General features: G+C 40.9%; 6 protein-coding genes across 6 annotated transcripts in view; 3 read left to right on the top strand and 3 right to left on the bottom strand.

Annotated features, from left to right (window-relative positions):
- Nucleotides 1-1005, bottom strand: part of slc25a35 (solute carrier family 25 member 35) — a gene marked incomplete at its 3' end in the record, with an annotated part of 5749 nt that extends 4744 nt beyond the window's left edge. Inside the window, exon 1 of the mRNA XM_080748422.1 lies at nucleotides 525-1005. Within this exon, the coding sequence (XP_080604548.1) occupies nucleotides 525-896 (372 nt within the window). The 5' untranslated portion in view covers nucleotides 897-1005. The remainder of the gene's footprint in view (nucleotides 1-524) is intronic.
- A 15607-nt stretch (nucleotides 1006-16612) lies between these two features.
- LOC308303931 (claudin-15-like) lies at nucleotides 16613-24846 on the top strand (the record flags this gene model as incomplete). The annotated part of the gene is made up of 5 exons (XM_080748457.1): nucleotides 16613-16829; nucleotides 23175-23339; nucleotides 23968-24049; nucleotides 24144-24257; nucleotides 24744-24846. The coding sequence occupies 5 exons, from the start codon at nucleotides 16613-16615 to the stop codon at nucleotides 24844-24846; spliced, it is 681 nt and encodes a 226-aa protein (XP_080604583.1).
- A 1252-nt stretch (nucleotides 24847-26098) lies between these two features.
- On the bottom strand, nucleotides 26099-29928 carry LOC308304012 (thialysine N-epsilon-acetyltransferase-like). The gene is made up of 6 exons (XM_080748566.1): nucleotides 29776-29928; nucleotides 29642-29693; nucleotides 28295-28378; nucleotides 27775-27876; nucleotides 27598-27638; nucleotides 26099-26856 (listed from the first exon to the last, which is right to left on the bottom strand). The coding sequence occupies exons 1-6, from the start codon at nucleotides 29836-29838 to the stop codon at nucleotides 26677-26679; spliced, it is 522 nt and encodes a 173-aa protein (XP_080604692.1). The 5' UTR covers nucleotides 29839-29928; the 3' UTR covers nucleotides 26099-26676.
- A 690-nt stretch (nucleotides 29929-30618) lies between these two features.
- taf6 (TAF6 RNA polymerase II, TATA box binding protein (TBP)-associated factor) lies at nucleotides 30619-37271 on the bottom strand. Its single transcript, XM_080748404.1, has 15 exons — nucleotides 37123-37271; nucleotides 35771-35928; nucleotides 35555-35641; nucleotides 35071-35224; nucleotides 34902-34958; nucleotides 34655-34774; nucleotides 33972-34087; nucleotides 33413-33490; nucleotides 33210-33311; nucleotides 32913-33095; nucleotides 32577-32651; nucleotides 32352-32477; nucleotides 32083-32256; nucleotides 31447-31638; nucleotides 30619-31050 (listed from the first exon to the last, which is right to left on the bottom strand). Exons 2-15 carry the CDS (start codon nucleotides 35924-35926, stop codon nucleotides 30781-30783), a joined length of 1890 nt encoding a protein of 629 aa, XP_080604530.1. The 5' UTR covers nucleotides 35927-35928; nucleotides 37123-37271; the 3' UTR covers nucleotides 30619-30780.
- Nucleotides 37272-37951: 680 nt separating this feature from the next.
- Nucleotides 37952-42141, top strand: LOC308304745 (uncharacterized protein; the record flags this gene model as incomplete). The annotated part of the gene is made up of 7 exons (XM_080749375.1): nucleotides 37952-38080; nucleotides 38847-39857; nucleotides 40451-40603; nucleotides 40998-41144; nucleotides 41227-41300; nucleotides 41635-41775; nucleotides 41906-42141. The coding sequence occupies exons 1-7, from the start codon at nucleotides 37977-37979 to the stop codon at nucleotides 42139-42141; spliced, it is 1866 nt and encodes a 621-aa protein (XP_080605501.1). The 5' UTR covers nucleotides 37952-37976.
- Nucleotides 42142-44685: 2544 nt separating this feature from the next.
- Nucleotides 44686-64050, top strand: LOC308304390 (forkhead box protein O1-A-like). The gene is made up of 5 exons (XM_080748978.1): nucleotides 44686-44897; nucleotides 45084-45247; nucleotides 46077-46304; nucleotides 62276-62467; nucleotides 62785-64050. The coding sequence occupies exons 1-5, from the start codon at nucleotides 44711-44713 to the stop codon at nucleotides 63964-63966; spliced, it is 1953 nt and encodes a 650-aa protein (XP_080605104.1). The 5' UTR covers nucleotides 44686-44710; the 3' UTR covers nucleotides 63967-64050.
- Nucleotides 64051-72089: the final 8039 nt, after the last annotated feature.

Raw genomic sequence — 72089 nt, 5'->3', positions numbered from 1 at the left:
AATTTCTGCCCCCAGTTTCCGGGAATCTTTTTACTATTTACACATTTTCTTCTCTTTGTTGTTGAAAGGAACGTGTTAGAATTATACTTTAGTCGTTATTTTTGTCTCGGATCTTTTGAAATAGCGAGGGACAGAAAATGCTCTGGGGGCAGAGTTCTCCTCTGCCTACAAAATGATGTCACGGCTTAAAAGCCCCTACCTACTACAAATGGAACGGGTCCATTTGGTGCTGTAAGCTAGTACACTACACCTTATTTAATGGTATTTCTATCTCTGAGACCCTTATTTATATCGGCTCAATTTGGTTCCATTTGTACACTCTCAGAGTTACATACCCTAAGGGTCCATTTGGTTACTATCATTTAGCTGGGGACCCCTAACTCCCTCAAGGAACCCTGGGGGTCCCCGGACCCCACTTTGAGAACCAATATGGGCTACAGTACAGTCCAGCAAAGCAAGGTCAGACCTGTTTGTGTACTAACTATGTAATAGGCCTATAACTACTGGAGTGGCTGGCTACAAACCAAATACACGGGACTCCCCATCACGGCACCGACAACCCCAGCAACGGCCCCTGCCAGCGTGGTTTTGGCAGCGCTGACCCTTCCATCAGTGTGGATGTAACCGCAGGAGTCCATGATGGAAAACGAGCCCAGTCTCACTCCATTCATTAAGAACTGATACACGAGTCCGGGCACCAGACCCTTCTGTAAGCCGGCCAGTCCCTCGACCTTTCCGATCGTGTAAAACGCGTGGAAAACGTTCCTATAGTAGACCTGGTACGTGCCCCGGCTTTTCAGTTCTCCCTGAAGCTGCATGCGTGTTTTCACCACCTCCAGTGGGTTCGTGAACAGACACGCGCCGCAGGCAGCCGTCCCGCTGAGAAGGAAATCCATCGCAGCAACGGAACAGATCAAGGTCAACTTCTCTCTCTGCTGTCTGTCATTAAGTGGTCAAATCAGAGGACCAGTGGGCACTGGGCAGCAGCAGCAGCAGCAGCAGCTCCGTCCATATTTCCTCCTTTTCTATCAGGTCTTGTACAACAACAACGCGCACGGGCACGTTCACGGTCACGCACCTCCTCTCTGGCTCTCTTATGAGCATCCCCTCCTCTTACGCTCGCGCTTAACCAATGAAAAGGCTGCCTGAGCCCTGCCCATGTACTGTCATCAAAATGAGCCTAGCTGGAGTAACGGTCGTCTAGTGTGACTTTTGTGTGCAGTGGATATGGGCTCGCCGCTCGGCCCGGCTGCAGTGATTGTCACAACAATCACATAATTCACATTGGCATTACAGGGGGCTGCCAACAGTGGTGGAAAAAGTACTCAAATGTTGTACTTAAAGGAGTAGTTCACCACTTTTCAACCTGTCTTCATATAATAGGTCCTCACCAGAGCCCTAGAATGGAGAGTTGCGTCACTCCCGTTCACTTCATGGGGCCAGGTCTTCTACGCACACATCTATTGGCGTATAGTGACAAACGGCGAACCGGAAGTTTACAAAATGCATTGAAGTCTATGAGGTGTAAAGTGACAATGAACCACGTGACCAGCGCTGTTTCTGACCCTGCGGTGACACCACTCTCTGATTATACTGCTCTGGTCCTCACTAATGTTCATAATAAAATAGCACAATTTTTTTCTATTCAGTCTGGGTCTCATAGGAGAGCTGTCAAATCCTTCCTACCGGTGACATCATCGTTTGACAAAAAAAATTAAATAATATTTTTGAAAAAAATTGTGATATTTTATCATGAACATTAGTGAGGACCTATTATATGAAGATAGGTTGAAAAGTGGTGGAGTGCCCCTTTAAGTAAAAAATACTGCAATTTAGGCTATAGGCCTACTAGTCGGTCGATGACAAGTAGGTCTAAATGTCCGGAATTCAAAATTGACTCGAGTAAAAGTAGGCCTATAGAACACCATTCTAACAAAATATAGGTCTATTCCCTCACTTGGTATTTTGATGATGGTGGTGAAGAAGAGCGCTGTTCAAATGTCAGTTCAAAATCATTGTCAAAGTTGGTATATAGGCTGACTACCTTGTCCATAGAGCTTTTCAAAGTTGTTTCAGTGTTGTAGGTGTACTGTATCCAGTGAGCAGTGACAATTTCACTTATGGCCACTAGATGTTGCTGTAATTCTTTTGCATCTACATCCATCATCATTCTTTGCACCATAATGGGCCCTGCTTTGATTGATTGATTGACTGATTGAAAACATTTTGCAAAAATAAAAGCACAGTTCTATACAAAAGGATGCTAAAAGGATTAAACCACTAATGGTTTCCATTGGGGTCCTGTGTATTCGAAATATTCAAATATGTAATGACAGGCAAATATTCAATATGCAAAAATATCATTCTGAAAAAGAAGAATATGTATAAAGGAAAGGTGGGGGGGGGGGGGGGGGCAAATGATGCAGTATTTGCCCGCATACACCTCATGTTTTATGCGGTCGTTCAGATAGAGTAGGCATGTGTCAGTGGAATGAGATGTTATTATTTCATTAACTTCTTTCTATTGTTTTGGGGGAATGCGTACAAGTGGCTAAATATGTCATTTTACACAGAATAAGCCCATTCCCAAGATGCAACGCAACCTTTCATGGTTGAATGTGACTTATGGGGACTAGAAGTGTTACTGTAAATAGCAATAAAGAAACTGCTGGCTTAATGTGTCTAAAAAGACATATTTAGCCACTTGTACGCATGCCCCCATGCGTACACATGCCCCACATTTTAGCACAGTAAACACGATAAAACAATAAAACAAAGCAAATGAAAACATTTTAACACTCACTTTTTCTTTTCTCTAATTACAATCTGAAATATGAACCCTTGTTGTAAAAAAACAAAGTTGTCCTTTAAAGACAAGGCAACTAAACAGATAACTATTATAGACCTATCGCTCTGGCCATTATCCTCTCCAGAGTATTGGAAAGAATCCTGTTTGTCCTGGCTGCAGATAACCAGTTTGGGTTTAAAAAGAAACATGGCACAGAACTATGTATCTTTGCACCTAAAGAAATGCTTGTCAGCTACAGTAGCCATAATTCCTCTGTGATAGTGAGAAGCCACAAGGACAATAAATTGGCCTTCCCAGCCTTTCACTTAAGTGTCACTCTGTCTGTATGCCAGGAAATCAAGTAGGCCTACCGTGGCCACATTTTCACAGATAATCACCATGATGATAGAGATATCTCTAGACAGTGCTGCAAACTTTATGCTAAGGCTAATATGTTGCTTTGCAGGTTCAGTATGTGTTCAGGTCCTGTCAAGTGTGCACTTTTTAAAGCATTCTGTACTCATAGCTTTCTTATGGTACAAGAAAGGTAGCTTGCCTACAATGATGCTCTAAGGATTCTACTTAAAGGAGTAGTTCACCCCCAAAATGACATTTTCTTCCTATTGAAAGTCACGCCATGGAGAGTAGAGTTCAATAATATTTTTAGTTTTTTGTCACATTCCTAAGACAAAAATGTGATAACAATAAATTTACCCCCATTCGTTCCGGATGGGGACCCGTTTCGAAAGGGTTCCCCATCCGGAATCAATGGGGGTAAATTTACTCGAATTACTCAATGTAACATTGCTTGTAATTGTCTTGTGGCTGGGGCCTATTTCTTAAAAAAAAACACCATATATCATGAACGCAACATCAAACAATCGGAAATAGAATAGAAAAATGTCATAGTGTGCACCCACAAAACAGCTTTCACAATTTGGTTGATTCAGGTTTCATTCTTTTTGTACAGCACACCGTTTCCTAAACATGGGGTTGTGACCCATGGACACATTTTATGGGTCACAAGTGTTTTTTTAAATAAAATAAATAATCTACATTTGCAACACTGAAAATAAATGGAATCAAATTCCATTGTTTATTATAAATCTACGATGTTCATTGTTAGTCCAGTTAATCAAAGGACCACAATGGAAAAAGTTGTCAGATGTTTTGTGTTTTATTCTGTTGACATACACAAGTACAAATATACGTTCATGTATATATGCATTTTTGTCAATAAAAACATCAAACAATCATACATAAAGTGACTTTTGTTTCTTTTACTTTAATATAGCAATACTTTATTTCTGTAAAGTGTTTTGTTGAGAATGTGATGATGGACAGTAAATAAACCTGACTTGACAAATCAGTTATGTTGATTGATGAGATAAGTTACACTATTGAGGCAGTGACTCCACCTAAACTACATTATATACTGTATACACAACCTGACAGTTGAAGGCTAAGCAAACTTCACCAATTCATACATTAATGGCTTTTACTGAAAGTATATTCTACCCTTTCTATCTAGATACAGTAGACAGACAGACAGACAGACTTCTCAGTTGTAGCCCCCGAACTGTGGAATCGGTTACCCCATCATGTCCACCTATTTTTAAAACCTCTTAAAAAAATGTTTTATTCCTTGGCTTTTAACCCAGATTGAGATTTGACAAAGAAAAGCTTTGTCTGTTGTGGTGCAGGCCAGGGAATCAAATACCCCCATGTCTCGAGAAATGTTCTAAGAGCTAAGTTTCTTTTATTAAATAGTATTCGTTGCTATGAACATTTTTATCAAGAGCTTGTGACTAAATAACCAGTAAGACTTCTAAGGGCGAAAACGACCATAAAGGGAGAGGTCGCACCATTTAAATTATCTCAATGAAACATTCATACAGAATATATATTCAGGCCTTAGAAATCTAACCTTACAATGCAATATCAACTGTCCCTCATTCTGGACAAGGATAGGGCTATAGGAACTTTAGATGGCAAATCAGGTGATGACACCCTACACACATACCTTGATTGCAGGATGAGCTATAGATCATTTGTTATTTTAGGACTAAACGAGAATTAAACATTGACAGATTATTGGACGAGCAGAGGCGTCAATTGGGTATGGCAAGCTATGGCAACTGCCATACCTTGGCTACAGGGGGAAATAATAAAATGTACTGTAATCGTGCCTGTTGCTAAGCTGGTGTCTTGCACGCGTGCGAGGGCGCGTGCAAGACACCAGTCATGTTGCCATACCTTAGATTTTTCTGAACTGACGCCGCTGTGGACGAGGAGAGCGGGGGCCAAGTTGTGGTGGCTCGCAGAAGTCTCGCCAACTGAGTATATGCTCAATATTTTATGAGAAATGTAGTCAAGTTCAAAAGGCTCTGGTGTCATACTTCCATGACAACTTAAATTACTGTATGTTTATGGACAATACACATAAATACACAACACTAACACTCCCAGAAAGCAAACATTGCTTAGGAATTCCTGTCTTTAACCATCAACAATTTCACTATAACACATTCTGTACACCAGTGTTAGTAGGTCATGTTTCTGGAGTACGACACCGTCTGTCTGGCACTGTGGACTCCACCTGAAGTTGCTGAGGACAATCCCAGATCGGTATAAGGTAAACTGACTTCATGATGGAGATGCTGTCAAACTGCATCTTCATCCTTCAGACCAGCCAGTGCAGCAGGCTAAGAAGACTGAGGAACGGTGTCCCGCAGGGGTCTGTTCTCATCCCACTCACACAAGATGGGGAGCCTCCGCCAAGACACTACAAATATTCATGCAAGCCCTGGTCTTCTCTGCAGCCAAATACTGTCTCCCCAGTCTGGAGCACAAGCCCACATATCAGAAAGGTTGATGTCATGTCGCCATCAACTGTGCCCTCCGGATCATAGCTGGCTGCCTGAAGCCCATCCGTGTTCCTCCTGCCAGTCCAATCGGTAATCACTAGTCTTCACCCTGGCCGGCCTAGTCTGATGGGAGGATGCTACCCTTGCCCTGGCAAGGAAAGCCCAAAAATATGACTGGCACCTGACACCTGCATGACAGCTGCGCCTCCAAGCATACTCAAGTCCTGCCATCCCTACAATAAGGCAGCACAGGAGGTGTTATGGTCTATCCCTGAGGATTAACGCATGGCTGGAGGCAGCAGTGGGAGACAGTCAGGCCCTCACAAATCCATCGCTATATCCGGGACCCAGGAGATGGCATCAAATGTGAAGACCTACCACATGGACAATGGACTCTGCTGAACCACCTATGTAATGGGGTCGTTCAAATCATCTATGACAGGGGGATCCGTGACCCCCCCGAGTTACTACAGGGGTCCGCCAAATCCTTGTGTGGTAGGATCATTCTTTAAAATTAACAACTTGAACCCTCGCATCCCTATTCTGAGGAGAACTTTGGTGTAGAGGTAAAAAAGAGCAGACCAAGTAATAGTGAAAGGTCAAGTTTACAAAATATCGATTTACAGTAAGTGGTTAAATGTCTGAAAATACACATTAACATGAATCCAATGACAGTGATGTCAAACAAGTCTTTGAATCTATCGATGAAATCAATGAAAATCTGCATCACACATTTATACAACATGTAGAGGGGGTCCCTGCTTCATCTCTCCCTCAGCTAAAACGTTGAAGACCCTGCCTGATCTATGAAGAAGTGGGACTTGCAAGTGCGGCAAGTCAGAGCAGACTGCCGAACATTAGTATAATTACTACCTGTCCTCTATACAGACCACCTTCAGAATCCCGCCTCTTCCACGTAGGAACAGAGACAACGACATGGCTACATGACGTCTAGCTGGCCATCTGACGATCCATGAAAAGAGACAAAGAATGACAATGACACAAAGAAAATACACGTTTCTCTGTAAAGATATGACTTTTCATTCTGTTTCAATCAAATCTAGCTCACACAGTGGAGGGGATATGCAACTGGTAGCAATATTGGTAGCAGACAGTGGAGGGGCTATGCAGCATATCCATATCATATCCATAGCTTTTGGACATTACACTGGGATGTAAATTAAGATAACTGTGAAATACTGTTTACCATTTAACCATGGCAGATCTACAAGCTCACAATGTGTCACACAGAACGGCCATTTAAAAATATAACTACATATATTTTCAATAATAATTTGATCTGTTTTTTGTTTAGTTTTTAACATTTCTTTGAATAGGGTGTAGCGGTTAAAGTGAGTCTACTGGTTGAACATTTTCATTGTTTGGTTGTAAAAAAAAGTGTGTTTTAAATGGTTATTTTCTGTGGTTAGAATTAAATAATTATCCATAGATATGTAAAAAGGTCTGAATTGTGTGATGAAATGTCGGAGCTACTGCCAGGTATGCATGCTGAACTGTAAAATCAAACACCTTGCCTCAGTTTGTGGTTGACTTTACCTTTAAGTAGCAGGCACATGCACACATAGACATCAAAGGGGGCTTGAGCCCCTGCCCTTTTATCCGTCAGTAAAAAGTGCCCTCTCCAGACCATGAATGTAGTTTTCACTACGGTGAAAGAAATTGATTATGCTTAGTTCAGTGTGGTATCAAGCACTGAAAATACACTACAAGCACTATTTTCGGTCTGCTATTTTCGATGCAGTATTTTCACCAAAGGCCATTTTCGAAATTTCAGCCCCTGCCTCTCTAACATTCTCTGCACGTCCCTGTTAAGTAGCGAGGTCAATGCGGACAACGACAATAGACATATTGATTGACTGTGAGAAGGCCGGGCAAATAAAATATTAACCGACAAAAGATTATGGGTTATAGCTGAATGTTTGTCTTATATTGTAAGTACATGATAGAACTTTGAACTGTTCTTACCGGCTGTCTATACTGAATTCACGTTTGATCAAATACTATCTGTAACTTGCTGAGTTGTAAGTATCTTGTAAATTCATCAACTTTGAAAATGATCTAAACAGAGTTTAAGTTTTAAACAAAAGGTTTAACAAAGTCGCATCCATACCCACAAATGGTGAAGGTGCTTAAACAGAGCAAAAGAAAGCATCCTTTGTTTCACTTCAACGTGTTAATGTGTAACCACTGCTAATATAGACACTTTCTATCTACAATAAATCACTGTTTTTTCTTCTTCAAGGAAATTGTGATATTTACTTTTGCCCAATACTCAGTATTTACTGACAGACCTTGAAATGACCTCCTAAAACCACATGCTACCAATTCTACAACTGCAGATACATGCAGGAACGTGAACTTTAGAAAGAGCAACACACACACACACACACACACACACACACACACACACACACACACACACACACACACACACACACACACACACACACACACACACACACACACACACACACACACACACACACAGGTTTGCAATTGCTACTTTGTGGGGACATTACACATAGTTTACTATCTTTGTGGGGACATTCCATTTTTAACCCTAACCCTAACCCTAACCCTTAACCTAACCCCTAAACACCTTGTGGGGACATATTAATTTGTCCCCACAAGGTTTTTTCCTCCGATTGTACTATCTTTGTGGGGACATGAGGTCCCCACAAAAATAGTATTGCAAGCCCACACACACACATCACATGTAGGTTTACCTACACGTGATGTAGGTAAACCTACATACATCAACGTAAGGGTCTGTCTGCAGACACAGTGATTTGTAAGTGCAACTTCACACACTACTGTATTACTACTTTTTCGTAGCCTCATTTCCTTTATTTCCATGATTTTATAGATTGTCTAATTAACTTTACAAAACCACAGGGAGCACAAACCTTTATTGCGACCGTAGGTCGCATTTACTATCAAACCCTGCACAAAGTGTCAGTCCGTCAGTCCGTCCGTCAGTCTGTCTGTCACACCTCACACGTCACACTCTTGCCCTGCTCATATCTCCGCAACCGTTGCCCCGATCCATGCGAAATTTTGCACCCACGTTCCTTACCTGCCAAACTACAACCTCCAAGGACCCCCGGAGCTCCAGGGACCCCCAAGTCCCTGGGGGACCCCCAGATGTAAAAAATGACCAAATGTGCTAAACTGACCAAATGACCACCCCAACGGGGCTGCTCACGGGGAATTCCCGGGGACCACGCACTCCTGGTGCTCCAGAACGGATGCAAAAGTGGTGGCGCCCCCAGTGGAGGACCCCCTACACTGCAGCTCACATAAAATGCCGTAACTCCGGCTAGGAGCGACCGGGACAGCCGGGGCCGGTACCTATTCGTCCGCCTTGCCGGCGCGGAGACCCCACCCCTCATTTCTCACATGGCCCTCTTCTAGCGCCACCATGAGGCCGATTCTTGCAAAACACATTTTTGGACACTGCTCCTAAAAGTTTTGCCCTAAAATCACGCAAATCGGTACACAGTATGTCTACACTCATCCCATCAACATGAATCTCTCCCATATAGCGCCACCTCCAGGCCGATTTTTAAAAACACATTTTTGGACACTGCACCTACAGATTTTGCCCTAAAATCACGAAAATCACTACACAGTATGTCTACACTCATGTCATCAACATGGATCAGGAAGATTTTGGCAAAACACATTTTTGCCCTATTTGTGGAGATAAGTGACCTACGGTCGCTTATCTCCCGATTAGGGAGCCTTACTGGTTACCCCTTGGGATAATACAAGCAAGTATCTATCTATCTATCTAAACATGTAATCACTGAACAGAAATGATTACTAAAAGCACTTCCACTAAAAGCACTTCACTTTGAAGATGTGGTACCTGATAAGATACTGCTTGTTATCTAGTACAATGTGATGCCAATCAACAGTATACTTACAATACTGAACAATAGATGCTGCACAGTAGCTTGCTGGTGCATGCAGGGTCACCAATTTTGGGCGGGAATAGCAGACTTATAATGAAGCTGCGGCCTCCAAATTCAATGTTTCAATTAGTCCCGGTTGAGTGCATGAGAAAGAAAATCTGAGAGAAGAAAATCTGCGAGTCACTTCTCACACTCATAAAATGTATGTCTGATACAGAAGCCGAGTACAGAGCTCCTCGTAGAGGCAATAACTATTTAGTTTGCTAATAATTAATAGAATATTCCTTTTGAGATGAATGGGATCATTGAGGTTGTGGCACTTTTCCTAGGTTTTGCAGCCTGGATAATGGTTAGTATATCATTACAAGATCAGTATTGGAAAGAATCCACGACTGAGGGCAGTGTGATTACAACCTCAACAATCTATGAGAATCTCTGGATGTCTTGTGCAAGTGATTCAACAGGGATCTATAATTGTCGTGATTTTCCATCACTTTTTGCACTCCCAGGTAAGTAACAGAAAGTGTATACTCGTATACTGCATGATTATGACTGAAATGATAATCCTGATGAAAGAATATTGCAATCAATAGGATTAATAATGAGTATTGATAGTGTTTTTAAGTGCATGGAAAAATGTGATTTTATAATCATTTGAATACCTTTGTTCATTTTGGTTCTTGGTGTCAAGTCTCTGGCCAAATAGTCTAGTATGCAGTTGTCTCGGCATGTGATTTTATTGTTCCTCCATAAGCATGCTGGATGGAGAGATGGGTTGTACAGTTCTGGTTATTAATCCTGATGTGAGGAGATGAGGGCAAGGTAACAGCTGACAAAATATGTTTGAATTAATTAACAAGTTTCAGGATTATATCATTGTGAAACCTATAATTGTGTCAATATTGCTTTTGATTAATTGTGCAGCTCTTCTGGTATATTTATAGTTGTAGGATTGTCCAGAGTTTCAATGTTTTATAGATTTGGTCACATTTAATATGTAAATACATGTACATATTCACTTTACTACTGCTATGTATAATTATGGGTGCTTTGCTTTAACATGATTTATGAAGTCTATGAAAAGGTTCTCTCCATAAAAGCTGAGTATGCATGAAATATGTCCGCTAATATGACAGACTCCTTTATGACCACCTCTTTCATGGTATAATTATCTATACACCTAACTGTGACATCAGATAAAAGCCCTTTCTAAAACAAACAAAGCTTTGTCATAACCGTTTGGCTATTTAAAGGTGGTGTTAGTGATTTATTTTCCTTCGTTAGAATAAGTGTTAAATAGCTCCATATTTCGACAGCAAACATTGGTATAGCGTCTATAGACTGAAGTGTTTGACCAGTAAACGTGGTCTCCCCATCTCTCCAGCTCTTTAGCAAACGTAAATCAGTAAATTGAGAGCAGCTCAATGCCAGGCCTGGGCATCTAACCGGGGGGGTGTCACCCTGGGGCTGTGTCAGTCGTGGGATGCAGCCGTCAGGGCTCATGGAAGCTTGGGAGGAGGAGGGGGGGGGGGGTCCTATATAGGCATCCCTATGGTCAGAGGTGAAAGTGGTTTTGGAGGTGTGCTCTATAGAGGCCTCTCAACATGCGAGTCCAATTTTGGCATGTTTGGAATCTGCGTTCATGATATATGATATGGTGTTTATTGTGAGAAATCACTGGTGTGTTCTTGCCTGGTTCCAGACCATAGACCCCGCCCACTCTCAGAGTGGACTCTTTCTCTGGTCTGGAGCTGAGTAGAGGAATCGGCTTTAGCAACCCAAAAATTCGGCTGCTCCAATGAGCGCGGGGGGTGGGGGGTGGGTCTAACGAATATCCAATCAGCGCAGCAGTTGAAACGATTTCAAACGAAGTTCACACACGACAGGCACACGCACACATACACACAAACACACGCACACGCTGAGTTCACAAGCTGTTAATGTTGATTACATGTTTCTGGTCGCAGTTCTGTGTGGAAGCAGTCACTGGCACAGACAGAGATACACACACACAAACACATACACCGCGGCCGTGCGTCGCGATCACCGTGTGTCGCGAGCACGATGCGTCGCGATCACTTGCGCGCGGTCACGCACGCGCACGCTCGCAAAGTCCTTCCCCCGTAAATCATTTAGAATAGGGCACAGCTTCAGACTAAAGCGTGAGCTGAGTCTGAAATCAGGCTAGGTGTGTTCTGCCGTGTTGCGCTATATACTGTCTTTGCCATCTGGCCAGTGATATATATCGGACCAGTTACACATTTATGGAAACCCCTGGTATCCATATGGAGATCCATGTACTGTATATGGAGATATGCTGTGAGAGCTCAAACATGCCTACTCAGTTATTCGTTATGTGAAAGTCCTATGATGTCTATGACATCTGACATCATACATACAATCCCTTTTATGCCCATACAATGGAGATCCCTGTCTGTAGAACCAGCCACACAGATAGGGGTTGTCTTGGCCTTCTGTCTGTTCCATATATGGATTCTGTAAGTGTGGTACCGGTATGTGCCGATGTGGCCTCCATATATGGGCATTCCCATATGAACTCCTGTTAGATATGGGCTTAATATTAATGACAGGGAACTCCATATGGGCATACAGTAAAAGGGATTCTGTTAGTGTGGTTCCCCTGACATCACAGTGATGTCAGAGCGACAAACCCATAAGACCGTAAAAAAGTGTACACGTCCAGACAGACAGACAGACAGACAGACAGACAGACAGACAGACAGACAGACAGACAGACAGACAGACAGACAGAGGTGCAATTTTCATAGACCTTACCAAAGCATTTGATTTGGTTGATCACTATCTTCTACTAGACAAACTCTATTCTATCGGACTGTCACGTAATGCCCTACTGTGGTTCAACTCCTATTTACATAATAGAAAACAATGTGTTGTCATCCAGGGCAGTACTTCAGATTTAGCAGTGCAGGAACGTGGTGTGCCTCAAGGCTCAACCCTAGGTCCACTTCTCTTCTCCATCTTCATCAATGATCTTCCTTCAATCTTCTCTGACTGTAATGTTCAACTCTATGCAGACGACACAGTTATATACACATCAAAAACCAACTTATTACAAATTCAGTCATCACTTCAACTAAACTTCAATACTCTTGAATCATGGCTTTCAGATAATAAATTAATAATCAACAAAACTAACAAATACAATGCTCTTTGGGACGGCTCAGAATATTAAATCACAAACTCAAAATCTATCATACAATATTTCTTGTCTTGATGGTACAATACTGCATAGAGTTGATCAAATTAAATATCTTGGACTCTGGCTTGATTCATGTCTATCATTTAAATGTCATATCGATCACATCATTAGGAAAATCAACTTTAGCACTGGTGTCCTCTACCGTAACAAAAAATGCTTTACACATACAGTCAGAAAGAAACTTGTTCAACAACTCATACTTCCAATTCTTGATTATGCTGATGTGGTCTATCAAACGGCTCCCAAAACAAACCTTCTTCCACTTAACTCAGTTTATAACCGTTTATGCAGATTTGCTCTTGATTCTCCATATATGACCCACCACTGCACCCTGTATGAAACTCTCAATATACCATCTCCCACTTTAAGAAGACAGCAGCACTGGCTGCAGTTCATTTTTAAATGTTATCACTTTCATTATCCACAGTACTTAAAACAATATTTCGAACGTTTGACTACCACACATCAGCTAAGACATTGTTCACAGATTTATTTTGAAGTTCCGGTTGTGTCGACATCAGTTGCTAAAAAATCATTTATGTTCAAAGCTCCTTCAGATTGGAACAACCTACCTGTTCATATTCGTTCAATAACATCTTTTCAACTGTTTAAAACCACACTGTCCTCTCACTTTGAGACCACCTGTTCATGTTTTAACTAATCATCATGTTTTGCTCATTCATCACTACAATAGATCTATAACGAAATGATTATATATGTGCTATATGTGTACTTTTGTGGCTGTTTGTTGTGTATGTTTTGTTTTGTTTCGTTTACTGTTTTGTTTACTGTTCTGTTTGTTTTGTCTGATGTTGATCGAATTTTCTGTACACTTCTTGTCTAAATGTGGAAAAAAAAGTGTATTTTGTAGAAGGAGCTCCTTGAAAACGAGATGGTTCATCTCAAGGGGTTAATCCTAAATAAAGAATTTCAATATATATATACAGACAGAGTCGCAACAAGTGAAATTGGTAGTGATAAAAAACAAAAACCTGAGTAGCCAAAATTGTAACTGTGTGTGGTTCTGTCTTGGACAGTGGTACGTAACAGGTGGGCTGTGGTCCAGAACTGACCTGCCAGTGATAATGTCTGGTCATGCAAATTATTTTGTAAATAATTTACAATATTTGACTGACAGACACGTAAAGGGTTGGATTTGGTCACCTGGCTTTGCATTGATGAAACCGGCTAGGACACACTATAGCCAATTCTGTTTTTACTGTCAAACCTTTGGATTAAAAACTCTCACGCAAACCAAAACGGTTTCAAATGCTTTACAGACCGTTTCTTTCCATTCACACCAGTAAGACACCATAAGGGCAAGAAGCGACCGTCAGGGCAGGCGGAAACAACAGACTTGTAAGAGGGGGCAGGGCTTCAATAATTACAGCTCGTCCATATTGGCCGTTTAAGTCCAGACACCAAGTTTCGAGACGGTACCATGCTGCGAACTGGAGTTATGGCTGTTTAAAGTTTAAAGCCATTCCCTATTGGCTGGAAAAAGTGCCAAGTCATGTGAGCGTTTTAAAGTTGAAATCATGTTGCTACGCAAAAGTATGCCAGAGTTACGAGTGAGAGCAAAGTGTGACAGCTGATGCACACGTTTAGTAGACAGAGGGGCGGGGCTTCAACAATTACAGCTTGTCCCTATTGGCAGAAAAAAGGCCCAAGTTGTGTGAGCGTTTTAAAGTTGAAATCACGTTGCTAGGCATAAGTATGGCAGAGTTACGTGTGAGAGCAAAGTGTCACAGCGTGTGACGCACGTTATTAGCTCTTGTTTGAAAAGGAGTATTGATAGATTGAAGACTAGAAGTTTGCATAGGCAAAGGTACAGTTTCATGACGGTACAGTTCACTGGCACAAGGTCAACTAAAAGGAGATCCTAGAAAAGCACTTGGCTTATTTCCACAGGAAACCATTGAAGTATCTCATATAACATTGAATGACAGACGGATAGAACACAGTACTATGCACTAGATATAGTCAGGATAAAAACGGGAAAAAAAAAAAAACAGTGCAAAACATAATATACAGTAGGGAAATACAAAGAAGGGTCAGGGGAGGGTAAGGTTGAGCTAGGTTTGCTTTTACCAGTTGCGAACGGCTGCTGTCTGTAAGTGTTTTTTCAGGGCGATTTTAAAGGATGCTAAGGATCCACACCCCTTTAAGGCCTTCGGTAAGCCGTTCCACATTTTGGTGGTATAGCAGAAGAAGAGTTTGACCCTTTAACTGACTTGACTCTGGGTTGAACGTGATCTGTGGCGCTGCCTCTGGTGTTGTAATAGTGGACATCCGTAACAACAGGTACATGGGTATCATAGTGGTTTAGTGTATCTTGTACACCAGGCCCATTGCAAGTTGCTGTACTCTGTCATCTACTCTGAGCCACCCCACTCTTAACTGGTGAGTAGCGGTGAGGTGAGTCTGATAGGGAAGGTTAGTTTGTTTTGGGCTGTTTGGAGTTTAGTTTTCAGAGCTTGTGGGGCGTCACGATACCATACATGGACTCCGTAGTCAAAGAGGGGCTGAATTATTGCACCAGCTATGGTCTTCAATGTGTTGAAATTTACCATTGGGGCGATCCTCTGTAGGAAACGAGTTTGTTGGTTGATTTTATTTATTACCTCTGAAGTCATCTTTTCGCTGGAAAGATTATAGCTTCAAGGATTCATCTTAAGTAGGAGATTTCGTTTTTTTGTGTTATGACCTTGTCACCCACTTTGATTGTGAAGTTATTGACCTTATTGTATGACTGTTTCCATCTTTTTTTTTTCTTTTTACTTTTTGATTAACTAAATATCTTAGTGCCACATTCAAGGATGTTGCCTGCACAAAATGATTACACATCATGCATTTTTTGTTAGTTGCATAGTTATACCATACACACATATAATTATAAACTTTTATAGCAATATATTTATTATTGTACTGTATACAAGGTGGTTTATCATGTTTCAGTTGCTGAATTAGCCATTGATTGTGTTCTGGCCCGCCATCTGAAGGCTTAAAAAAGAACTGTCCCAACGTAATTACTGATCGCTGAACTATTTATTTATTTACACTTGCACCACCTTTAATTTAGCTACAGCCCACTAATGACGAAGCTTTTGGTAAAAACCATGTAGGTTTTGTTTTGATTAGCATTTTGGATTAAATAATTGGTTTGGGGAGATGGGCTTTGCTTGGAAGAACAGGTAATGCTGAGTAAGATATAAGTCAATATCATACCTTTGTTGGGCTAATAAAGATACATCTTTTATGCATACCAAGCAGATAACAAGCAAGACCGCCCATGGTGTGTAATGTATGGTATACATTCAGTGGTGTATACAGACATCAGCCTCAAGAGCTTTGTTAAATGAGTTAGAACGTGACTTATTTCAATTGATGTTTGATTTTATTGACGCAGTGTTCAGAGTAAACATCACAAGGTAACAAATAACCAGTGTGTATAGACGTAGTTGTCAGAGTTGAACATTGGACCTCCTTTCTGTTGTCCCTTAGATAAACACTTTGCAGTCTTTGAAAAGTTTCAAAAGAGAGGAGAATAAAAGGAAAAAGACAGGTGAAGTGGTCCATACACAATTAGTCATTGATTTCCCAAGTTTCTGTGTCATCAAGTGGTTTGTGAGATGGATTGCCGAGAATTGGTCCTGAGACCGTGCCACCAACACAAATCCCCTCATTTGTAGACAAAGAGCGCTTGGAGGCAACGCTGATCAATGTGCCTGCATTAAGTTTGTTCTCACTGGATGAAAAAGCAACAAACAAGGATATAATGAATGCGATAGTGGAAGGTTTTGCGTTGTTCCTGGGGTTTCTGGGCTGGGTGATGGTTGGTGTCGCCCTTCCAAATCGATATTGGAAAGAATCCTCAGTGGATGGGAATGTCATCACCACCTCAACCATCTATGAAAACCTATGGATGTCCTGCGCAACTGACTCCACTGGGGTTCACAATTGCCGTGACTTTCCATCTTTGCTTGCCCTTAATGGTATGTGACCGACTACAGGAATAACTGTTTCGTTTTTTTTTTATAACTTGGCTAATGATGAGGTTTAAGTCCAGTCCAGTCACTCACTGAGGACTTTGTGCACCAAGAGATAACCTTTTCATTACTCTTACCGTTCTAGAAAATGGACCAGATGAAATGACCGCCATACACTTTGATGTATAGTCAGCTTTCTTCTTTAATTCAACAGCTTTATCAAAACTTCTATGTATGCCATTTGTCAAGAAATGTATGTTTAGAGACGATGAAGACTGGAATTGTTTTCAAGAACAAGTGGTTAAACTTATAACTCATATTTGATGCTTTAAAGGAGTAGTTCACCCCCAAAATGACTTCTATTGATTACTCATGCCATGGAGACTTGAGTTCAATAATATTTGTTTGTATTTGTCGCACTCCTAAGACAAAATATTGACTATTGTAAAATAACCCCCATTGATTCCGGAATGGGAACCCGAATGCATTTGGGTCCCCATCCGGAATCAATGGGGGTACATTTATTGTAATCAAATTACTGTCTTATATTAGGAATGCAACAAAAAACAAAAAACATTATTGAACTCAAGTCTCCATGGCATGAGTAATCAATAGAAAAAAAGTCATTTTGGGGGTGAACTACTCCTTTAAGTAAACTAATCAAATTATGCTGAACCTGCCATCTAATTCGATAACGGAGAAAAGAGCTATCCTTAAGTGTCCTTACAGTAGGTCTCTCTCAGTGGTTGCCAATTAACATCACCTTGGCTTACTTGGAAGCCACCCTATCAGCTTTCTACTGTCTGGCTATAATCTCAAGTGAATTTGGGCAATATAAGATATGAAGATGGGTATTATAAAATACTATTAGATAAGATAAGCATTACCACCACACCTAAACTCTGCTAAAAATACACATCATAAAACTATAAAACACTTTGAAGAGATTTGCATGTAAAAACAGATACAGTATGGCAGTTCTGGCCCTGTTACAGATGTTGTCCAAAAATCATGCAGATCGGTACACAGTATCTCTGTAGCCGTTAAATGGAACGGGTATTTCTTACATTGATGCTCCTACATATTAGCATGCAAGCACCAGTTAAAGTTACTTTCCATCCCTCATATACTGTGTGCACAGTGCACATCCCATAACCCACACACTGCACATCATTTCGGAGCTCATATCTTTGAACGGGTGAAGCCCGTTTGTCACTTTCACAAATCGTATGCTGTATATTAGCATTTTTATGGTGTATCTACTATCTATTCTGCATCTAGCGTGAGGCACATCTATTCTGCATCTAGCTTGAGGCAAAATGTTTAACCAGCTCTGTGTGTGTGTGTGTGTGTGTGTGGCAGGCGGGTGTGTGTGCAGGCGGGTGGGCGGGCGGGCTGGGGGGGGGGACAGTATCTCTGTAGCCATTAAACGAAACGGGTTTCTTACATTGATGCTCCTACATCATGCAAGCACCAGTTAAAGTTACTTTCCATCCCTCATATACTGTGTGCACAGTGCACATCCCATAACCCACACACTGCACATCATTTTGGAGCTCATATCTTTGAACGGGTAAGGGCTAGTAGAGTTAAAGTTCAGAAACGGGATTAGCAGATCGACCTAAAGTCAACACATCTTTTAAGTTGCGGATGTGCCTTTCAGTTGAAAATCTGTTATTTTTGCCATGTATTGCTGCTGTGTGACTGATTAGCTTTCAATGATGATCAAATGATGTGCTCTTTATTGGGCCTTATTTGCCCACAGGCACACTTCCCATTAGTAATAAGTTAGTTATTAATACTATTATTAGTAATTAATAGTGTTTGGCCAATTCACTTAAACTGTGCAAGAGCTGCAGGACAGAACCAAGAACTCAAACCAAGCTTCCTGTCATGCATCCTTACATAGTCTGTCAATAGAAACTAACAGCCATAGTTCTGAAGGATCATTATTGCAAATCCTGTCCATATCGATAATCCACTTTAACAACTTTTTCACAGCTTGCGGTTGATACCAGGAAATGCAAGCAAGGATAACAACTCTTGTGGGAGGGATAGAGGCATGTTTTCCAGTTCAGGCTAAAAGCTAAGCAACACAACTGCAGTTAATCAAATTAACAATGGGTGTGTCAATGTGCTTGCACTGACACACCTGTTGAGGATCTATGGCTCTGGGCACACCCATAATGTGTGTGTGTGTGTGTGTGTGTGTGTGTGTGTGTGTGTGTGTGTGTGTGTGTGTATGTGTGAGTGAGTTTTTAGGTCATCTCACAAACCGCTGGAAGTCCCCATTTAGGTCACAGGCAGCCATTTCCAACATCTACACACCTTAATTATTTGCTAGTCATAGAAATGCTATTTCATCCCCACAACTTCCACAGTATTGACAGGTGCAACCCATGACTTGCACAGCCCTGGGTAGGTCACCCAGCCTGGCAGAGATATGGTCCCCAGAGCACCCCTTTCTAGTTACACTTGTGCGATTAATAATTAAGCAATATCAATTGATGAACTGAGACAGGTGTCGTAACTTATCCAAGACTGTTCAAACATGTGCTCTAGACCAGGGGTCTTCAACGTTTTCAGGCCAAGGACCCCTTAGTTGAAAGAGAGATGAAGCAGGGACCCCCACAACCTTTTCATAGATTCCATATACAGTAGTTTCATCGTTTGACAGCACAATCATCAGTGTATTTTGGACTCATGTCAATTTGTGTTTTCAGATATTTAACCACTTGAACCGTCAATACTTAACAAACTTGACCTTTCACTCTGTACATAGTCTGCTCTTTTCCCCCTCTACACCAAAGCTCTTTGCCGAAAATAGCCGATCTACAAGCTCACAACGCCTCGCAGTGCAACAGAGAAAAGCATCTCTCTGATCCCAGGTCATTTTGACATCTTAAAAAAAAAAAAAAAAAAAATGTTTTTTTTTTTTATACAAAAAACTCAAAAGACGTCAAAGACGTCATTGGCACTGAACGCCTTTGCAAAAAAACCGTCATGAGACGTCATTGGCACAGAATAAAAAAGTAGAAAAAAGTTTCTATCACACAAAGATATATAAAAAAGTAGAAAAAGGTTTCTATCACACAAAGATTTGGAGGACCCCCTGTAGTAACTCTGAGGACCCCCTAGGGGTCACAGACCCCCTGTTGAAGACCCCTGCTCTAGACTTATGTAGGAAAAGGGCATTCCACTGTTAAGAATAAGGATGCAATCTGGCCTTTTCCTCTACACATCCTCACTAACTAATCAGAATGTTGTAGTGTGTATGTATGTATGTCTGTCTCATCTGTGCATCTGCAACTCCACGTTCAGCAGTTGTTCAATTGTCTAAAAAACATAATACAAAAATCAATAACGCATATGCCTTGCTGGCCATCAACTTTTCCACCTTCAGATGCGTCTCTACTTTTCATAATCACAGAATGTTTAGATTTTTTTCCTCAAATTTTGGCCTGTAGGCGGCATATTGCGCAATCCATAGTTGGGAGCAAAGTGTCATTATCATCACCAACGTCTCAGGTTACAAGAGGGAAGGGGGGGGGGGTCAGATGCACACACACACACACACACAGAGAGAGAGAGAGAGAGAGAGAGAGAGAGAGAGAGAGAGAGAGAGAGAGAGAGAGAGAGAGAGAGAGAGAGGGGGGGGGATCTAGAACAAGAATAAAAAACATAGATCTAGAACACAGAATATGTACAGTACAGTACAGTACAGTTAGGTACAGTAGAGTACAGTACAGTACGGTAAGGAACAATACAGTAGTGTACAGTAAGGTATAGTAGAGTACAGTACAGTAAGATACAGTACAGCAAGGTACACAAAAACATAGATCTAGAACACAGAATTCATAGATCTAGAACACATAGAATTCATAGATATAGAACACAGATTATGTACAGTACAGTGCAGTTAGGTACAGTAGAGTACAGTAAGGTAAAGTACAGTACCGTACAGTACAGTAAGATACAGTACAGCAAGGTACAGTAGAGTACAGCAAAGTACAGTAGAGTACAGCAAAGTACAGTACAGTAAGGTAAAGTAGATTACAGTAGAGTACAGTACAGTAAGGTACAGTAAGGTACAGTAGAGTATGGATGGATGGATGGATGGATGTGGATGGATGGATGGATGGATGGATGGATGGATGGATGTGGATGGATGGATGGATGGATGGATGGATGTGGATGGATGGATGTGGATGGATGGATGTGGATGGATGGATGGATGGATGGATGGATGTGGATGGATGGATGGATGGATGGATGTGGATGGATGTGGATGGATGGATGTGGATGGATGGATGGATGGATGGATGGATGGATGGATGGATGGATGGATGGATGTGGATGGATGGATGGATGGATGTTGATGGATGGATGGATGGATGGATGTGGATGGATGGATGGATGTGGATGGATGGATGGATGGATGTGGATGGATGGATGGATGGATGGATGTGGATGGATGGATGGATGGATGCATGGATGGATGTGGATGGATGGATGGATGTATGTTGATGGATAGATGGATGGATGGATGGATGTGGATGGATGGATGGATGTGGATGGATGGATGGATGGATGGATGGATGGATGTGGATGGATGGATGGATGTGGATGGATGGATGGATGGATGTGGATGGATGGATGGATGCATGGATGGATGGATGCATGGATGGATGGATGTGGATGGATGGATGTATGGATGCATGGATGGATGGATGGATGTGGATGGATGGATGCATGGATGGATGGATGGATGGATGGATGTGGATGGGAGGATGGATGTGGATGGATGGATGGATGGATGGATGTGGATGGATGGATGTGGATGGATGTGGATGGATGGATGGATGGATGGATGGATGGATGGATGTGGATGGATGGATGGATGTGGATGGATTGCCATTTACACTATTTTTCATTTTGGAAAAAAATGCATATTTAATGTTGAGCTATCCTAAATTTGTATTGCTTAGCTGCCTACTGGACTGTATCCATCTCTGGGTACAGGGGACTTTCACATAGGAAAGGGGCCAGGCCCCCGCAGGGGGCTTTTTTCTAGTTGTAATAAAATAGATATTAAACTAGAAGCAGTGCTCTTCCGAGCACAGGTCTCCACCAGACCGTGCGTCCTTGTGAACTGATCGGTGGAGTTATAGGTAAAACCACAAATCAGCCTGTTATAGCGCCACCATGAGGCTGATTTAAAAAAGAATACGTGGCATTTCTTCCTCGGCCTAGTGGGAACGTGTGTGCGCGATTTCATGATAATTGCACTTTGCGTTTGTGATTTGAGGCATTTTGTTCAAAACGGCTCAATCCTACAAACTTTGGAAGCCAATCTTAGCCAATCAGGATGGAATATGCCAAATCGGAAAGATCCGTGTCGATCACATGACTGTCGAGATACTGCCTACCGATTTGTAGGATTTTTGGACAAAATCTGTAAGAATAGTGCACAGAAATGTGTTTTGCAAACATCGGCCACTAGGTGGCGCTAGAAAAGGCCCATTTAAAAAATTTAGGGCAGAGGTTCTAGTTTGGCATCCAGGGAATGTGTGTGCTCACTTTGGCAGCGACCGGGCCAACGGCGACTGAGATTAGCTGCTCACAAACTGCGAGGACGCACGCAATCCTACAAACTTTGGAAGCCAATCTTAGCCAATCAGGATGGAATATGCAAAATCGGACAGATCCGTGTCGATCACATGACTGTCGAGATACTGCCTACCGATTTGTAGGATTTTTGGACAAAACCTGTAAGAATAGTGCACAGAAATGTGTTTTGCAAACATCGGCCACTAGGTGGCGCTAGAAAAGGCCCATTTGAAAAATTTAGGGCAGAGGTTCTAGATTGGCATCCAGGGAATGTGTGTGCTCACTTTGGCAGCGACCGGGCCAACGGCGACTGAGATTAGCTGCACACAAACTGCGAGGACACACGGACGGACACACATCGGCCACTAGGTGGCGCTAGAAAAAGCCCATTTGAAAAATTTAGGGCAGAGGTTCTAGATTGGCATCCAGGGAATGTGTGTGCTCACTTTGGCAGCGACCGGGCCAACGGCGACTGAGATTAGCTGCACACAAACTGCGAGGACACACGGACGGACGCACGCACGGACGGACGCACGGACGCACGGACGGACGGAGGGGAAAACATACTCTCCCCTCAGCCTTCGGCTGGTGGAGACAACAACTATTCCATAAATGTGATCTAGATTCATCTTAATCTTGTGTCAAAAAAGATTTACTATTGTTCTCGAGTTATTTGTCTCACTATCCAAGTTTAGAACATTCAATGTATTGACTTTATTCATTCATGTTTCCTGCTCCCAGGGTATATACAGGCTTCCCGTGCGCTGATGATTGCATCAATTGTGTTTGGAACGTTTGGGCTTGCAGCTACTCTTATAGGAATGAAGTGTTCCAAAATAGGAGGGGAGAACTACATCATGAAGCGGAGGGTGGCTGCAATTGGAGGAGTTTTCTTCGTTCTACAGGGTAAATGCATATTAATGGATAATAAAGTGGCCATGTAATCAGGAATTCATTCTAAACTACAATTGAAACTTGGAATGAATAGAGATAAACAGCACTTAATTGAGTCACATGTGTAGATCCTTTTGAGATAATACAAGTGTATAATACAATGTGTATTTAAAATAAGTAATATTGCACAAAAAAAGAAAAGCAGTGCATTTACAAGGCAATGGTTATTGTTTGCAATATACTCAAGGTGGGGACCAGGGACCTCCATCAGTATATGAGGTGTTCCTCCTATTCAGATCGTAGGTTTAATAAAAAAAAACTTTAAAATGGCCAATCACATTCTACAAGCACAGGGCTTGTAGATATGCTATTTTTTGAAAGAATTGCTCTATTAAGAATGCTTAGAAAGACAACAAGCTAAAACCGACAATCACAGGTTTTACTCCAAGTAGCCTAATGTGCTGTCATTAATTGTAAATTATTTTATTTCTTCTTTTTTCAAGCTGAAAAACTAAATGTATAAAACTAAATGTACACACACACACACACACACACACACACACACACACACACACACACACACACACACACACACACACACACACACACACTCTCAATATTTATTTATTTTATGCTGCAGGACTGTGCACAATGATCGCTGTGTCTTGGTATGCAGCCAACATAACACAGGAGTTCTTTGATGAATTCTATCCAGGGACAAAGTAAGTCAAATCAAACTGAACCAGCTTTTCTTCAACCATGATGAATTAATTATTATCAGTGTGTTGATTGCAAATCCTTCCAATTATATCGTAGGTATGAGATTGGCGAGGGCCTGTATATAGGCTGGGCTTCAGCTACACTTGCACTTTGTGGAGGTTCATGCCTGATGTGTGGTGGTTGTAAACTGGGCACATCTACTGAGAAAATGTGAGTATCTATTCTACTTGGTTTAAGCTGAATCAGACATTGTCATCGGTATTGGCCATATTCACCTCCAGAGCTGCGACTTATATGGATAACTTTCTTAGCGATTACTTACTCTATCAAATACTTTTTCAATGAATAGAATAACTTTAGTTTTTTAATATATACTGTATATTTTGTATCAATGAATTAGATTCAAATAGATTTTTCTTATCTATTAAATCGATTAGTCTGATTAACCACTTGAGCCCTGTTTTATACTTTGTTGCACGACTGTGTTGTGTAAGAAAATCTGATCTAGGAGCTCACATCTGTCTTCAAAACGTTATGATATTGTAGATGTCATTTTCTGCATTTTTGATTATAATTTAATAAGAAATGTCAATTCAATCATTTCCCCATTTTATTAAGTATATAATTATATTTTAATAATCTATTAGGTAAATGTGTTTGATTGACTGCTGTACCTCTTCTCCCCCCCTCCTTCAGACCCTATCCTTACCAACCACCTACAAGAGGAACCACTGTGCACTCTGTGCCAATAATGACCCAGTCTGTCCCCAGCCACTATGGAAGAAATGCCTATGTCTAAGTGGGGTCTACATGTCTATGGTTTGGGTTTAAATGTTTAGAGAACATTTACACTGAGTTCAGGAATTCTTTGTTCTTGCACTTTGTGGGGGCTAATTTACCTAAATGGAAGCATACTGCAAAAAAGAAAAGAAAAAATAGAAAAAAAGAAATTGCAAAAAGATGAGAACATTAATTAAAATGAAATAAAACAAAATTGGGGGCAAAGTGCATTTATAATGGAATAACTTTAACACCGTCATGAAGTCATATCAGGCACTAGAAAACACCACTTCACTACTCCAACATCAGTTGTTGTCGGGTGGAAACCTTGTATGTCCAAAACCGTTTGTTTTGTATTTATCATTTTAAAAATGATTTAAACTAGTGAAAACAGCAGATCTACAAGCAGACGCCGCCTCACATCTCGAGGCGTTGTGTGCTTGTAGATCTGCTGTTTTCACTACTTTTGTGCAACAGCCTTGTATGACGAAGCAGGGCTTTACTTTGCGAAAGAATTTACAAATGTGAAACTTGGAGATACAAGGTTTCTGCCCGACAGTGACGATACACTAGTCTTAACCAACTGCAACTGTAAAACTGCAAAGACTGACTGTATCTTACTAATAAGAGCCAACGTTCTAAACATGAAATTGATACTTGATGATTAAAAAAAGACAATTATATTCCCCTGGATTGTACTGCAAAGTATCTGGCGGATTTCAGAAATTTTATTTCTCATAATAATAAATTACATTACAAATTAAATATTTAAAAATGTGATTATCCATATAAAACTGTCAAGGGTTGAAGGCAACATCCATTTTTAGAAAGGTCATATGTATTATTTTCTATTATCGTGCATTTTATATTATATTTTGTTTCATCTGAATCTTTTTTAACTTTTTTAATGACTAGTAAACAATGTATACAGCACGTTAGATTAACCACAAAATAATTTAGAAACTATGTGAACATGAAAGAATTCAATGCTGTAAAATGAAATTATAACAGTGACTACAAACAACAAATGTTTATGTTGACTGCTTTTTTAAATAGGCTAATGCATTTCAGCTACTTTTGTCAAGGATGTATTGAAATTGTTAGCTAATCACACAATAACACAAATATTTGATATAACATAATAAATGAGTTTTACCAGTTGACAACAGACATATTAGTCAGATTAACTTGGAAGGCAATCCATTTGTTTATATTTATTTCAATGACTGTTTGAAAAGATGGGTCATTATCACCTGTGTTGCATATGTGTTTTAATAAAATATTTGTCACTTTTTGTTGTCCATTTTCAGACTACTCACAGAGTTACTTAAATTAATGTATGTCCTAGTCATCAGCATGCATTGTACAAAGATTTGACAGAAAAATGAATCATCCGTTTCACAGGACATCAATGTAGTCAGAGCATTACTTCATATTGTAACTGCTAGATGTTACTTTGTCAATATCATTAAGGTAACCAGAGTCACAGATGTTTATGTCAACAAGTGACAAATAAGTGACACTTCAAACAATGATGGAACTAAAGGATCTGTGCATCATGTAATAGACTATTACTTTTTTTCTGTTTACATATTACAGGCCATTTGGTTCATCCAACTGTTCTTCTAATTAGTTCATCCATCTAATTAGTAGGATGTTCAATCAACAAAGCCACAGATCACAAGAGTCTGGCACCAATGAAATGGTTGATTAAGCGTAATTTACACATTTTGCAAAAAGTTTTCAAGTAAATACAGTATGTGATTTTCAAGTGACAAATGCAATGCATCATCAAAGGGCTTTAGTGTATATGGTAGATTGGACATGTAAAATAAATGCAGTACACCTTCTAATCTTTTGGAGCTTCATTTGCTAATCTGTCCAGAGCATCTCCGTCAAAGCGAAGGTAGTGCCAACCTTCACTGGCAGTCAGGTCCTGAGCTCCCTTTGCAACATAGAAGTCTAAAGATGGAGTGTTCCAATCTAAAACTGATAATTGTAGCCTCACACACCGTTTCTCTTTCCCCACCTAAGCAAGGAAAATGGTACATAATACATGAACATAGCAGTCTGGCAAAAACCTTGCATCTCCTTATTTCAACTTATGTTTTTTGTAAATGTAATGAATGCTCTACTTCAGGGGTCTTCAAGGACCCCTTAGTTGAGAGAGAGATGAAGCAGGGACCCCCACAACTTTTTATCAGATTCCATATAGTTTCATTGTTTGACAGCACAATCGTCAGTGTATTTTGGGTTCATGTCAATTTGTGTTTCCATATATTTAACCACTTGTTACGTCAATACTTAATGAATTGACTTTCACTCTGTATTTAGTCTGCTCTTTTTCCCCTCTACACCAAAGCTCTTTGCCGAAGATAGCCGATCTATAAGCTCACAACACCTTGCAGCTTGTAGATCTGCTATTTTTTTGGCTTACGTTCTCAGAATATGGACGCTTCGGGTTTAAGTGGTTAATATAAAAAGGTTTCTAATCATTCAAAGATTTGGAGGACCCCCTGTAGTAACTCTGAGGACCCCCTCGGGGTCCCGGACCCCCTGTTGAAGACCTCTACTTCATCAATCATCATACCATGGTGTGTTGTGCAAAAGTAACAAAAAACGATGATCTACAAGCTCATGATGTGTCATGATGCAACGCATAATGAGCTTGTCATTTAAAAATAATAATTAAGTTAAGGTGGTTAGGTCTGTCATTGGGTTTTATAAATATTTAGCCAATGAATAGTAATAACAAGAGCTGGTGACTCACCTGTGCTACTTTGCTCATTAAACCCTTGCCAATGCCTTTACCTGAACAGAAAAAGTGTACAAAAACTGAACATAAAGTTGAAATTACTTATAATTATTGACATGTTATTTATTAGAATGTGAGATAAACTGTCAACCACAAAACTATGATGAGAAAACTCCTAAAATGACTTTTTACCTCGGAATTCAGGCATCACATAGAGGTCTTCCATGTACACAGACGGTCCCTTCCATGTACTGTAAGTGTAAAAGTAAAGGGCATACCCCACGACTGTGTGTCCTATATGTCATAAAGAGACAATCAAACGTCAGCAGGGATTAAGGCAAATGTTTGGTTGGAGAGACTCAAATTAACAATTTGACAGACTGATATGGGGGTTGATGACTTTTCTTTAAGGCAGGGGTTCTTAAACTTTTTTCTAGCACGACCCCATATTATGAGGGATTTTTTTGGACGACCCCATGAAAGCATCCCAACGATCGGAAACTCTGCGAGGGTACAGAATACAGATGGCTCTAAGGTATATGAGGGAAAGATGTGGTCTGCCAGCTGCCACTTCCTTGTGACTAAACATAAAGGTCTGTCCCACTGAAACTTGCAAACATCTCCATGGCATGTACTGATGAAAGGGGTAGACTTGAACTCTGATAAAAAAAAAATACATCTATTTGGTCCAGATTCCAGAATCACATTTTACCTTCTTTAGACTTGAGGTCCTCAGGTACTTCGGCGACAAGGCATTCAAAGAAGGGATTTGGGCCAAACCCATCACGCTCCAATTCTACGGTATAGCAAAAAGACAATCACATTAATTAGCTTCCTCTTTAAAAACTCCAACATGATTCCCACAGAACATAACCCACACAAACAACCAATAATTAATAAAATCAAATTAATATACCCCAGCTACCAAATTCCAAAGTTCTGTAGCCATAACAGTGCAATACATAAATGGTGCAGTTATAAAATCCCTTTAAACAAATCGCGTTATATTATGCATTACACTACAGTATCTGGATGAGGTGGCAGGCCTTTTGCAGTGGTGCCAGGAAAACCACCTCCATCCAAAGTCTCTTTGGAAGTGTCATTATCAGTCAGTCAGTCTGATGATCACCACTCTGGTCCCAAACAATAGTCTATATATCTAAACATCTACTGACTGCCTGGATTGTCAAAAGGATTCCCTGACCTGTTCACCTTCATGAACCTCATAATATGGCCCTTGTTGATTTTGGTGACATCTAGTGCCACCATTCGGCCACGATTTCCAAATGTACATGAAATATGTTAAGTCTACTATATGGGCAGATTGCCATGAAACATGGCCTTTCCTTTAGTGCCACCTTTAGGCCAAAGTTTTTAATTGCTTTGATACAAGTCATCTGAAAATCGAATGGGCAAGTTGACCTTGAATGAGTGACCACACCAGGTAACACTAACAGCAAAATACTGAATAACTGATTGACCTATTTTATTGAAGCTTTCTGAAGTTGAGAGTCAAACATGAATTAATTGGAAAGATACAGGGTAGGTGGGCTCTAGGGAGGGAGGGACATGTGGGCATGCACCTTGTTGAAATATTAGCTATTTTGTCCAAACCGTTAAAAAATAAAATATTGAAAAATGGTCTTAAATAAATCTAAAGACATGATGTGAACATGCATTTACATCATTATCAGACTTCATTCTTATTGTAAATATCCAATTAAAAGCCGAGGTGTCCAGTCCACTCTTCCTTGGTGCCCATGCAGACTGTCCACATATCCCGTTACCATTGGAAATGCCTAAAATAGTTAGCCCTACTCCAGGAGTCCAGCATTGTTGACTGATTCTAGGCTGACTCGGTGTTAAATTCTCGTCAAACACATGGCATCTCTACTCTATCTTAACCTAAATGAATGCAAATCATTGGACCACCGTGAGTGAGTAGTTCAGTCATATTCGATTCCCCGTCTGCACATGCTCTTCTTTTTGTCCTGTGTTTTAGTTCTAAACGTGGAGGATCTGTGATCGTTCGTGGTCGCAAAATATAGATAGACATTACCTTTATAAGATATCTTCACTTGATCGGGCATTTTTTCATATACAGCCAACTCCTGCAACAAACATTAACATTTTAAAAGTGGAACGATTCGAAACAAGTGAACATTCTGCATGGTTTACGTAGGCTTGCCTTACCATTATCATCCTTTCTATATGCTTGCAGTCATCTTTTCTTGCAGCACGTACTTTGCAATTCATATTTAGTCTCTACAATGTTGATTTTCCCACAATATCGCCAGTCGTCGCACGCAGACAGCTTATATCAACCATAGACTGTAGAAAGATATTATGAACACAACTCAAAGGTTACACACTCGTTGATTACCTTAACTTCCGGTGGAATTTTTCAAAATATGGGTTCCCATGGCAAATTTTAGCCTAATACATTCAGCCTAGTTTTGCTCATAGCGTTATAATAAGTGGTTTTGCTTCCTCTAGTCTAATTCACTGGTACCCAGGCACTGGGTCGGGACCCATTTTTATGGGTCCCTAAATTTGTTTCCTACATTTTTTATTTATGTATACTGTATTTCAGAAACCTTTTAAAAACATTCCCCAAAAAGCTGAAAATGTTCATGCATAAAAAAAATAAAAAATAAAATGATTTTAAAAGTTCTAAAATTCCATAAAGTAGTGAAAATAGCTGATCTACAAGCTCACAATGAAGCGCGAAGCATCGTGTTGTGAGCTTGTAGATCTGCTGTTTTCACTAGTTTGGGTCCCAGGCAAACAATTTTCTCTTTTGGTTCTCGACCTGAAAAGTTTTGAAACCACTGCTCTAGTTCACCTTTTCTTTTCACTTTTAAAAGAAGCCACAGATCCTTGAATTAAACACAATTTCAGAGAATCAATACAAACGGTTATTATGCCAAATTAACTTAAAACGTATGTTCACACAGAGATCCTTACAAAATCGGATTTATTTTGGAGTAAAAAAAAAAAAGAACAAAATCAGTTAGAATATCACTTGAACCATTACAAATGCCACAGATTAAACCTCCCCAGTTTGCATTGGGCATGAACATATATGTACAATATATCTGGATAACATCCATGCTTCCTCAGTCATATTTGCTTTTCAGAAAGTTTATGTGAGCAGCTCCAGTTCTCTGTGGCGTCCATTCTGGACACTGGGCTGTCTCAATGTGGGGACTGGGTGCTGGCTCCAGGAGATTCTGAGCGCTCCATCTTCATTCCTGCTTCTAACGAAGATATGGAGGTGGGAAGCATGGAGCTCTTATTCTCCAGAGACGAGGAGGCGGAAGTGGGCAGAGACACCACGATGTACTTCTGGAGAGGCCGGGACCCCCCTCCCGGCTCCAGCTTTACCAGTGGTTGCAAGGTGGAAGTGGCACTTGGAACAGTGCTTGTGACTGAGGAGGCTGACTGGGAGGAGCTGAGGGTGATAACCTGAGAGAATAAAATAAAACAGATATTAAACCATGTTCTAAGACTAAGAGCTTTTAATTGTTGCTGATTTTATAGAAGGCCTCTCCCTATGCAACCGTCTGTATAATTGTTTTTTTCATAGGACCACACAGTTATTAAAATGGCACGAGTTTGACGAGTTTTTTTTTTACGCTGGATAGCGCTGTTCGCTAGCCTATGGGTCACCAAATATTTTCTGATTTTGGGGTACGTCGCCCGATGACGTAACCGGAACCAAAACAGCCTTTCCCTTTTTCCTCGTAATGAAATCCTCGTAATGATTATGTATTGGCCACAATTTTTGCCATCTCCATTACACCCAGTGGTGGTGGTGAGTCTGGTGACCATTTCCTTGAGTATGGCTGCAGCTCAAATTACCTGCTGAGTTGAGGCAGCTCCTGCACTCGTTGCCATGACGATGTATTTTGTTGCCGGGGGAGAAGGTTGAGATGGTGTCCCTGGGCGTGGGGACATGTAGGTGAGGGAGGTGGGAACTTTAATGATGCTGGGAGTGCGAGGCCCTGAAGATCCACTCAACCCACTCTGTGAGACTGTGAGAGTGGGACGAGGCTGGGAAAAACACACAGAAATGTTTTACCTTGTGGCTGAGTTCAGGTGAACAGCAGTTTACAGCAGTGTGCCATTAATGAGACAACTGTACGGATATTGGATATCCAAGACCACAGAGTTACATTTACAATGAGTTACAGTATTCCCACACTGTGACAATGTTAATAATAATAATACTACACTTTATTTGTATAGCACCTTTCATGACATGAAATGCAGCTCAAAGTGCTTTACAGAGCTTAACAGAAAAAGTACAAATAAAGCAGAAAGGGAAAGTAAAAACATAAAACAACATTAAAAACATTAAAACGTAACCATAAGAGCGAAACATTTTTAAGACATGAATAACAGTACAGTCAGAGATTTAAAACCAAATAAAAGCAAGAGTGAAGAAATAGGTTAACAAACCTTTTTCTTTCCTGAAGCTTTGAGGGATTCAAGTACCTGTGTGATTGTTAAGGTGGTTCTATTGACTTGGTGAGCTTGTAATGCGGCTTGGGTCCTGGCCTTCACCACGTGGGAACAAAGCATGGGTCCTAGGTAACCGTAGTCGGCCCGGTACTGCTCCACAATATCCGGTAAAGGTCGGGTTTTGGCAATAACACTGGCACAATGTTTCTTGAGGGGAAAGAAAAAGAACCAGTATTGTTTGTTTCTTTACCAATTCATACAAATAACATCAATCTTTAAAGTCGTGAAACTTTTAGTTTTACCAATAAGAGGCTTTGAACGTGGTCAGCTCCTATCTTATCAATATTAGACACCACTGGTCCTTCCATCACTGCTTTGATGCGAGCACCCTCTACAGCAAGCCGGGGAAGAATCAATGTCTTAATCACCTACAGAAGATGAAGCCAGATGTTAATGACAACGCAAGAGAAAGAAAAGAAAGAAAAAAAAAAGAGAAAAAAATATCTCTAAATAAGAATCAAACTCACATCATATCCAAGTTCAGAAAGTCCTGCTATGCAGCCGTAGCGTGTTGTCCACTGGGTTTTTTCATCCAACCAACTCTGAGGGTGAACAGCAACAGGTAGTTAGAGAACAGTAGAACAGGGGTGATAAGACATCCATCTCCACCACTATGTCAATATTTATTTTCTATATTTTCTTTATTTTACAACTAATCACTCCATATAATAGCAATGCCATTTTACCCACTTGCCCTTCAAAGATGCCCCAAATACAAGCTTGTTTGTAAAAACTGGTGCACTATTATAACTATAGTATGCTTAGTCTGTACCGTCCATAACATGTAGAGAAAGATCACATACCTTAGTAAAGGTCTTGGTAATGCGCGACTGGATGTTGTTGGTCGTGGTACTGAAGGTTTTACAACTTTGGGCCATGAGGCGTGCAGCAAAGTCCCTTAGTGCCCAGTGATTGTCAACATCAGGCCTCAAGCACAGCTGCTTACTCACAATACACGTCACCACAGCTGGAATCAACTCATGTAACTACACAAGTCATAGAGGGGGAGGAAAAAACACGGTATTGTTGAAACCTTTCTTTTTTTTTTTTCCCCCAGTGTAAAGAGTCGTGAATTTTGTGTTGTTGCGTCAAATGCTTACATATTTCTCCAGGTACAGTGTGGGGTTGTCCATTAGAGCTTTGACCATTCTCATTAGGTAAATCAGCAGCGCCAGATTGTTTTGCACCACATTTACACGCACCTTAGAAAAGAGAATTAAGTAAATATCTTCAACAGTAAGACACCTGGGTACTGTTATCAATGTGTTACACAGATTTTTAAGGGATTGGAATAGATGCTTACCCCTTCAGAGATGAATGTGCTGAACCGTGGTAACATCTGATACAGACCAGGATCTGTGGCGATACTCTGCAAAGCCTCCTGAGCAAGAAAAAAGAAAACACACTGTTTACTCTTTTGACATAATGTGTAATACTTCAAAGTAAGGGGGCAATATGAACCTTTTCAGGGTTGGCCAAGCCAATTTGTAACTGTACACAACAAATATGATAACAGTAATTATATTATATCGATTATTTTTAATGCTGCATTCACACTAGCAGCGACAAAACGACTACAAGTAATTTTTTCAATGTAAGCCAGCGACATGAAGATACAAACTGAGGCCGGAAACGTGTCAGATGCTTGACGATCTACAAAAGCTACATAAAAAAGGTTGATGCCATCAACATGATGAGCAATATGGTCGTTGTTGACAACTTGCCGACAGCGTAGCCGAACCAATTTTTGACACTGCTAGCGCAAACACAGCATAAGGCTTAATTTATACTTTGTTTTGTCACGTGACAAGCTATAATTAAGCCTCATGGACCCTATAATGTATTTGGGAGGCACAACTTACAGCCCTTTTGGCTTCACATGAGCCAACACAGGCCTCTGTGATTTCCTTGTAGTAGAGCTGCTGTTCCACAGAAAGTTCATGAGTACTGCGTGGCTTCATCCTCATCTTGTCTTTTCCTGAAAGATAAAGAGATTCAGATTCAGATTCACTTTATTAGTCAGAGATTAGAGGATTTGGAAATTACTCATTTGTGGTCCATTACAATGTACTCATTAGGGCTGTCACGATTATGACATTTTACATGACGATTAATTGTCACTCAAATAATTGCGATTAACGATTTAATTGTGTCGTTGACAATTACATTTCTGTTTGGCTTTTAGGCTTTTAGTTGCACATGGCAGATATGACACATAACCTAAATATACAAATAAATTACTGACATATTTGACAACTTTACACTTTAAAAAGAACATTGATAGTGGAAATAGCAGATCTACAAGCTCACAACGTGTCGCATCGCGGCGTGTTGTGAGCTTGTAGATCTGCTATTTCCACTATTTTTCAAATGTTTGAACATATAATAAACACTTTTCAACATGTAAACGATTATGACGATTATCCCCAAATAATTGCGATTATGTCAAATAATTGCGATTATGTCAAATAATTGCGATTAGACGATTATGTAATGATTGTGACAGCCCTAGTACTCATATACACATAAAATATAAGATGCTTACCTTTGCCATCTGCAGAGGTTGCCCCCTGTCCTTTGTTTTGAATGGCTCCTTCCTCCTCCTGACCTGGCTTGGCAACCTTCAGGGGTTCTGTAGACTCAGCCTTTTGCTGCTCTTTTGGTGCTACACATGGAGTAATTGAGAGTATTTATATGTTATATGTTTCTTAATAGAAGCATGTTTGATTTTGCGTTAACATTTCACTGTGCTTTCCTGAGAGGTCAAAATACAAAGCAGGCTGAACTCTCACCTGGAGGTGGGTTTTCTGGTATAGCAGGCTGCACACCCTCAATACTTAACCAATGTGCTGCAGATGAAAACAGAATAAATTGGAAGTTTTAGTTCAGACTAAACACATTAAAAAAGCAGAAAAAGGATGGAATATAACTGATGACATGCAATATTATTTATTGTATTACCTTTAAGAGAAACGTCTAGTGGAACTCTGGGGAGGGGCGTGTTGATGATGTCACTGAGGTCAACTTCCTTTTCCTCATAGAAGTGAAGCTCCCTTCCACCACCACTTGCAAAGCGAAAGGGAATGAACTCCTGCGACTGGAACCCATAAAGGGGCTATAGAAATAGTTAAGAGTTAATAGAATACGTCACTTATTTGGGAGCTGGAAAAAACCCATCACTTAATTATTTAATAAACAAAGGCCAGGAAATAAAAGTATTTTATTTTTGCAATATTAAAATACTATTATTGGTAGTGCTGTCCTGGCTTTTGTTTATTGTGAATTTTCGGAGGATTCAGCACCTAGTTTATAACTTATTATATACGTAGAGTACACGGCACCTTTCTTTTCTCATGTGCACTTATTTTCAATAAATGACATCCATGAAGTACAATAAATCGCAGTTAGCGCAAATCAAACGTATTTAATTTGCAACATCACTCACCTCCACATTTCTCAGCTTGAGAGCATTGTCAACGTCATTGGTTGTCAGTTTACGTCTCTTCCCATGGTGCATAAACTTCAGAGCATCCTGTAGACACGGAGAAAATAAAAAATAACATTTTCTCGAGATGGTATTGCTTACCATTTTGTCAACGAATGCACCCAAAATTCTAAGCAGATTCACAAACATTACCTGCCAGAATCCACTGACCCTTACCTGAAATATTTCCTTTATTCTGAAGCTGGCCTCTTCACTTAGGGCTGCACAGCTTTCCTCCTGCATCTGCCCCACTCCTACAGACTCAGCAATTGCCTTCATGGATTCTGTAGGCAGGGCTACGGAGCACTTATTCTGCCGCCGCTCCTCTGCCATGGCTGTTGAAACACAATCCAATGAACACCAAAGGCCAGGTCCCTCCCAAATTACAATATCACATACACATGATACTTGCAGTTATGCTACTTTATTAGAATTTAGACCTTATTAAAGCCCCTTTTCGACTGCAGTTTTAGCACAGTGTTTCTTAGAAACACTGTGCTTAAGCCCATTTAACTTGGGTGAGAAGATCAATATACATTTGGACACAGTTCATTTAAACTAGGTGGCTACCAGGCTGACTACCTAGGCTATATTAGCCTGCTCAGTAGCAACTCAACAATACCTTTCTTAAATACTCTTCCCCTATGAGCCACAACTCACATTTGTATCTGTATTGTATTTGTAACATCTAAAAATCATCTCTGTAATTATACATTTTTACCATAATCTTGTATTATTGTATTGTATATTTATTATCTTTTCCTGTTGTTATAATTATTATTTTGTATTTTTTATTTTATTTGAGAAGCACATCGTTGCTATGCATTGGGTGACGCTATATTAACCTTTAGTTACTGTTATATTACTGTATGTAATCTTACATACAGTCATTACAGACGAGCTATGTAAACAGCAGTCTCATTCAATGCTGATTTTTGCATGCATGCAGTCCATGTTTACGTTGCATTTTGGTTTATAATTATATTAAACCAAAAGCAATGTCAGGACCGCACTCATCACTTAATTACTTCATAATATTACAGCACTGGTTTTCAACCAGTGGTCTGGGGACCAAATACGGGTCCTCCATTTGGTCACATTTTACGCTCTCAAGAGTTAAATTATTGTTGAACATCTGCAGTTAACAAGAGGTCTACACAATTAGAGAATCTAGAATTGTTAATTTGATTCAAGTCTGCCTGTTATGATGTGTTATCTCTCCTAAGCTATGGCACCAATATCAATACAGCATGGAATTGTGGACAAAATGTTATCAAATGATAACAAAATATAAGTTTGGGGTCTGAGAGGAGCCTAAATCTCATCAAATCATTTATGGTGGTCCGTGACTCAAATGCCAAATAAACAATGGCCCTGGATATGAAAAGGGTTGAAAACTACTGTATTATAAGATTGTTATTCAAAGCATACTACTTTCCACTGGTGTGTAGCTGCTAGCCAGTTAGCTTGGTGGTGGTTACTACATTAGCTCGCAAAGCTAATAACTTAGCCAATGTTATTGTTCTTACCTGTGTGCACGTTGATCTGCCACTATAATATTTCCGGGTTTTCGCAGGAAATTATATACTAAAATCGCCCACTGTTAGGAATATTTTTTCGAGCTAATTTATCGAGGTAGATATCCATTTCTAGATTTAATTATTCCATGAATCGCAGCTCCGACCTCTTTTTTTGAAATATCGCCATTTTGATTCACGCTGGGCTACGGGGCTACGTCACGCGAGAGCGTTGTTAAGGTCCTAACAGATAAAAGGTAAAAAGTAAAATAAAAATAATACGATTTACAGAGTTACTATTTTACATTGAAATAAATGAAGAACAACATTTTTTACGGGATTCAATTAAATTAATTCATTAACTTAATGTCGTGAAAGACCCTCCTTAATAGTTCTCTCTTGCTGTGATTTTACACAATTTGCAGTGCCAGTGTCACCCCTGTACATGGAAGGTCCTGACTCCTGTAGGATTTTCACATTGTTTGTTTTATCAATTTATCAATTAAAAACACATAATAAATGGCACAAAAAGGTTCTTACAGCGTTAGTGTTAGGATAATAGATATGTAGAAACACAATTATTATCGTATGAAAGCTAAATCAATCAGATTTTATATTTTTGCCCCAGTGGGGGGAAAGGTGTTCTTATAATTTTATAAGCAACACTAATGTATATGTATACTACTTGATTGGAAATAATTGTAATACTATTTGCTGTCAAATAACTACTTTCGTGATAGAAAAAGTCCACAATTCTACGGCGGAACTATCTTTGTGTTTCAGTTCCACGTCGGTGCCATATTAATGTAACAACAGAAGGAAACTCATGCACTGCAAGGACGACCTTTCTACTTTCTTGATCAGCAATGTATCGAAGATTGATTTATTCTGTTTATAGAGCTCGAAATCGAGCAGTTGAGGCGTGTGTGATAACAACAAAATGCGACATACCTGCACTGACTGTTTCCAGGTAGGATACTTGATTGTTGGCTAGAAATTCAATTCAAATGAGCTTTATTGGCATGAGAAAACATACGTAATATTGCCAAAGCAAGTGTTATAATTTAATAAAAACAGTTGAAAATGGGGAACATAATATACACTTGGAGGGGGTACAGCATTGTGAAAACAGAGCTATGTCACATTTCGTCGTTATATATACACAGGGTATAATGCTTTTTGAAACGGCATTCTTTTTTCTCAAAATGATTTTAAATAGTATACATAAAAGCCTCAGATTTAAAATGCCTTTAAAGGTAGCAGCTCTGTTTATACTGTATGTGCAGTTGGTCTAAAGGTCACACAATGGTTTGTACTAGTCCTGGTTGTATTCCATTCTCTAGCCTTCTTTTATTCAACAGTTAACAAATCTTGCTGCTGTGTTTGCACATTTTTGTATTTCTCCCAGTATGAGCTAGCATTGAATGTAATAACATGCAGGTTCTCATTCAGCACACCACATGAAATGAAATCATTCCTTTTAGAGACATTTAGACATACTTCCCAGAAGGTAGGACATACACTTGCGCTTATTACTGTAGTGTATGTCCTCTTGTGTGTGTATGTAATGTTAGATCCTTCCACTGGGTTCATTATGCCTTTGAACTTGAAGAGACCATGCCACAGTCAGTTGGATTGTTGTGTTAACATGCTTAAGAAGTGCTCTGCTATTCTCAGTAATTCAATATTAGCAAACCGTATTAACCATTAGCTCTTCTTTGTACCTTTTTAAACAGGGTTGTTAATGGAGGTGTCAAGGCCCTTAGCACGAGTCCAGTCAGCTACTGTGACAAGAAAGATTCTCTCCCTCCCAAGCAAGATGGAAAATCATCTATGGAAGTCACAGAGATGTCCCAACAAGTGGCGGCGGCCGGAGCGGAATCATCTACAGAAGTCACAGAGATGTCCCAACAAGTGGCGGCGGTCGGAGCGGGTAACTCTGAGGCAGTTCAGCAGATGGATGATACTGGCAATTGCAAACTGGAAGAACAAAAGTCAAACGAATCTACAAGTGAGCAAAGTCTTGAGGTTAGGCTAGAAGAGGGCAAAGAAGGGGAGGGTATGATGGAGGTTGGAGTGGTTCAGGCAGAAGCAGATAGTAACATACAACAGATGGGTATTATTAGCCCACCGGAAGTACAAGAGTCAAAAGAATCTACGAGTGAGGAAAGGCTTGAGGTTGGGCTAGAAGAGGGCAAGGAAGGGGAGGGTATGATGGAGGTTGGAGTGGTTCAGGCAGAGGCAGATGGTAGCATACAACACATGGATGATATGGGCACACCGGAAGTACAAAAGTCAAACGAATCTTCAAGTGAGGAAAGGCTTGAGGTTATTGAGGTTAGGCTAGAAGAGAACAAAGAAGGGGAGGTTATGGCGGAGGTTGGAGTGATCCCGGCAGAGGCAGATAATACCATACAACATATGGATGATATTAGCATGCCGGAAGTACAAAAGTCCAAAGAAAATACAAGTGAGGAAAAGCTTGATGTTAGGCTGGAAGAGGACACAGCAGTGTTGGGTATGGTAGAGCTAAAGAACACAGAGAAAAAGAGTGGCTCATCAAAGAGCAGCAAAGAGAGTCTGCTGGATCTCCTGGGGGCCATGAAGGTGGACGTCACTAGCAAGAGGAAGTTTAAAAGCACGAAAGTCCCTCAAAGTTCCACAGCCACCCCCAAGCCCAAGCCAGCAGCTTTGGAGAGCACAGAAAGCATGTTCCAGAAGGCCACAGAGGAGGCATCGGTCCAGAGGTGAGACAGTAGTTCTGTGTTAAACAAACTCATTATAAACTAGCTTGGGAGGATGCATCTGGTGCAAATCATGCCATACGTTCTTTAGTGGTGGGCGATATGGAAAAATACAATATCACGATATTTTCCCAAGCTGTATCACGATGTTATCACAATTCTTTTTCACGTTGGTTTTTATGGTTATTTTTCAAGTTACTTGACAAAAACTAGACTCTGGGTTCCTTTTGGGAGGTCTAAATTGAACTTTACAAGTATGTAACTCTGACAGTGTACAAATGAAACCAAATGGACCCTTACGGGTCCATTTGGTTTCATTTGTATACTGTCAGAGTTAAGGGGACCTTGACATTTTAAAGTTTGAGAACTACTGATTTAGACCAAAATGCAGGTTTAAATTGAATTCGGCAATGAATCCCTGTATTAACGATTAAACAGGAATTTTCCTCAAGGCTCCCTCAAATGTATCACGATATATACGATACCTCTGAATAGGCGTATCATGGAGACATTGTATCGTCTCAACGATAATTATCACCATATCGCCCACCCCTAACGTTCTTACAAAGTGTAATGATAACATTTTCCATTGTCAGTGAGACGCTAAATCCTGAGCTGGTTGCTGCTGCCACTGCCGCTGCCGCCACTCTACCGAACCGAAGCCAGGCCGAATCTGAGCTCCTCAGACAACTGAGGAGACACGAGGCAGTTGCTGAGGCCCAGAAGAAAGGCGAAGTTCAAAACCTAGGGTATGTATTGTATACTGTCCCCGCACTGTAGAACATTAATGTTGTTATAGTTGTATTTACATTAAAGAGCATTGTTGTTTGCAATCAATGTTCATAGAAAATGACTACTAAGACAATTTGTTGGAGTTTCATTTTAATCTGTTATTGAAAGAATCAGACAAATATAAACAGATACAGTTTACATTTATGATAATTAAAACCAATGAGTTTTTGTACACTTTTTAATGCTGCAAAATTGCTTCGGTCCCAAACCCTCATATTGGCAAGGTCTTATGGCTGAGTGAATTCAAATATTCAGTGAAATGGAAAACACAAATACCAGTTCAGTGAAATGGAAAACACAAATCCCAGTTCCTACTGTATGTCCCAAATAATGACTATCAATGTTTCACAGTGTAATCATTGCTGACATGAAAGTGGGAAAAGGCCCAAACAGACAGCATGCTCGGCCAGCTAATCAGATCCAATTTGACGATGATGGGCGGGGGTACGTGGATGACAGAGGCATCACATCTGAGCTGAATGCTGGTGTCCGGAGAAGGCAAGTATTTTTCATATTTGTGTCCATGCTTGTTTGAGATGTACAGTGGACTTGATGTCTAATGCCCCTGCTTTATTGATAGGAGGACCCTGTTTTCAGGGAAAAGACTTGGCATCTTTTCTCCCACTTTAGACAAAGAAGCTGAGACTGCAGTAGGTAAGGAATGGATATACAGTACTACTGCATTGTACCCACTTTTAGCCACATAGATGTCAAAATCTGTAATGTATTTTGTCTAACCATTTAAATCTTGGCATCAATATGCCATTTGCGTTATATTGATGAAACACCAAGACAATCATTTTCTCTGTGTTGTATTCACCAGCTTTTTGCTGCCAGATTGTATTCAAACACCTGATGATGATGATAACATTTATTTTCAGTAGAATGAAGCTCAATTTATACTTACTGTTTCTTTTTAACCGATAGTTTAGAAAAAGGATGGTTTTCGATATATGTTGTCGACATAACACTGTTGTCATGTTTTCAGCGAGGCCAACCCTTTGGGACATTGACTTCACTAATCAGATAGTAATGTCAACCAACCAAGCACCCCGCAATGCCTTAGAAGAAATGGTTCAGTGGACCAAAGAAGGAAAACTGTGGGAGTATCCAATCAACAATGAAGCTGGTAGGTCATTGTTGCATGCTAGAATAACACACAAGGAATGGAAAGCCAAACCTTAATTTGTCTTAAGGCAAACTACAATACACTGTCTGGTATTATACTTCCTTACAATGCTGCTGTCACTCTTCCTCAGGCCTGGAAGAGGAAATAAGTGTCCCGTTCCATGAGCACATTTTCCTGGAGAAACACCTGAAGGAAGGCTTTCCCCAACAAGGACCGGTGCGCCACTTCATGGAGCTGGTGGTGGCTGGTCTGGCCAGAAATGCTCATCTGACAGTCCAACAGAAGAAGGATCACATTTCATGGTTCAGAGACTACTTCCACCAAAAAGAGGATGTCCTAAAGGAGGCTGATGTTTACCTCAACTGACCTGGGTTACTTAAGATAAGATCTCAAGAACCAAGTGTTGGCTTTTAGACACACAAGAACAGGGCCTGGTTTCCTGAATGTATCTTTGCTCTAAGTTCATCTTTGTCCACTGAGGGCAATGTAAAGGTAAAGGATGCTTATCACACCATGGTTCAAGATTTCTTGACATTTCCAGCCAGGAGACCCATTCGAGATGGTCATAGCCACATTCTATCGCTGAACAGTTTACATACTACTGTTTAGAGATCAGGGTACTGAAAGTTAGGTAATTGGAAGTCCCTTTGCATTAAAGAATAACAATGGAATTATCTACCATATCTTCGCTGTTTAAACTTAAATTGTGATAGCCATGCTGCTACTCATGTGTCCACCCACGGAACTTGTTTGAGGAAAATTGAACTTCACTCAAAAGAACAATTTAAGATTAGTGTAAACATTTACATACATGAAGACAGACCCGATCCCAAGTTGGCCATAAGTGTTAACACCTTTGTAAACAATCATAAAGTCATATATTATTTTCTAGGAGCATTTCTTAACCACTTAAACCCTGGCGCCCATATTTTGGACTGTCATTATAGGCATTTCCTTTTTTCTTTTTGTTGACAGCTCACACAATGTGTCATGTAACGTTATGTGGTGCTTTGTGAGCTTGTATATTATTTTGAAAAACATGACATGTCATTACAGGTGTTTGTAAAAATGAGGGTTAAGTGGTTAATTCTACTGCGAGCAGTGAGGTAAGAATATGTATTTGTTAAACCGATAGGATGTTTGGTAAGGAAATTACCCACTTTATTCAACAGATATGCAGTAGGGAACACACTGAATAACAACATTGAAAAATAAATATATTTGTTCTCAAAATGTTTTTGCTGAGCTGACTTTCTAAATGGGGTGGGGGGGGTCTGAAATCACAACATGGGCTATTATTAGTTGTATGAGATTGTGTCCATGTCCCTATTTAAACCTGCCTCATGTTATGGTATATTTTACAAAAACAGGATAGTGGGGATGCTTTGTAGAGTGGCAGAGCTGGCTTTTACACTTAGCAAGGTGAAGTGCGTGAAAACACTTATTGTATAATTCTTGTGTCAGAGTTCATATAAACAGTTTTAGTTCCCTGTTCTGATATTATGATTGATGGTGGTTTTCCACAAGCCAATAATGAGGTCACACTAATGTCCACTCCTCATGCCAAATTGTAGTAAAACATTAATCCACAATGGTGCTGTGTTTAGCTTGAACCTCCTACATTTTCAGGAAGAGTGGTTTAGGGGTGAAAAAGAACACTATACAGATCCTATTTGATTACACACTTGCTCTAAAAACACACTTAGAAATCTATTGTATGAGAAGTCGTGGAAACAGAGCTGGCTACACGTCAGTGGAAAGTAGCCAACTTCCTGAGGGCATTCCTCAACCCTGAACCTGTTGATCGCTTGCTAGGCTTTTACCCATTCATGTTTGGAATGCTAGGCTGTATATACAGTAGCTGTGTGAGACAGGAAATGGACAGAGAGTAGGGGAGTGACATGCAGCAAATGGTCCGGCCAGCACAGGAATCAAACCGAGAACTCGCTGTCAGGCATTATTAGAGCCTGTGTGTTGCGGCACGCACACTAACCACTTGGCCAAGGGATCCCCGCAATGAATCTGTGTTTTAACTGTATATTTCAATCCTTCTCTAACCTGAGTTTCCTTAACAGATTCTCAGAAATGCAGATGGGTTGCTCTGATGTAAATATTCCACAAGATGGCAGCAATATTGAATTACTGGTGTTATGGAGCCTATTAGTTGCTTGAAAACAAATCAGAAGATTAATAATGTTTGAAAACATGTCAGTTATATGTGGCATCATCAATATTGCTTGCTGACTGCAAGCAATGGAAAAACTTGGGTCTATAGCTTACATAGGCCTATACCTTTTATTGAAATTATATTGTGATGTCTTCATAAGGGAAGCAAACTATATAACTTAGTATGTAAAGTCAACTAAAAACTAGCGACTAAAAGTTAGCAAACTTTTTCGCTTTTTATATTATTTTTGAAAAACAATCAAAGAAAATATAGGGAAATGATTTTTATTTTTATTTAATTTGTTTAAGAAAAGAAAAGAAAACAATTTTACTGTACGGATCAATTCATTTTTCAGAGACTGGGAAGATATATAGTAATTACATAGGAGAGCATTCTTTTAACAGCTTTACCTTCACAGCTTCACCGTTTTATCATTGGTGGCTTGAAGCTGTCACTCAAAGCCTCTGTGGGTGTCTACCGTCTTCGCAGAAGGCGTTGGGCCATAACATAAAACAGTGATTGACAGAGCGCCACACTCAAGCCTGTTGAGACTCTATTGGTTGGTTACTGCAGCCACTATGGAACCTTTCAGTGCAGCGGCGCTGTTGCAAGTTATCAGTCACTTTGGACAAATCTCAGCAGCTCTGAGACTATTCAGCCTTGTCTAATGGAGTTAATGGAGTGATCAACGCCTGCTATTTCATTTTTGGGAGATTTCTGTTGTTGGAACTTGGACGTGAGGTGACCGCCTAACAGGTTATTATTGCCATGGCTGAATTGCCGCACTTGGTTGAAATAGACCCGGACTTTGAGCCACTCTCCCGTCCGCGATCGTGCACTTGGCCGCTACCTCGACCGGAGTTCATCGCACCTGCTGCCGGCTCGGACACATCTCCTCCGGCGCCCTCCTCCGTTAAACGGGAGTCGAACGCGGAGTATGTCGGCACCAATCTCGGTAATAATATGTCAGTCATTTAATGTTTTATGAATTGAGTACAAAGGGACCCTAATGGAAACAAGCCTAAAAACTTTCTTGTGGTCTCTTTCTTTTAGTTGACCTTGTATCAGTGAACTGTAGCCTACTGTGTCCTGTACCTTTCCTATGCAAACTTCTAATAAAGTATTCAATCAATTAATCAAGGTCTACTGGAAGAGACCGAAGGAGACTACAGTGAGCAGAAATCCCATCTAATGTGTAGCAGCAGTGACTTTCAGTGTCAGGAGAACTGTGCACATCAGCAGCAGCAGCAGCCATCACGGTCACATCAGCAGCAGCACCCAGGTTCTCAGCTGCAGCAGCTACAGGTCAGTGGTGGGAAAAGACAAGTACTCACATTTGTTACTTGATTAAAAGAATTGATACTGCAATGCAGACACACTCTGTTACGAGGAAAAAGTCTGGAATTCAAAATGTACTCTACAAGCACAATCAGATTTACACGCTCACAATGCTGTGAGCTTGTAGATAGGCTATTTTCAAATGGCTCGAAATGTATAGTCTATAGGGCTGAAAGTGGTCAATGTGTGTTTTGTAATAATAATCCAAATCTACAAAGTAACTAGTAAATAAAGTTGTCAAGTAATTGCAGTGGAGTAAAAGTACAATATTTGGATCCGAGATAGTAGTGGAGTAGAAGTAAAAGTATTGGAAATTGGGTACAAATACCTCAAAAGTGTACTTAACTTAACTTTACACACGTGGTTCTCAACCTGTGGGTCGGAAGCTTGGGACCCCGAGGGGGGTCCCCAAATTATTTTGGGGGGTCCCCAGATGATTAACTTAATGTGTAACATTGTATTCTCACTCAACAGTGAACAAACAAACACAAAGTTTTAAGTGTATAGAGATTGTCTGCACATTTCCAAAGTGACAATTTAAGGACTTTTTTTAACACATCTAAAATGACAAATCATACATTGGTCAAATTGTCAAATATTAGAAGCTGAAATTGTGAAAATAGCCGATCTACATGCTCACAACGCCTCGCGTGTAGATCGGCTATTTTCACAATAGAACCATGTTATACAAAATGTAATGCCTCAACTCTTAGTGCTTGTCAGGGAGGGGGGGGGATTATTTTGGGGGTCACGGCCTGAAAAGGTTGAGAACCACTGCTTTACACCACTGCTACAGGTGTCTGGGCTCACCACACCTAACGTCACCTGCAGTGCCATCCAGAGGAAGAGCACGTCGTCCCGTCGCAACGCCTGGGGGAACATGTCCTACGCTGACCTCATCACCAGAGCCATTGAGAGCTCACCTGAGAAGCGGCTCACTCTGTCCCAGATTTACGAGTGGATGGTCAAGAGTGTGCCATACTTCAAAGATAAAGGAGACAGTAATAGCTCCGCGGGCTGGAAGGTGAGCTCCCTGTCTCTTGCACATAAATGTGACCCGTGTGCCACTGTGTGCAGGCAGCGCGGCGCCGCACACACACACTACACAAGCATTCATTTGGATGAAGATAAAGTAGCCTTTGTAGATAGTTACAATGTCGCGTCGCCCTACTTCATATCTGTGGGCTGGAGCTAAACTTATGGTGATAAAACTACTGTAGCTTTTTTTAGGCCAGTCTGGCATTAAATTGTTATTAGAGTGTGTTTTGTTTCCCTCCCCCCTTTCTTTTATTGAGGAGGATGTGTTAAGAGCTGATCATCTTTCCAGTCCATAACTGTATGCTATATGCTCATTTGTATTTTGTTCAAGATAATGTTGTGCAACAGCAAAGACTGAAAGCAAGCAACAGGTCACTTCTATCAATTGCTGATCGTATTTTTCCATTGAGGTTCTGTTCAAAATCATTACAAGACTTCATTTTCTGCTCTATAGGTCAGTGTAGTAGAGAGAGGAAAGGTGGGAGAGAGTAGCGGAAAGACATGCAGAACATAGTCCAGCTGGTGTGGGACTCGAACCGAGGTCTCGCTGTCAGGCAGATTAGAACCTATGTGGTACATCCACCAACCACTTGGCTATCAGGTCTCCCAATCATTCCAATGTGATTTGGATGGGATGTTGCTGTAACATTTTATTATTGGGTACATTCTTTAAATTGTGACCCATGCATTAACCTCCAGGAGTGATGTTGTTGCTATTGACGCATTCCGCACTGAACAATAGTCAACAATTTCCTTAGGATGTCCTTTGGTTATTATGTAACAACAAAAATGTGTGCTACATTAGTCCATACAACCATTTTTCAATAGTGTTGTTGCAAAGGTTGTGCTGTTAGCTGTGCGATTGTAGATGTTTGCAAGTTCGAACAGGCCACATTTATCCATGACACTGTGTAACATGGAAGTATAAATTATAAGTTTGTCTTTTATTTGGCCCCTGTCAGTCTTTAACATGTTTGACCATTTGAAATGAACACATAGTATACTTCAGAGTACACGGCAAAATCCAATTCTAAGTGTAGACACAGAATTGTACTATGTAGTTGTGTGTACTGGCCTGTGTGAATGTTCCCACGACATATAGACATATACCTGATAGAGTGTCTGTTTGTACAGATATTGAATCCTGTACTGTACGTAGGTGGCTAAACCTTTGTAGCCAAGTTACCTTTGAAGTCTTTAGCGTGGTTTCCTCTGCCTGCTGTAGCACGTGCCTTTCTGCTGCCAGTAAGGAAACAAACCATTCTAGAGCAGCAGAATACTGCAAGGTTATCTGATTGTAAACATCCCTGAGATGGGACTGAGTTTGTTACTGCCTCTGGTTCATGACCTGGAAATACAACCAACAAGAATCAATTAGTTGTATAGTGAACAGATTGGACACTAAAGGTTATTGGAACATTCTGTCTGTTTCAGTGGCTATTGGTTAAGGCAAGACAACGCTGTCACAGGAAAAGTATCTCTACTGTGGGCCTGTCAACTACAGTCTGAGCATGAAACCATGATGGTAATACTATGGCAAAAATAACGTAATACGGTACAATGACCTGGTGGGAAAAAAACATCAATTCCATTTCATTCAAAGGAGCAAAGTCTGGCAAAATTGCAAACTTCACTGTGATTAATTTTGCCTTGATCGATTACTCAGAGTCAGACAATAATTTGACACCTAGTGGAGATAATTCTGAGAACGGTTTTAAAGGAGCCCTTACTAATACTCAATATACTAGAATTTTTTTGTCTCTCCACTCTGTGTCTTCTGCCTACCAATAACATCATCAGTGGTAAAACCTTTTATTTTGTATTGCTGCTAGAAAAATGGCTTCTGTTTCCGCATGCTAAACTTTCAAGGAATTTAAAAGCTACAGTTTCTATTAGCTTGGAATCCCCATCCATAATGACATTTGTAGGTAGGTTTCTGTCCAAAGCCCACTTCTGAGACCCAGAGATGAGACAAAAATGTTGCAATCTCATAGTGAACATTAGAGGACCAATACATGTACATACATTATGTATACGGTAAGGCTGGGAAATATATATCGAAAATATATCGATATTGAGGTATCAACATGCAAGGTATACATATCGACGAAGACGGCTTGAAATGAGGTATTGGTGTATGTGTGAAATTAATTAACAGACCCACTATGCAAGCACGTAGCACAAAAACAGTCCATCTGTAACCAGGTGTGGTAATTTCATTAAAACCTACCTAACCCTTCTATGTGTACTGTGCAGTGTGCATGCATGGATATGCTATTCATTATCTGGGTTATGCAGGCAGAGGACGTAAAGCAGAAAAACATTACAAACTATAGAATGCAACCTTCGTTATTGAATATCGAAAGTTTTCCTAATATCGCCCAGCCTTAGTATACGGTATATACATACAGTATATATTAAAATACTATAGTGCATAGGGTGGTGGGAATATTATTATTATTATCATCATTATTTGCCAGAAATGCAGCTCTCCGTAAATGTTCCTAGTTCCCTTGACAATAACAGGAGGCAACACAAACATCTCAATCAATGTTGAGGACTAGGGTGGGAGGGAGGGAAAGGGGGGTGGGGGATGTTAGGAACAACGTCAAACATCCTCCATTCCAAAGTTCTGTGCTCATATCTTTGTGTCCCTGTCTTCTAGAATTTCCGCAGCGGATGCCACAGCATGGAGAAATGGATTGTTATCCTCTGTTCTATCAAGTTCTTTTCTGCTGCTATGAATTTTGCTTAAGCTGACTGATTGTGCAATGTGCATTGGGGGGAATTAGTTGGGGTTGGGAGTATTGAAACTTTCCACGTTTTACATTGATTGGATTCATATTACTGTGCTATTGCTGTTCCCCAGCTCTTTGAGATAACATATTATTTCGTTAATACATGCTGGTGCATTCATGTTACATGGAAATCTAGAACTGCGAATAACACAAATAGTTCATGTTTTACTGTTCACATAGGCGGACATAGTTAAGTCAATCAGTAGAAATAAATACAAATAAAAGGTGCCATGAGCAGAACAGAAGGGAATACAAACATTTCGTCCTGTGACTTTAGCTTAGCTTGGGGACATGGAATGGATAGGGAGCCATGTGATCCTGCATGTATAAGTAAGTAGGTATAAGTAAACTCTATACTTGGTTGATCAGAGTCCCTCAGGGCTCTACACTAGTGACTAGTTTTCGCTCTACATTAAATATCTTCGCTGAAAATAGCCGATCTACAAGCTTTGAGCTTTTGATATACCACTATTGATATGACATTCCCGATAGCATCAGCCAAAATTAGATTTTTCTTTTTTTTGCAGCTTTAACAATAGCTTCAGCCTCTACATAATTAACAATACACACATTCCAACCTACTTCAAACTCAACATCACATACATTCCCATGTTATATCAGTTTTTGGCATTGCTAAGCCAGATTTATACTTGTGCTGCTGTCCCACACCAAAAATAGACGATCTACAAGCTCACAATGTGTTGCAGCATGATGCGTTGTGAGCTTGTAGACTTGGTAGTTTCGGTGCACGACACCGCGTGCAACAAAGAATATCAAGCCCTTTTACCGGGCCTTAGAACTACTGGCTGTTAGTTATTTTTACACTTTCCTGTTAACAAAAAAGCAGCACAGACCCCCACAATGAGCCATGATGCATTTCCCGTTGGCTGGAATGGAAAACAGGGCCATGTGTTAACATCTACGCCCTGAAAAACACAAGGGTCAGGGCTGGGGAAAAAAAACTGAGGAACTAAGAGGTCAGACTCGCAGTCATGGGCAGGATGGTATACTATGTTTTCTCTAATTCAGCAAACCTAGTACTTGGCCAAAGAAGCCAGTAATCATGTTAAGATTGTCATTTCAAGACGTGCATCATCAATGCCTTATCACAGTGGTTCTCAAAGTGGATTCCATGGACTTTGTGGGTACCTTTATGGGGGTCTAAATTGACCCATACAAGTCTGTAACTCTTAACAGTATACAAATGGAACCAAATGGACCCTAACGGTTCCATTTGGTTCCATTTGTATGTGTCAAATGGAACTGTCAGTTATGAGGAGACCTCGAAATGTAAAGGTTTGAGAACCACTGCCTTATCAGAAACCACACCGTGTTCATTTATAAATTCGTAATTCTGAAACTGACGATTTGCTCATCGTCGGAAAAGTAATTAATTTGCTTTGATGTTTGGGCATCCCTCCATATACTGATGACACGGTGATAACGCTGAAACCCATAGTGGGTGGAGGGTGTTCAGTTCAGCCTGCTGTGATAATAAAACTCCACCAAGAACACTAGAAGTGGGTGTAGGAGAGGATAGGCACAGAGGATGCTGCAGCGACATCCTGTCTTCCTTATATTGCTGTTATTCATGGCCTGCCAGAATGCATGTGGCATCTGAGAGCTCAAGCTGTTTGGCTCAACAGAGAAAACCCCTGCCAGCCAGGGGGACTCTGCCTGCCTGGGTCCCCCGGGGACGGTGATGGGGAGGCCATCAGCCTGAGCGTCACAGACTGGAGAAACAGCAATGTTTTTTCAGTATGTTTCTCAATGAACTGAAACAGGTGCAGCACAGGAAGTGACACACTATAGGCACCCTGCTGTGAAGATACCTACTTATAAAGGGGTAAAGGGTAACACAGGGCAGTGCAGAGTTGCAGCAGCAAATTCAAGGTTTTCTTTATTTGTCTCCATTAGGAGAAATTTGTCTTTAGGTGTTAGTCTTTAGCAAAGAAATGAGCAACATTAATAAGCGTTTCAAAACAATATGTGTCTTCCATCTCAGACTAATCGCGCCATTACTAGGACATCAGTACTGTGATGTCATCTTCATATTAGGTTTCAGGCGGGCCGGCCATTGTTGTTTAAAGTTAAATATTTCAAAACATATATATGTGAAGAGAAATTAGGGGAGTTACTTCCATGGCCTACTGCACCATGCACAAGACATTAGCTGAATGGTCCACCGGATTGTGAGATTATCCCAGAAGTATAAACAAACCCATATTTAGACGGCTCACTTATTACAGAGCCACGCCATTAAAAACAACAGCATTTGGATGAGCTGTAGGCCAAGGGGTCTAATTTGTGCAACATCACAAATAACGTTTAGAACTTTACCTAATTAGTTTGGATAGCGTGCATGCGTTTGTTTTAATTTTGACTTACTGTATATACTGTATTGTTTGCACACTGTTTCGGGACACATTCCTGGGGAAAGAAAGGAGCCACTGAAAGAATCCGAGAAAAGATTGAATGAGCATCCGCCATTTGTCCTGAGATCACGAGGCTACAAAGAGACCCATGAACATTAGAGGCCCCACAGAAATGCTGAAGGAACCCCTTGAAGAGAGGGAGCCTTGGTTTAGGGGCCTTGATGGCAGAGGGAAGGAAGGAGACAAGCAGCCGTGTGGTGGGGGGCACAGGGGTGTCGCACCAAATTCTGGGCCCCGGGTACTTAAGCTATTGAAAAATAGCTGATATACAAGCTCACAGCGCGGCGCTGCGAGCTTGTAGATCTGCTATTTTTGAAAAATCTTGAAAATTTGTCCTTCCAAGGTTTTTTGAAAAACCTATGTTTTCTAATGTCAGTGGCACCTTTTCACGTGAAGGACCACCAAAATGATATGTATTTGGCCACGGACCCCCATCTCAAAATATTTAGTTCCAGGGACCCCCCAGAAGCAAAATGTTCGCTTAAAAAATACACAAAGATTTGCACACATTTTCATGACTTTAAAAAAACTAGCAGATCTACTAGCTGTGAGCTTGTATATCTGCTATTTTTCAATAGCTAAAGCATGCAATAATTAAGGCCCCTCCACCTTGGGCCCTAGTAACTCAGTCCCACTTTTCCCCTCCTTGTGACGCCCCTGGGTGGGGGGCAGTCAGCTGACGAGGTCCCGGCTGCGAGGTCTATGGGTTGAAGGCTGTGTAAAGTCCAGTGTCTACGTATGTGAGCTGTGGAATGTGTGGTATGTAAAGTTGACGCATTGTCCTCCAGTCTCAGCAGGATAACGGTCCCCCTACAGATTATGGGCGCACAAAAACCTGGCCTCAAAAAACTTTATGCAAATCATAACTCTGGCATGGGTACTCCTCCAGGGATATGCTGGAGGGGAGGGGGGGGGGGGGGAGAAACAGATTCAAAAGTAATCCAGACTAAGGGTCAATCCTTTAAATGCTACTTGCCCTTTAAACTGTGTGAATTGTGCAAGGAATTTGAGTCTTTAGATTAAGTGCAGAAATGTTTCAGATAAAGATTCCATTCTCTGTCTCAACCTTTTTTGTTGTCTTTGAGGTCTGGTATGTCAGATGAGGATTCACATGTAGAATATTTTGTATCTTTTTGCTTACATGTATCTAACCTGGAAACCCACTTGCTGATAAGAATATAAATAGGATACATTTTACAGGGCAGATGCACATTTTTACCATTTATTTTAGTTTTATCGACTATAATTACAGACTGCTTCTGCGTGCGAGCAAGCCTGCATGTGTGCGTGCGTGCAGGAAGACAGCATCAGGAAGTGGTTAGCCCAATAGCTCTCCCATAATGATGTGTGCAAACTCTGCTCTCTCCTCATTAAGTCCTATACTGTACAGTAGGTAGGTCTACTGTATATTCATTGTCTCCTCCAGGCCGAAGGAGTGGCCGAGACTATGTGTTGTCTGTCCATCCATCCGTGTGTGTGTGTGTGTGTGTGTGTGTGTGTGTGTGTGTGTGTGTGTGTGTGTGTGTGTGTGTGTGTGTGTGTGTGTGTGTGTGTGTGTCCATCCATGAGCAGTTAATATCTGGCACTGTTGGACCGATCGGCATGAAACTGTGAACGCATACTCCTTGGAGAACAAGTCAAAACGTCTGCAACAAATGTCAAAACATCACTCAAGTCTCAACCCTTACCTAATAGTCATGTGATTAAAGGCCAGACCGCACCAATGCAACTTGTCGCAAATCCTTCCAACTACCATTGGGGATAATGTTGTTGCATAGTTACAGTAGTTGCATGTTACAAGGAGCTGCATTGGTGTAGTCGAGATGTATCTCTGATTGGCTAAGATTAGCTTCCTGAAATTGCAGGAGTGACGAAATGAAGAAATTCCACCCTGTATTTTTTCAAATCGGCCTCATGGTGGCGCTATAACAAGCCAATTCATGTTTTGGTCATACAATCAAAATATTGTTTTTCCCCTTAGATTCCTTGGATCTTTATGGAACTCCCCAAATACCCCACGGCCATTTCCTCCTTACAAGTTTTCCGCCATGTTGCATTTTCTTTGCAAAACACAGTTTTTGCTACTACTTGTACCGATTTTGTACAAACCCAAATTGGTACACATTGTCTCTGTAGTCAAGATGTATCTGTCCGATTCTTTGGATTCTATTCTGATTGACTACGATTGGCTTTCAAAGTTTGCTGGTGGGGTCCACTTTGCACGACGGCAGGAAACTGTGTGCACACAGCACACTCCCAGTAGTTTTTTCCCCGAATCGGACTGTTTTTGCGTGATCAAGATGTATCAGTATCTGTCACAGTTCTCATATTCCATTGCGATTGGCTATGATTGGCTTCTAAAGTTTGTGGGGGTGGCACAAAATATCACACATCATGTACGCAGCACCCGATTGCTGGGAAACTTTGCACACACATTCCCACTAAGCCAAGGAAGAACCTCCATCCAAAGTTTTTCAAATATCCTCATGGTGGTGCTACAACAGCCCACTTGATGTTTTGGCCTATAACTCTTGAACCGTAGGTCATACAATAAAATAAATCCCAGAGATTCCTTGGATCATAGCGCAACTTGTGCCAGATTACACTTTCTGCCATTCAAAAGACTACTATTCCAACAGATCTTTTCCAAAACCCATACAGTAGGTACACATTATCTCTGGGGTCATGTGATCAAGATGTATACTTTTGATTTTTCAGATCCCATTCCAAGTGGCTATGACCAAAGTTTGCAGGCTCTGGGTAGGCAACCAGGCCTGGCGGAGACCTGAGCGTTCTAGTTCATTCATCTGGTCCACTCCTCAGAAACATAATATAACAAACCATGTCATGTCCAGAAAAAGTCAAAAGTCCTATAAATATTTAAAACGTGTAGGTTAGCTTTTAGTCTAGTTTAGTTTAGTCAGTGACTTGCCATTCTTTACACATGAGTAATTGTATATTTACAACCCAGACATCGGACACCTGACATGTGACATGTGACATGTGAGCTGGTAATTCACTGTAGAAGCTGACATTTTGCTAGTATGACCTATTTTCAAGTACCTGTACACCTTTTGCAACAAGAGATAGAAATCCACAAAACACACTTGTAACACTGACATAAAACAGTTACCAATTTGAATATCAGTTTCCCTCCACTGTCAGTCTCTTGGGGCTTGTGTGTGTGGTAACTGTGGTTGTGCCTCATGCCACATGTACAGTAGAAGCATCTTCTAGAAAATTAACAGAAAGTCAAGCAACTCTCACTTTGACTGCACCTGTCCCTCTAACTGGGCCTTGTTTGTTTACTTAACCTGTGACCGTTAATGCAAGCCTTACGCTTCACTAAGCCAGGCATAGCAGCTGTGTCAATTAGTTTGTTTTGAGGTCTGGAAAGAGGAGGGTGATGGTGGAACCATTCTCAAGAGAACGCTGATCCAATAGATGAATGCATCTGAAACACCATTACGAGATCCATGTTTATTGTTAGTTATTATGTTGTTCTCATTGTTCATAGAAAATATTGAGGTGATGGGATGTGAAAACTGATGAACGATTGAGTATTTAAAGAGCATTACCTAGTTCAAATAAATAAACCTACCCTTAAGTTTTACTTAAGCCCAGTAGCAGCTCAGATCACCACAGCATATTGTCTAGCATGACAGTCTCAGTAGCATTTCACAATAAGCCTACTGCACACACAAACGTATATAGAAAGTATGTGGAGAACAGACAAACAGGACTGGCACAGTATTGCTGATGTATTCCTTCATCTAAAAGCTCTATCAGATCCAGACAAGCCCACTATAGATGGGAAACCAGTTCCTTTTGCTAATATTAGTGTATTGGTGTAAAGCCTTCTCAGAAACATGGGTAAAGATTTTGGAAGGGAACTGATGTTCATTAGTGACTGTTATTAGCAATATGCCATATGCTAGATTTAAATGTACTTTAGTTCTAATGAAACTTGTAAAGTTGGACTTCTTGTCAGAGTTGTGTCTTGCAGCTTGGATCTTTAGGGTGATTGCGTGCGGGGGGCGCCTCCTGAATCAGTGGAGCAGAGGATGTCTTTTGTTCTCTTTGAACTGAGGTAAGGTCTGTCTCAGACCAAGATTATGCCACACGGACGGACTAGGAGAATGCCCGCATCCACAGTGTAGTCATGCGATCCGTGGTCTTTTGTTGGTTCTTATCATATCTCTCAGGCATTTCCATATCGCTAGCAATGGATCAAGCATGCAGATTGGTTAGCGGTAGTGTTTTTTTTGTTTTTTTTTGTATGAGATGTGAGAATGAGAATTAGAATGCCATGCTTCTCACGTCTCCAGTCTTCTGCTAATGACTCATTTCCTCTTAAATGTTCACTTGCTGAGAGTATGTAAAAACAAAAGAGAACAGACATATTTTTGTGGCAGAGAGGGCAACAGTTACAGGAAGGAGGGAAACACCCTTCTAAAAAAGATTCCGAAAGATCATGCATCATATTATGAACTGTAGCTTTTGTTAAACATGCAGTTACAGTAAGTGTGTTTCTGCCATAAAATAGCAGATCTCCAAGCTCACAATGCGTCGCATCCGCAATGTGTCATGAGCTTGTGGATCAGCTATTTTAGGCACGTGACACAGTAATAGACCAGAAGAACTCTGACTTCAGGCGTAGTTGCGACTGAGTCTCTGCTGGTCTAAGTACAGTATGGGGACTGAATGCACTGTGGCTCAGGAAGGCTTTTCTAACAGAGTTTGTTTGAGGAGGTAGAGGGAGGAGTTTGGCTGTGGAGGAGCAGGGTTCTGTTTCAGTAGATTCAGACAACAGACAGTCCAAGCCAGCGCGTCATGTCTGATGCTTCCTTTCTCCCTCCTCCTCCCCTCCAGCCTGTGTGTGTGTGTGTGTGTCTGTCAGCGCTGGTTGCGTTCAGCACAAAGTGAACTCATCGACCCCATCACTCACGGCAACAACAGTGTCGTCTCATTTTCGTACCCTCGTACCCTCCCCATCCACACCTCGAACTCCCTAACCTCTCCTCTGTCCTCCCATAAATGTACCCCCTTTGCCCTCTCCCCTCTGAGCTTCACAAGCCTGCTGTTGATGCACTTATTACCGGCATGTTAACTTTTCTGTGGTCGTCTGATATCAGAGCAGCCATCCTAATACTAAACAAAGTTGTTTTAGGTGTGTCAAAGAGGGGCTGCTGTAATGTTAAACCAAAAGTAAACAATCAAAACCAAGTTGCCTTCACAATCTTTACTGCAAGTTCCCGTATTGGAAACCAAACATCTATAGCTCATGCAATGTGACCCCCCCCCCCCCCCACACACACACACACGCACACACCCTGGCCAAGGGAGTTATTAGGCTTCTGGGCTACAGGCAGGGCTAATCTGCTACACCAGACATTTTCTACTAACTTTTTGTCAAGTTTGCATTAGTAGCCAGCTCTTCCTTTGCTTAATAAATTGGACATGTTGCCCGCTAATTCCTTTATAGTTTGTCTTCGAGAGCTACAGTCATTTGGGGCTAATCAGAATGAATAAAAATGGCTCAAAGTGAACTCATCAACCCCTCTAGTTCATTTATAGAAAAAGGGAGGTAAATATTTTGTAATGACCACAATTTAAAATTGTCACATAAAAACATCAATGTGGGAATATCCATGTTACCTACCGTATACTATGAGTAACATTTGTAAACATACCATAGTGCGAGGTTTGGATGAGAATCAAATCAAGATTTTAGTCAGCATGTTTTATTGTAGAATAATCTAATTCCCCTGCACTGTATGAAACTCAAGATTTGACAAAATATATATATATGATAGGGATATAATGATTATTTATGGGAAATGAACATTTTTGTGGTCATTCTGGTCAAATATCTTGTCAACCTTTCAAAAATAGCCTATACTTCAGAATCAATGTTTGAAGGAGACCAAACATCAAAGAAGAGTTTTCTAGGCAAATACTGTATGTTGTATAATGTTAATGTTAAATGTAATTTTCATTCCTAATGTTACCAACTTATGGTCAAAAGGATACATAACTTAAGGCCTTATTGCCCATGTTGGGTTGTAATGTTTTACTCATTAACACGACTTCTTGAAGCAATGATTAGCATTAGTGAAAAGTCAAACACTTCTAGTTACTACTAGCGATAACATTATTCCATTGAATAATGCCCATTAACAAATTAATTTCTTGGAGATTTAACCCTAACCAAAGTAGAGACAGACACACTATTGTTGCATTATGTGAGCGGCGTTTATCTCCATGCACTGTGTATCCTTGTAGAATCTTGTGGTTAGGGACATCTGGCTTTAGTAACTGGAGGGAGTTGCTGTTGGGTTCACATGGGCATTTAGGGGAAATTCCCTGGTTATGTTTTCTGTCTTATGTTGCATTTTGGTCCTTTTTTTGTACTCGACATCCATCACAACAGTGACTTGGAACTTGCATGTTGGGAAGATTTTTGTCTAGACAGACTAGACCATGTATCTGTTTTCTGTCTGCAGCCCCCCGCTCTCTGTTCTGATACAGTCTTTGTTATTTGTTCATTGTTAAGAAACAATGTTAGTACACTACATACAGTACAGTACATACACATGTGTAAAAAAATGTTGAGGAGATGGTTAAGTTTGCGTACATGCCAGAAAAATACTGTCTAATCAGCATCATACACTCCAGCAAGCAACATTCCAATGGTGCGACACAAAAATCTGTATCTGTATCTACATCTACAATATCTGACAACACCTCTCATAAACATACCCACCAGGACAGACTAACCTGGATGCTTTGCGCTGTCAACATTTCATGTTTTCAAAATGCATATTTACCGTACAGTTTGTGTTTGTATGGTCATTTCGCAATACCTATTGCGCAATCCTCTGTAGAGCAATGTGTCATTATCATCACCAGAGTCTCAGGTTACAAGAGGGAAGGGGGGGGGAGGGTCAGCTGCACAGGGGGAGAGAGAGAGAGAGAGAGAGAGAGAGAGAGAGAGAGAGAGAGAGAGAAAGAGAGGTACGGTACAATATGGTAAGATACAGTACAGTCAGGTACAGTCGGGTACAGTACAGTCAGGTACAGTCGGGTACAGTACAGTACGGTACAGTCACGTACAGTACAGTCAGGTACGGTACAATACGGTACAGTCGGGTACAGTAGAGTACAGCACAATACGGTACAGTCGGGTACAGTAGAGTACAGCAAAGTACAGTACAATACGGTACAGTCGGGTACAGTAGAGTACAGCAAAGTACAGTACAATACGGTACAGTCGGGTACAGTAGAATACAGCAAAGTACAGTACAATACGGTACAGTCGGGTACAGTAGAGTACAGGTCAATACGGTACAGTCGGGTACAGTAGAGTACAGCAAAGTACAGTACAGTACGGTACAGTCGCGTACAGTACAGTCAGGTACGGTACAATACGGTACAGTTGGGTACAGTAGAGTACAGCACAATACGGTACAGTCGGGTACAGTAGAGTACAGCAAAGTACAGTACAATACGGTACAGTCGGGTACAGTAGAGTACAGCAAAGTACAGTACAATACGGTACAGCCGGGTACAGTAGAGTACAGCAAAGTACAGTACAATACGGTACAGTCGGGTACAGTAGAGTACAGCACAATACGGTACAGTCGGGTACAGCAAAGTACAGTACAATACGGTACAGTCGGGTACAGTAGAGTACAGCACAATACGGTACAGTCGGGTACAGTAGAGTACAGCAAAGTACAGTACAATACGGTACAGTCGGGTACAGTAGAGTACAGCAAAGTACAGTACAATACGGTACAGTCGGGTACAGTAGAGTACAGCAAAGTACAGTACAATACGGTACAGACGGGTACAGTAGAGTACAGTAAAGTACAGTACAGTACAGTAAGTGATGGATGTGGATGGATGGATGGATGGATGGATGGATGGATGGATGGATGTGGATGGATGGATGTGGATGGATGGATGGATGGATGGATGTGGATGGATGGATGGATGTGGATGGATGCATGGATGGATGCATGGATGTGGATGGATGCATGGATGGATGCATGGATGTGGATGGATAGATGGATGGATGGATGTGAATGGATGGATGGATGGATGGATGTGGATGGATGGATGGATGGATGTGGATGGATGGATGGATGTGGATGGACGGATGGATGGAGACTGATGGATGGATGTGGATGGACGGATGGATGGATGTGGACGGATGGATGGATGTGGATGGATGGATGGATGTGGATAGATGGATGGATGGACGGATGGATGTGGATGGATGGATGGATGGATGTGGATGGATGGATGGATGTGGATGGATGGATGGATGTGGATGGATGGATGTGGATGGATGGATGTGGATGGATGTGGATGGATGGATGCATGAATGGATGGATGAATGGATGTGGATGGATGGATGGATGTGGATGGATGCATGGATGTGGATGGATGGATGCATGGATGGATGGATGTGGATGGATGGATGGATGGATGGATGGATGGATGTGGATGGATGGATGGATGGATGTGGATGGGTGGATGGATGTGTGGATGGATGGATGGATGTGGATGGATGTGGATGGATGGATGGATATGGGTGGATCACTGCTGCAACGTAGCTGTGAGCGCCTGCAAAGCAGGCGCGATCTCTAGATGTGAGCGGCCCGAAGGGCCGCGAACCTCTAGTTCAGTACAATTCAGTACTGTGGTTGGATGGAAATTTGCATTCTTGCTAAATCCGCTGTATTTACACAGCATTTTATTGTGTGGCGTTCATTAATTTGGTTTGTCTCGTTTAAATAAACGTCAAAATAAAAATGTATTTACTTTTGTTTATTGGCTGATACATTTTAATCCTTGCTACAGGTTGAGGTAGTGTCTTATGTAGCATTTTGGTCCTTTTTTTGTACTTGACATCCATCACAACAGTGATTTGGAACTTGCATGTTGGGAAGATTTTTGTCTAGACAGACTAGACCATGTATCTGTTTTCTGACATTACCATGGTTTAATCTAGTAAAGTTTAAACAAAATTCTCTCTAAAATACATGTTTAAATTGTATCGTATTCAGTCAGTAGATACCTGCCATATTGTAGACATGTACAGGACAGGTATGAGAATGAGGGATATACTCTGAGAGGAAATTATGAATGATAACTGTAATGTACATAATGGTTTGTCCACTGAAAACGATTATCATTTTGCACTTGGGGATGACAGGATGAGCTACAGGCTTGCCCATAATAGAAAGGTCCCTCACCGGCATGCTTGAGGTATGAACTATGAACCATCTGTTCACTCAGTATACCGGTACGTCTGTCTGCATAAGGCAAAGCAAGGCATGTTTATTTTTATTGGGCATTTCATACACAAATGCAATTCAAAGTTATTTATATAAGGCATGAAATGTAAATGCATAAAAATGCAATGAAAGTCATACCGCGTAACATTCATATTAGTAGTCTTTTTGCGACACCTTTGTTGTCATATCTGTCTTTGCGGAAGCACTGCTCAAAAAGGAATGCTGCGTGGTCCTAGCACTGAGGACATTTTGGACAATAAGTTGTCAAAAACAATATTTACTAACATACATTTCCGGTGCCTACGTCATTATGGTGCAAGTATCGGAGGCAGACACTCAGGCCAGAGTGTTGGGTTATTGTGAAAAATACACCAGTGAAAGGTTGTATCAAAAGCAATGTTTGTTTAAATGAAAAGGTATGACTTTGAAGTTATGTGATTGATTGATTGATTGATTGAAGAATGTATTAGAAGTTTGCAATAGGAAAAAGTACAGTTTCATTACAGCACAAATCACTGGTACAATGTCAACTAAAAGGTGATCCTAGTAAGCTTTACGGCTTAATACACAGGAACCACTTTATGCATCTCATAACATTGAAAGACAGACGGATAGAACAGAGTACTTTGCATGGAATAACATCAATTACAAAAGCAGAACAATTGGGAGAAAAGGGGGGGGGGACATGAGGGTTTAGTCTATTTACAAGTCTCGAGTAGCAGCCGCCTGAAGGTGACTTTTCATACCAATTTTGAAGGAGGCTAGGCATTTGCACTCCTTTGAGGCTTGCGGAAGGGCGTTCCACCTGTTGGTGGTTTAGCTGGAGAACGAATTAGAGACTTTTATAGTGTTAAATCTTGGTTGAACATGATTGGTGGAGTTGCCTCTGGTGTTGTGATCATGGACATGCTTGACCTTTAGGAAGTAGTTTGTGAAGAGTTTGTTAAGATTATGTCCTCTTATATTACAAAATATACTTCTACTATAAAACTATAAAACACCTAGAGGTGTGGATAGTTGAGCTCCTTCAGCACCCTTTGGTGGACAGACAGCAACATATACATAGAGAAGAAACAAACATGTCTCATTTCAGGAGTTTTGCGTCACTCCACATTTGTTTTCTGGGGTCATTTGCATGAGCAGTGGTTGCATTATGTTGATGCCTAATAATGTTGCAGCAGAAACTATTGTGATGAATTATTTATACGATATTAGTGTACACATATCTTGTAATGGAAGTTTAAAATGTAAAATGTTGACATTTTACACTTAATATTCCCCTAATTACACCACAGGTGCTCTGGCCCATATTGAGTGGTGCATCTCGCTGAAGCTGTACCATGTCAGACTAGCTCTCCATAAGTGTTCCATTGAAAATGCCTTGAATCATTAGTGATTAATGTGTTTCCCTTCCAGAACTCCATCAGACACAACCTGTCTCTGCACAGCCGTTTCGTGCGCATACAGAATGAGGGCACAGGGAAAAGCTCCTGGTGGATGCTGAACCCGGAGGGAGGGAAGAACGGCAAGTCTCCCCGACGCAGAGCTGCCTCCATGGACAACAACAGCAAGTTCATCAAGAGCAGAGCCAGAGCCACAAAGAAAAAGGTACAGTGATCCTTTTAGAATATCATACCCATGTCCCTACACAGCAAAATGATAATCTGCGTTAATCGAACTCCTAAAACTCAAACCGTTGAACTCAAAATGAACACAATGGGATTGAATTTGAATTGAATTGAATTGAATTGAATTGAATTGAATTGTTGTGTGTGTGTGTGTGTGTGTGTGTGTGTGTGTGTGTGTGTGTGTGTGTGTGTGTGTGTGTGTGTGTGTGTGTGTGTGTCTCTGTATGTGTGTCTGTCTGCGTGTGTGTCTGCGTGTGTGTGCGTGTGTGTGTGTGTGCGTGCGTGTCCTATTCCCAGGTGACCCTACAGGAAGGGATCGAGGACGGAGTAGAAAGCCCCAGTTCCCAGTATTCCAAGTGGTTGGGAAGTCCCAACTCCCACAGTAACGATGACTTTGAAGCCTGGAGCACCTTCAGGACTCGAGCCAGCTCCGACGCCAGCACCCTGAGCGGTCGCCATTCACCGTTCCTCTCTGAGCAGGACGACCTGGGCGAGGCCGACGCCGTCCACCTGGCGTATCCCGGCGGTGCGGGGACCAAGATGGCGTCCACGCTACCCAGCCTGTCGGAGCTGGGGGGGCACATGGGTCAACGCGGGACGGATGGCAGCGTCATGGACGGCCTCCTGGACAACCTAAACCTGCTGTCCCCCAAGAGCAACCCGCACGGCCCCGACTCCTCTCACTCCTCCCCCTCTGCCATGCTTCAGAACAGCCCCTACAGCTCCCCCGGCATGCCCCCCCAGCCACAGCAAGACTACCACAAGTGCCTGTACGGCCAGCCTGGGATTCATCCCCTGTCCCCCATCCCTATGCAGGCACTTCCCAATTCTAAGCCGGCCTTCGGGCCTTTCCAGAGCCATTATAACTGCCCTGCAGGCCTCCTGAAGGAGCTGCTGACCTCCGACGCAGAGCGCTGTAGGGACATGGTGCCTTTTGAGACAGCGATGTCTCAGGCTGGCAGAGACCACTGTCTGCCACCCAGATACGGCAGCCAGATGGGGAGGTGTGACGGAGGGAAAATGATGAGCGCTCCTCAGCGTCCTCCTCACACAATTCCACACGCGCATCCACAGCCTATACATAGCCGGGGCCCTTCTACTTCACAGGACGTGAATAGCAGTAACATGATCTCTCTAACTAGTCCTAGTTCAGCGGGGGGGCCTCCTCACTTGTCCAGGACATACATGCAGCTGCCCCGCGGGCACTCTGTGCACACAAGTGAGGCCCTGTCCAGCTATGGAAACACCAATGGCCACAGGAACCCTGGCCCAGTCAATTCTCGTGGTCATCACCAGGAGAGGCTGCCCAGTGACCTGGACAACATGCCCATTGAGAGCTTTGACTGTGATCTGGAATCTGTCCTCCATGACACCCTCATGGATGGAGATGCTCTGGACTTCAACTTTGACCCCGCAGCTGGCCCTCAGGGGTTTGCCCAGAGGGTGAAGACGAGCTCACATAGCTGGGTGTCTGGCTAGGTCACATGGGGGCATTCGTGACATAAACACAGACTGACACCAGGGAGATGAGGGTCTGACTCTGAAGACTAGCCTCTAATCTAGAGTACCATAGCAAACAAACCATGACCCCCTTTAAACAGAGCATACTCAGCATAGCCTTTCTGCTACAGTAGCTGGTGACATTGAGTGTAACCTTTCAAGGCAGTTCCCAAATGAAAGACCATATGTGACTTCCTATTTGTCGATAATAGTTAACTGGACTTCATCTTTAACAGTTTTTTTATTATAGTGGAAAATGTGTCATTTTGACCAAAACTTTGAACCCTATCAGTCTTTAATCAGCCTAGTTTAGATATTTAAAGAAGAACATTTGGTTCTTTACCGTGCTTTACGGTCAGGGGCAGAGAAGTTCCCTTACCAAGTTGTGGTCCCACTCGTCAGGATGCTCTCGATGGTGCTGTTGAATGCCCTGAAGATGCAAGGGCTCACCCTGAATTTCTTCAGGGCCGGAGGCAGTGGGAGCGTTGCTATGCCTTTTTCACCACATGTGTTGTGTGCGTCGACCATTTCAGATCTGGGAAATGTGTGTCCCACGGAATTTAAAGTCACCCGTTCCACCTCGGTGCTGCCAATGTGAATAGATTTGATCTATTCATAATAGATCAGTGCCTTAACCCAATTACAACAAAAATGTAATCAGGTAATCTAGGGACCATTGCCCAGTGTCCATCGGTCCTGAAAGTTTCACATCATTCCATACAGACGTTTCCCCATTAAGGGCCGTTTATGGTTCTGTATGTTTATATGTGGCCGCGCGCCACATATTGCGCCTCGCAACACAGAGCACACGAGAGATTCTCAGCGCACCCCGACCAGGATTTCACTCTAACGTCTCGGTCATCCACACAAGTCTTTTTATAAATACTTTGTGTCAGTTAACGTTATATCACCAGCCAGTCAAAGTATATACGATTGGAAATGCAAGTGAAATGTTCTTTTTGCTGAATGAACCACACTCACCTCGGGTAGCCCCCATCTCTCGAATATGGTGATTAATCAATAAGAGAACGGCATTCAAGCCACGGAGCTTTCCATGTTGGTATCATAGAGGTATAAGAACGACATCTTTTCACTCTTTTTGCAGAGGAAAAGTAATTTTCCTCACTACGTCCAGTACGTTCAGTTGAGAGGTGTATGGACAGGGAGATTGAACGGACATCAAACGGAAGAAATCTCTCTCCCCCTCCGTTTCTAGTGTCAACCTGCGGTCCTTATGTATTATGCATGATACTTTAGTTGCTCACAAACAGAGAGACAGAGTCAACCCGGAAGAAAACAATACCACTCCCTGGGGAGGGGGAGGGGGAGGGGGGGGGGATTTTTCACAACACAAAGCTGCTCATACCTTTGTTCAGAGTCAGGTAAATACCAATAAAAAAAACACCTCCATCGTTCTCCACTTTCTCCAGAATATCTGAAAAGCAAAGCCCAAATTTGACTAGTATGAATAAAACAGTCCCATTGGTTGATGCTGTGGCATAAAATGGTGAATGGTATAGCTATTCTGAGTAGAGGGCGAAGCTTCACCTGGAATGATCCTGTTACTGTATAGCCTCAAACAATCCAAGAGATGGAACTGTTGCCTTTAATGACAATATGGGAATGCTGGAACTCATGTTATTATGTGTCTGAATTATCGTGAATTATTGTTGTTATTATTGTGAATTCTTTGTATTTTCTCCATGCAAAAATGAATTGGGTCTACATAGGCCCTGTCTACACTTGCATTGCAAACAAATGTTCTTTCTTTTCTTTTTCATTCACACAAGGAATGCAGTATTTCTCTAGTCAGATAATGCATTGTAAATATGTCATGGTAAGACAATGGTCTTGCCCCTCTTTGCTCCCATTAGTTGCTGTTGCTTGGTTGGATAAAAATCCTTTCTCCATCCACTGCCATTGAAAACATGGTTTTCAGTTGCCCGTATTGATACCGGTATTTAATATATTCAATTCTTATTTAAAACATGGCCTGAGCATCTTGGGTGCAGTATATTGACTAGAAGTTTTAAAAAATGTTCCTTCCAAAAACTGGATAGTTTTCAAATTCTTAGCAAACTTGGCTTAAACAGCTAGAAGGAGGCGGAACAATCAAAAAGGAACGTTAAAGTTGAGATTTGAAGTCCGGTTAATGAAGCTGAGCCATCACAGAAACGTTTTCAGCCTTTGGTTTGAATACAGCAAACATTGCATGTTGGCAACACAGAAAATGGATTTGCAAGTTTGACACATACAGTACAGCAGCAGTGGAAGCGGTACAGCTGTTGTTAAATACTGGAAAGGATGGCATAGTTGAAAATGGACAACCCACCACAAGATCACTGGCTTTCATTGCATTTTATTTCACCAATTCTGTCTGTGCCCGATACAGTGTAGTTCTGCAAATAAAGGGGAAAAGGGACTTAATATTTGTATGCCAGTTAGATATTATTTTCATTAGTCATGCTGACACACTTACATCAGGAACACCACAGACGGTTTAGGCTCACGATACTTACATAACACTGTGCTGGGTGTTCACCTTGTTTCTCAAATGTGCATTGTCATTTTGTCCTTGATGTAATATAACATTATCATCACTTGACAGTCAAAGTGACTATATCCAGGTAAAATAAACAGTAGCCTACCTTGAGATCTGTTATTTTTGGCTATAAAGTTCTCCTCAGAATAGGGATGCGAGGGTTCAAGTTGTTCATTTAAAAGAATGATCCTATCACAAGGATTTGGTGGCCCCCCTTTTGTAACTCTGAGGACCGCCTAGGGGTCCCGGACCCCCTGTTGAAGACCCCTGATCTATAGATTCTTGGAACCTTTTTGCTTTCACGGAACCTGGCCGCGATTATGATGATTTTTCACTTGCTTTTGCCATTGCTTATATCGAATATGCCTCTCCCACCTCGTAGAATAGTGACTTTGGTTCCCAACTTCTATCTATTTTCAGTGGAAACACTCTGAACTGGTTCAAAATTAGGTGGGGGGAAAAAAACGGTTCAACCCTGGTGGAAAAGGGGTCCATTTGGTTCCTAACTATTTAGCTGGAGACCCCCCCTGACCCCACATGAATGAGTCATCTTTTTGAGACAGTGTGCAGATTAATTTGTTTTCAGTGACCTATTAAGTAGAGCAAGTTGTACATATTGTTTTCTGTGGTAGTAAATGTAACTACGGATCGCCTACTGAAGGATGTGTTGCTGATCTTTGATATACCTGATTATATTTAGTTAGAGTCTTAGCTGTGTGTACACCTTTCCCAACTTTTGCATCATATTGCTGTTTACATATCGCAATACATCTTTTATCACTGAATGTACACTTATACCTCAAATTGTTTTACCTCTCAAGTGTTAAGGAATTTAATTCCTGCCATTTTCCTTGCATAAGTGTGGAAATTAACTTCATTTTGACATGTATTATTTGTTTTATTATCTGTGGACCTCAAACAGTTTAGGTTTAAAAGGGTCAAAGTGAAATATTGCCATCTTTTTTATTATCGTTAATGTTTTGTTGTGCTAGAAAATGAAAGACATTACATGTATTCTCTCGTTAATTTTGGGTGAAATTACTGTAAATAATTAACAATATGACTGGAATTGTACATTTTAAAATAAATCCAGATTTCTTAATTGAATTTTAAACAATAGAGAAAGCCTTGTCTATCTGCTACTGCAATTAGAGTTTTTATCCATATAGCTGTAGAAGTTGTTGAGGCTGTTACATTTCAATATGATTAGAGTGAAATATATTTTCCTATGTGAACTTTGTTTATAATTAAATTGGCTTCAGATTTGTAGAAAATAAATGAATGTGGTCAAAGGAAGGATTGTGATATATTATGACTGAGACAGTGCAATGCTGTTAATACGACATAGTCTAGGCCTTATCAATTAGGCAATAGAGTCACTGACAGCCAAGTGCTATTTTGTTTGCATAATGTGTGTGTGTGTGTGTGTGTGTGTGTGTGTGTGTGTGTGTGTGTGTGTGTGTGTGTGTGTGTGTGTGTGTGTGTGTGTGTGCGCGCGCGTGCGTGCGTGCGTGCGTGCGTGCCTGGGTGTGTACACTATTGTTTTACACCAACTCTATAATAAGAATATTACATCAATGATCTCTTGGGACATTATTTGCAACCGAGTATTGTTTTGAAAGTTATGCCTGACTGTCTGATGGTGTCTCTCGCCTACAAGGGCTGATCTACATCTGTTGTAATAATAATAATAATACATTTTATTTATAAGGCGCCTTTCAGGGCACTCAAGGTCGCCGTTGTAGCTTGTAGATGCTTGTAGATCAATTCCTGTTTGATTGTGAAGGCACTCAGGCAGTGGTGGACTATGTACATTTACTTGAGAACCGTACTTAAGTACATTTTGGAGTATTCTTTAAAAGAAAAAGTAAGCTCATAATTTTCACTCCGATACATTTCAAATAGAAATGTTGTACTTTTGACTCGAGGAATGGACTCTTAGTTGGGACCCAAATGTACACAAACATATTATTTAAAATATAGTGAAAATAGCCAATCTAGTAGATGTTGAATACCTGAATGAGTATTTACTTGAGTATAATTATTGTTACTGTCAGGCAGAAACCTCATATCTCCAAGTTTCAAATGTTTTTGGGTAAATGAAGGCCTACTTCATCATACAAAAGTGTTGCACTAAAGTAGTGAAAATAGACGATCTACAAGCACGATCGGCTATTTTCACTACTCTAAATCGTTTTTAAAATAACAAAAAAAGGAAGGTTTTGGACAGGTTTCCACCCGACAACAACGATATATTCTTTGTCCATCACTGCAGTCAGGAATGTGTCTCATGCTGGATGGACAGGCACATGGGGGCGTCGCACCAAATTCTGGGCCCTGGGTACAAGGATTCACTGCGGGCCCCCCATGAATGTTCTTCATAGGGAGAGGGGTTTAACCCATTTAGACTGGGAACGCATTATTTTGTGCTTTAACTCTTGAAGCTCGCAACACAGCACTCGGTGTCTTTGAATATTTCAAATCTTTGTCAGTAGTGCTCAAACCTTTTCATGTGAAGGGCCCCCAAAATGATATTTGGCTACGGACCCCCATCTCAAAATATTTAGTTCCAGGGACCCCTCCCCCCAGAAGCAAAAATTTGAGTTACAAATGTTCACTTAAAAAATACATATATTCAAAGATGTGCACACATTTTCACGACTTTTCAAAAATAGCAGATCTACAAGCTTGCAGCGCTGCTGCGCTGTGAGCTTGTATAGTAGGCTATATCTGTTCATTTTCAATAGCTAAAGCAGGGGTCTTCAACAGGGGGTCCAGGACCCCTAGGGGGTCCTCAGAGTTACTACAGGGGGTCCTCCAAATCTTTGAGTGATAGAAACCTTTTTTCTCCTTTTTTATATTAACCACTTGAACCCTAACGTCCATATTCTGAGAACTTTAGCCAAAAATAGCAGATCTACAAGCTCACAACGCCTCGCAGCGAGGTTTGGTGTAGAGGGGGAAAAGAGCAGACTAAGTACAGAGTGAAAGGTCAAGTTTATTAAGTATTGACGGTTCAAGTGGTTAAATATCTGAAAACACAAATTGACATGAATCCAAAATACACTGATGATTGTGCTGTCAAACGATGAAACTATATGGAATCTGGGGGTCCCTGCTTCATCTCTCTCTCAGCTAAGGGGTCCTTCGTCTGAAAACGTTGAAGACCCCTGAGCTAAAGTATAAAATAATGAAGGACACTCCACCTTGGGCCCTGGTAACTCAGTCCCCCCCCCCCCCCCCCCCCCCCCCCCGGGCATCAGCAGCAGTCACACATGTGGCCCATATGTTCTCTCCCAGAATGAAAGGAGTGCAGCCAGGCTCTATTCCTCGGGGGTCAGGTCAGGACAGGACAGGACAGACTCATTGTTTGATTGAAGACTTTATTAGAAGTTTGCATAGAAAAGTGTACAGTTTCATGACGGTACAGTTCACTGGTACAAGGTCAACTAATAGGAGATCCTAGAAAGCACTTATTTGCACAGGAAACTATTAAAGTATCTCATATAACATTGAATGACAGACGGACAGAACACAGTACTATGCAGTAGATATAGTCAGAAAAAAATAAAATAACAGTGCAAAAAATATAAAGACAGGGTGAGTCCAGGGCCAGATGATCAGGGGTCATCCAGTCAAGTGTTGTATTGCTTATTTATTTATTTATTTGTGAGGTGGAAAAACAACTACATTTTCTTACATAAAGGAGTAGTTCACCCCCAAAATGATTTTTTTTTCCTATTGATTACTCATACCATGGAGAGTAGAGTTCAATAATATTTTTTGGTCTTTGTCACATTCCTAAGACAAAAAATTGATTTGAGTAAATTTACCCGCATTGATTCCGGATGGGGACCCGTTTCGAAACGGGTCCCCATCCGGAACGAATGGGGGTAAATTTATTTTTATCACATTTTTGTCTTAGGAATGCGACAAAGACCAAAAAGTTTTATTGAACTCTACTCTCCATGGCATGAGTAATCAATAGGAAAAAGAAAGTCATTTTGGGGGTGAACTACTCCTTTAAGTAAAGGTATCAATACTGCAATGTAGAAATACTCTGTTACAAGTAAATGTCCGGAATTCATTTACTTATTTACTTTCCACCACTGTTTGTGAGGGACAGCATAACCACTTGAACCCCAGCATGCTTATTCTGGGGGGGAACATTCGCCAAAAATAGCAGATCTACAAAAACGTGGCGCAATGTGACAAAAATCACAGATTGTACGTTTGTTACTATCATATATCATACTAATAATTATCTGTAACAATGTTCACATTTTTAATCATATAAACATACCGTAACCTATACTTCATCTATTTCTGACGACCAGACATTGTATTTTAATTTTCTCTCCATTAGACGTATACATTGAAAACAATCAATCTGGGTCAAAGATGGATAAAATTGAAAATTAAAAATCCTTAATTTACCTTCTATCTCCCCATTGTGTTTTTCTCACATATTATCTGTCAGGTTGTAAATATAATTGTAAATCTGTAGTCTATTATCAGTGAATATGTGAATAAATATATTCAGTAAGACTCCTCAATACATCATCGTAATCTATGTGCAAGTGTGCCAGACTCAAATCCGGAGTCAGTATTAATCCAATCCAATTTTCCTGCTGGGAAAAACTAATGTCTGTCTGGACTAAATTAGATGTGGAATTTGAATAAAATAAATAAATAAGGCAATCAGACCGAATTCTAGTGTGCAATGTTTTGGTGACATCTAGTGTTTAAGGAAGAATGCCACAGCAGTTCACACAATGAATGGCCACATCACATGCATGTATTTTATTTTCTACAAATGTTTACATTTAATTGGCTGAATTTAGAGCTCACCCGTCTTTGATGACTAAAAAAACAAGCCAGAAATCTTGACATAATTATGAATTCAGTTACACTGAATCACTGAAATCATAATTTGAGTATTTGTGTCCATAATCCAAGTTTGTCTTAGTACTTCCCCAAAGACAAGTTTGATTAATTGTGAAAGTTAGTGACCCTCTGACTGGAGCACTTACTTCAGATTCAAGCCCAACTGAAGTGTCCTAAAGTGTATGCTCACACCTGCACATTGAGTAGTAAATTAATAGAGTAGGCTACTCCACTTATGATAGACTACTGTAGGCCTACTGTGCTATCTGTCTGTTGCAAATAATGAATTATACTTGTCATTATTTTATAGAAACTTGACATGATGGAACACCTCTGAATTAATTCAGAAGAAATAATAATCCTCTGCAAAAAAGGAGAGAAAAGGCCATTTTAAAATTATGTATTTATTTCTTATTATTGCTTTGCAATATCATACTATCGTACTATGCCTTTGGTGATAATAATAAGACCAAAGCAACAAATAATTATGAGCATAAAAAAATACAATATTATAGTACAATACTGCAACTGCAAGTAATACTGTAAGGGCATGACATGGGAAGTAAGAACCGAAAATAAGAAATGCACCCAAGCAAAATGGATACATTTTACTTACTGTAGTCAAAATAAACATTAGCTTTGTTGCTATAATACAGTATTTGATTGACTGAGC

Source organism: Nannobrachium achirus (assembly GCF_963921795.1).
Source record: "Nannobrachium achirus genome assembly, chromosome: 19".
Lineage (NCBI taxonomy): Eukaryota > Metazoa > Chordata > Actinopteri > Myctophiformes > Myctophidae > Nannobrachium > Nannobrachium achirus.
This window is presented reverse-complemented; position numbering and strand designations above follow the sequence as displayed.

Coding starts and splice junctions, on each gene's coding strand:
- taf6 (XM_080748404.1), bottom strand. CDS start 35,926: ATGGCAGAGGAGCGGCGGCAGAATAAGTGCTCCGTAGCCCTGCCTACA. Junction 33,491..33,971: donor CATGTGAAGCCAAAAGGGCT/GTAAGTTGTGCC, acceptor TTTCTTGCTCAG/GAGGCTTTGCAGAGTATCGC. Junction 31,639..32,082: donor CCACCTTAACAATCACACAG/GTACTTGAATCC, acceptor TGTTTTTCCCAG/CCTCGTCCCACTCTCACAGT.
- LOC308304012 (XM_080748566.1), bottom strand. CDS start 29,838: ATGAATTGCAAAGTACGTGCTGCAAGAAAAGATGACTGCAAGCATATA. Junction 29,694..29,775: donor ATATAGAAAGGATGATAATG/GTAAGGCAAGCC, acceptor TGTTTGTTGCAG/GAGTTGGCTGTATATGAAAA. Junction 26,857..27,597: donor TAATGAGCAAAGTAGCACAG/GTGAGTCACCAG, acceptor TTCCTTGCTTAG/GTGGGGAAAGAGAAACGGTG.
- LOC308304390 (XM_080748978.1), top strand. CDS start 44,711: ATGGCTGAATTGCCGCACTTGGTTGAAATAGACCCGGACTTTGAGCCA. Junction 44,898..45,083: donor GTATGTCGGCACCAATCTCG/GTAATAATATGT, acceptor CAATTAATCAAG/GTCTACTGGAAGAGACCGAA. Junction 46,305..62,275: donor ATAGCTCCGCGGGCTGGAAG/GTGAGCTCCCTG, acceptor TTTCCCTTCCAG/AACTCCATCAGACACAACCT.